A 71743-nucleotide genomic window follows, 5' to 3' on the forward strand; every position below is an offset into this window, starting at 1 on the left:
AGCCCACCTCACCCCAAAGTTTCAATTCTGAACTTTAAGGGACGGCAATGGGTGATGTAGGCGCCACCACTCAAGGCAATAACTAGGTTCTCTGATCGTGTCCAGTGTGTCTCATTTACAGGCAGTTCTAGAACAGAGGCGCAAGTCCGATACAGACTCATTCAATTTGGCTAAGAGGTGACCCTCTACTGACCAAGTCCTAGCCTTCGCGGGGCACTTCTCAATACCCTTTACAATATGCCCCCTTAAGACCTTTTGTCTATGGACAGATCTTTCTATTCCTACTGTGTCTACAAGTCCTTGTTTACATGTAAATACCTCAATGTATCGATGAGCCCGACTGCAGGAAATTCTAATGTATCCCCATATAATATTCAGAACTTTACACTCACAGTACTAAGTAACTTTTTATGTGTTTTTATTAAGATCAGTAAACTAGCCTGCTTGATTATGGTTTCCAGTTAGTAATGTAGGGGTTAAAGCATCGATCGATCTTTGGGGTGTATATTGGACCAATATCCAACTACTTGAGCTTTTGTGCAACACATAAACCGCTCCCCGCTGCCTTATAAGTGAATTATCCGCCAGGGACCTGACAGCTGTGCTGAGGGCTCCTTTCGGGGGATTCTTGCCCACATAGGATGAGTTTGCATTTTTACGGTGCGTCCATGTGATGAGTGGAGCCCTACCTGTGCCTCTGCTGCCATTCACGCTATGGTAGTCGCTAGCTGAGCTTTTCTTCCTTTTCCTACAGGGATAATGTCATGTACATCTGTTTGACCGCTGCAGCCAATCATTAGTCTTGGAAGTCTTGTGCTATACAGGCAAACTTTGATTCAGAGGCCAAGTGATTGGCTGCAGTGGGTCGCATGGATGTACATCTGTGAGAAGTGTGTCGGATTATCGTTTTATGAAATATTTACTGCAGGGACTTTAATTTCTGATACTTGGACAACCCCTTTAAGACTGGCTCGGTGACTGCTCTGGAGTGCGGACTCTGCAGCTGTCACTGGAGCAGGTGCAGCAGCATAAAGGGCAGAGATAACTGCTGACGTGTTCCCTCTGCTGGTCACGGTCTGGAACTTCAGGACTCAATTTGTGAAAATCAGATGTCACATTGTTGTAATTAATTTTCTCGATTCTTTTTTTTTTTTTTTTTTTTTTTTTTTTCAAGGTTTCATTATTTAACATCAGATTGGAGAGGGAATACGGTAAGATACGCACCGCATGCGTCGTAATAAATGTAGCGTATTTGGACCCTTAATCCACCTGAGCGTTTTTCATGTTCCTTTTCCCCTTCAATTAGATGGATTTTTCCAGTAATTGATACCATATGGGGGACCAGTGCTAGTTTAGCGCAGCACCCACGTTATTTCCCTGCACCGTCCCGGGCATCCGTCTGTGCAGGGAATCCTGGTGCAGCTCCATAGAAGTAAAAGGGGCCGAGCGCAGCTTCTTGCACAGCCGGGTGGCTGGGAGCGTTGGGAACAGCAGAGAGGAGGACGCTGCACTGTGCCCCTCGTTATCCACAATTAGTCGCTTCCGAAGGTCGGTTCACCGTGATAATAAAATGATGGCTTATTCTAGCTCTAAGGAGTAAAGGAAATGGCGCAAATCCTCAGGTGATCGTCGTTTATCGCTGCACCATTGCTGCAGGCCTGGTCACCTGGGGCTGTGCCCTATTCAATCAGAAGGACCTGCACAGCTGTACTCGGCCCAGCAGGGGGCGCGGCGCTGGGAAAAAAAACCCACTGGGGCTGAAGCATGTGCTCTGCAGCCGGACAACGACCCCTAACATCCAGCCAATGTTATCAAAAACGAAGAGTCCTGGGGGTGATGATCCGGCCGCAGAGATCCCTGATCGCACATCATCCAGTCTGTCTGGGATCACATGGAGAGACAGAAGGATCCGCACGAGCCTCATACACAGAAGATCTGGGGCCAGGTCTCCAAGATGTTTGGCCCAATCTCCTGCCAAAGTCCTCCATAACCTGTGTACAAGTGATGATGGAGGTGACGGGCGGTCACCAGATACTGATGATGGAGGCGACGGGCGGTCACCAGATACTGATGATGGAGGCGACGGGCGGTCACCAGATACTGATGATGGAGGCGACGGGCGGTCACCAGATACTGATGATGGAGGCGACGGGCGGTCACCAGATACTGATGATGGAGGCGACGGGCGGTCACCAGATACTGATGATGGAGGCGACGGGCGGTCACCAGATACTGATGAAGGAGGAGACGGGCGGTCACCAGATACTGATGATGGAGGAGACGGGCGGTCACCAGATACTGATGATGGAGGCGACGGGCGGTCACCAGATACTGATGAAGGAGGAGACGGGCGGTCACAAGATACTGATGAAGGAGGAGACGGGCAGTCACCAGATACTGATGATGGAGGAGACGGGCGGTCACCAGATACTGATGATGGAGGAGACGGGCGGTCACCAGATACTGATGATGGAGGCGACGGGCGGTCATCAGATACTGATGATGGAGGCTACGGGCGGTCACCAGATACTGATGATGGAGGAGACGGGCAGTCACCAGATACTGATGATGGCAGTGATGGGCAGTCACCAGATACTGATGATGGAGGCTACGGGCGGTCACCAGATACTGATGATGGAGGCTACGGGCAATCACCAGATACTGATGATGGAGGCTACGGGCAGTCACCAGATACTGATGATGGAGGCTACGGGCAGTCACCAGATACTGATGATGGAGGCTACGGGCGGTCACCAGATACTGATGATGGAGGCTACGGGCGGTCAGCAGATACTGATGATGGAGGCTAAAGGCAGTCACCAGATACTGATGATGGAGGCTACGGGCAGTCACCAGATACTGATGATGGAGGCTACGGGCGGTCACCAGATACTGATGATGGAGGCTACGGGCGGTCATCAGATACTGATGATGGAGGAGACAGGCGGTCATCAGATACTGATTAACTCTTTGCTGATATTCTAGTTTTGTGGGAAGCACCTGTAAAACCCTGCACAGATATAAATACGGTATATACACGTCTGCATCGCGTCCTGTACATGTGAATGAGGCCTTATTCTTCGCATTTTTCCTCCTCGCCCGCCATGCGGCAGCTGCAGCCGGCTCATCTCTGGGAGAAGAGGAATTCTTTCTTCCTTTGACCTCCGAGGACTTTTTCTTGCATTGTAAGATGTCCGGGTCGGAGAACAATGGCGGCATGTGTTTTTATACTGGTGCTGGTGCAGCCGGCCCGGGCCATGTGACACTGTATACAGTGCTTTGTCATTTCAGGAATGCCTTTGATCAGGAGTTTTTGCAAAAGAGGAAAGAAAAAAAGCCTGAAACTCTAATCCGTTCCCACAGTCCACTAAACGTGAGCTGGACCAACACTGGACAATTGCGGCAAGGCTTTGTGCCGGGACAATAGGGCCCTAAATCCTGCCCGTCCCCTGACTCGCAGCCTTATACTGTGGCACTCAGAACCGTTCGCTCGCCCCACCGGTCCCTAAACTCTTGTGTTCCCCATAAAATAACAATTCTGGAGCTTTTTTTGCGCATACATTTGCGTTGGCTCATCACTCTGTTATTCCTCCTGGAAATGTAAGAACCTCCTCATTCTGACATTCATGGCTGATCGCTAGAAGCCCCGGCAAGAAGATGCTTTTTGGAAACTCTTCTAGCAATTGTCCAAAACCCTTTTTTAAAAATTACTTCAATATTTCACAATCTTTTTTTCTTTAGCAGGAACCTCTTAAAATATAATGATCATCTGTTGCCTGGAAATAATGGAGCACTTTTCCTGCAGCGCCTCCAGAGGAGAATAGAAGGATTGCATGCCGCATGCAATTCCGGGTCCTCCAGAGAAAGAGACGCTCTTTGTAGTCGTGCTAGATTTTGGCTAATTAATTGAGCAGAAAAAGGGGGTGATGTAGGGGCCCTCAGCTATCAGCCTGGAGGAGGGGCACCACTTTAGCCCCTTGGTGTACACATATAAATTCCATGCAGATATTAGCCACAGTCGGATATGGACAAAATGCTAATCAATGAGCCTCTATAGGACGTGTACGTTTCGTGGGCCGCCATTGTGACTCCCACTTCAGGGGAGCGATCGGGCAGATAAGAGAAGAGCGAACGAGCAGATGGGGGGAGCGATCGGGCAGATCAGAGGGGAGCGAACGGGCAGATAAGAGGGGAGCGATCGGGCAGATAAGAGAAGAGCGAACGAGCAGATGGGGGGAGCGATCGGGCAGATCAGAGGGGAGCGAACGGGCAGATAAGAGGGGAGCGATCGGGCAGATAAGAGAAGAGCGAACGAGCAGATGGGGGGAGCGATCGGGCAGATCAGAGGGGAGCGAACGGGCAGATAAGAGGGGAGCGATTGGGCAGATAAGAGAAGAGCGAACGAGCAGATGGGGGGAGCGATCGGGCAGATCAGAGGGGAGCGAACGGGCAGATAAGAGGGGAGCGATTGGGCAGATAAGAGAAGAGCGAACGAGCAGATGGGGGGAGCGATCGGGCAGATCAGAGGGGAGCGATCGGGCAGATAAGAGAAGAGCGAACGAGCAGATGGGGGGAGTGATCGGGCAGATCAGAGGGGAGCGAACGGGCAGATTAGAGGGGAGTGAACGGTCAGATGGGAGTTGTGAATCGGCAGATCGAAGGGGAGTGAGCAGGCAGGGGAGCGATTGGGCAGATCAGAGGCGAGTGATCGGGCAGATCTGGGGGGAGCGAGCAGGCAGATCAGAGGGGAGTGATCGGGCAGATAAGAGGGGAGCGATCGGGCAGATAAGAGAAGAGCGAACGAGCAGATGGGGGGAGTGATCGGGCAGATCAGAGGGGAGCGAACGGGCAGATAAGAGGGGAGCGATCGGGCAGATAAGAGGGGAGCGATCAGGCAGATAAGAGGGGAGCGATCAGGCAGATTAGAGGGGAGTGAACGGTCAGATGGGAGTTGTGAATCGGCAGATCGAAGGGGAGTGAGCAGGCAGGGGAGCGATTGGGCAGATCAGAGGCGAGTGATCGGGCAGATCTGGGGGGAGCGAGCAGGCAGATCAGAGGGGAGTGATCGGGCAGATCTGGGGGGAGCGAGCAGGCAGATCAGAGGGGAGTGATTGGGCAGATCAGAGGGGAGCGATCGGGCAAATGGGGGTTGTGAATGGGCAGATTAGAGGGGAGCGAACGGGCAGATGGGGGTTGTGAATGGGCAGATCGAAGGGGAGTGAGCAGGCAGGGGAGCGATTGGGCAGATCAGAGGGGAGTGATCGGGCAGATCAGAGGGGAGCGAGCAGGCAGATCAGAGGGTAGTGATCGGGCAGATTGGGGGGTAGTGATCGGGCAGATTGGGGGGTAGTGATCGGGCAGATCAGAGTGTAGCGATCGGCAGACTGGAGGGGAATGAGCGGTCAGATCGGAGCCGAGCGTCAGCCATTGTATCAGCAGGAATGGCGTGGCTGACATCTTGGTATTCTGTCTGATTCCATTGTTTAGTTAGGGCCGTACAAGTTGTTACAGGGCCGCGATCTTTTCACTATTGTCATCACGTCTTTTGTATCTTTTGTATTCCTCGCACTTTCACAAAGATTTTACTGACGGAAAAAGAAAAGCAACCATTTATCCTCATCTGCGAACGGGGTGTATTGTGCCCCAGCCGACACTGGAGCCACCATGAACCTGGCCGGAGCTCGGCAGTTACGTTCCCTCTGCAGTGTAAGGAATGGCTGCGGCCGCTGTCTCCTTCCTGCCGGTCAGGCTTTACCCTGCGGAGGGCGCTCACGCTGTGTCTTAGTCAAGTAGTAAGTAATGTGCACGGGATCCTAGACGCCATAGTTACCGCAGACGTCCAGGAGAGGATTATGAGAAGCCCCAGGAAATCAACGTAAAAATGGCGCCGCCGAGTGTCAGCAGTGCGAGGATGAAAGCTGGAGGATTGGGATCGGCTTGTGGATGTGATGGCGGACGCCTCGTGCACCTGTGACTATTGAAAAGGAATGAATCTGTTCTAAGCTAATACAATTTGTTACAAATTTTCACACAAAATTTGGATTCTGATGGTCGTTGACGTTGGTCGCGCTCCAACATGTGACCGTGTGAGGCCTAGTCACTGGCGGAAAGAGACCAGAGAGGAGCCATGTATGGACCGAAGAGGTACGAGGAGAGCGGGCTGAGGAGGAGAAGAGATTACCATTTTTTTTTTTAACTCTTCCTGCCAGATTAGGATCGCGCTGAACTCCTCTCTGACCCCTGAAATAAGCAAATCTGCAGAATTAAATTTCGGGACTTTAGCTCAACTCTGGCGCCATCATATCTGAAGAAACGTCTCCATACACCTGGGTAACGCTGGGTCCCGGACATGAGGCGCAACGCACAGCCCCAAACACGATCCAAACATCCAGCATCCTCTAATGAAGATGTGAACATGGCCGAATCCACGGCCGGCTCCCGACTTTTACAAACTCGGTGACACCAAATATAGCTTTTAGTTCTACTTATTTTTTTAATTATTATTTTTTAGTTACTTTATGGACTTGAACCTGTGATCCTTTGTTTTATAGATGGGTTACAGCTGGAATATAGGCTCAGCTCCATTGAAGTGAATAGTTTTTGGAGAAATAACCCACGCTTTTTGCTCCCTGCACCACCCCTTTAAAGATGGAGAAAGTGTAGGGCCATCATGAAGATGGAGAAAGTGTAGGGCCATCATGAAGATGGAGAAAGTGTAGGGCCATCATGAAGATGGAGAAAGTGTAGGGTCATCATGGTGCTCCAAACCCCTTTGCGTTTGCCCACAAGAGAACAATATGGACACAGGTCCACTATATAAAACGACTCAGGGCAAAGAGAACAATGGCATCTAATGGGCAAAAGACGCCCCACGAGTGGTTCGGGATTGTGGATATTGGTGTGATGCTTTTAAAGACCTTTCAGAATAAGTCCCAGATACAGGAGCAATATGTTAAAGCCCAGGATAATGCTTGGGAAGCAGTTTTTTCTTTTTTAGCAATACAGGTTTGATCCTGTTACTGTTAACGATATCTATAACTTTGTATGTAACCCCCCTTTTCATGTACAGCACCATGGCATTAATGGCACTATATAAATAATAATAATAATCCTGTAGGTGGCGCCCAAGCTCCAAAAAAACAAACCAACAGCTGGACTCAGCTGAGCAGGAGGAGCTGTCACACACTGACACCTGCTGGACACATTCCGGTACTACAGATCACATCTGCCATAGGACAAATAAAAAAAAAAAGACCAATTCATCATTTGCGTTTCTTTTCAAAGTCTTTTTTTTTTTATATTTGTTGACTTTTTTTTTGCACCAAATTCTGCAAAATGTCATGAATTTTGTGCGTAATTAATTATTTTTTTCTACAACCTTTTTTTTATTTTTTCACTCCAGAGAAGGGAGAAACTGGAGTAGATTTGGGTAAAAAAAAAAAAAAATAGGATTTTTTTTTCTTATAAATCACCATTGATGAAACAGCTGAAAAAAAATTGGAAACCCCAAACCAAGTGCAGAATGATGAACATAGAAAAAAAACACCAACAAAATAGACAAAGAAGGTGCAAGTGCATTGATGAAACCTTATCTTCAGGATCTTTGGGGGGGCTCGCAGTGATCGGACCCCCAGCAACCATTGAATGATTTCATATCCTGACGATACGCCATCACTTACTGATGTAGGCAGGAACGTTAATATTTTCCCATAGCTCTGTTCTAGCCGTATCTGGTGGGCAATGATGCGATCAGTCGGGGGTCCCCCTCGTCAGGTCTGCCGTAGGCACAGGATGTCCGCCTTCACGAAGACCCCTAAGTCATGTGCAGAGTTAAAGGAAATGTGGGGAGGACAGAAATTATCGCACTCGGACAAGAGTCATCATTTATTAGGTGGTTAAAAGAAAACAACTAAAAATGCATAAAAACGGGGTAAAGTCTACGGATACAGCCGCCGAGTAATTAATCACATGTGGGCGAAGAGAGTTCCAGGCTTTTTTTGTTTACAGTTTGTTGCCTTGGAGACCGACCACCCCCGATAGCCGCTTAGAAGCTCCTTTTCCACTATTTTGAAGCCGGAGAGTTTCCCCGGTTACCTCCTAATCCCAGCAATGCTGACAAGCTATAGACAGCAGCGGTGGCCGGTCTCCTAGGCAACAAGTGTTAAGATCACAAGATCAGCTGCAAAATTTAATAGGCAGGAAATTGCAAAAGTGCCCGTTTTCACAAGAACTATTTGATGACATCCATCTGCTATGGGGGATGGTACCACAAACTATAAGTCTCAGCAAGCCCTGACTTCTTTATACCACCCTGAATCAGGAGGTCCTTCAGGTTCTCGGTGAGCTCAGGTTTCAGCGTGGACCTTCAGGAGGAGGCAGAGGCTGCTCCGTATGGGCTGCGTCACCAGGAGAGCGTTCAGTCCTCATATTTCTACACTGGACTCGGTCAGGGCTCCGGGGCCCAGCCGGCTCCCACACGGTAGGAGGATCCGTCGTCACCGCTGCCCAGATCAGAACGAGAGTCCGGAGGCTTCATAGGTCACAGAGAAGTCGGGCTGAACGTTCAGCATGGAGCAAACCTGCAGGAGCAAAGCTCGAGTCACAAACTGCAAAGAAGGCCCAATATTTTAGGACCATCGTAGACCCCCTTTAACCTCCCCACTACTTCCTTGCCATCATTCTTTTTTAACAATGCTTGGACCTCAGTGCTACATGGTAGAGCCGAGACTTGTACGTATTCCTCGCATGTGTGATCCCGGCATGAGCGCCACTTATAGACGGAGGACGAGCGCAGGCGCCCCGGCACTCACCTGCTTCACTTTCCCCCGGACCCTGGACAGGTCGTCCTGGAGCTTCTCGTTAGTGGGGTCTTCTGTGGGGAAGCTCTCAATCATTTTTATCAGGGAGTCCAGGATTTTTATTTTTTTTCTGTATGAAATGGAAAAAAATATAAAATCAGAACTGACTAAATCATAAATGGCAGAATAGCAGCGAGTATTTCCAGGACCAGACGTTTGGATTACTGGTCATAAGTCTATATAAATGTTAATTAGTGGCGTCAGACGCCCAGGACTCGATCAGCTGATTGGAGGTAGAGGACAGCGCCCTACAATGTGCGGTGGCTGCTCGTGGTACTGCAGCTCTCAGCCACTATACTGTATACAGGGGCTGTCCCTCCAATCAGATGATCAATGGATGTTGTCTCAATGTATCATCAGAAACTGCTCAAAAAGAACAAAAAAAAAAAAGTAAGATTGGCTAACCAGAAAAATGATATTTACACGCTTACAGGTCACAGAGGCTCCTTCGTCAGGCAGGAAGATGTCACAGCTCACCTCCTCCTCCTGTACAATGACAGGTCACAGAGCATGCCGCAATACTCCCACATGAAAGTCATGCTGATGGCTATGATAAATGAAGCTGCTGTGAGGCAAAACTACAGCAAGAGTGACACGGCCATACGACTCAGACAAGGAACGCAACGCAACGTTCCTGACTGGCTGGCAGCTCTCCGGAGCCGAGCGTGACAGCATGTGTTTCTATGCAGCTGACACATTCAGGTAAGGAGAGCCGCCAGCCAGTCCGATCGTCGCCTGTGTTTTCCGGACAGGTGACTCTTCCCTAAATGTAGTTAATAGAAGATTGAGCAAAACAGAAAATAGAATAAAAAAAAAAACACAATAAATCAGAAAACAGATTTGGAAATATGAATATTACCGTTGAGCAAAAAGATCTGCAGGATCGGCCGGACCGGGGCCGTGAGAACTCCCTTCACGGTCACTCGGATTCCGGCCACGGGATGTTTTTTGTAATCACTATGCCCCCCACAATATCGTGACCAGGTGACGGCACTCGAGTGCTGGTTGATGAAATCCTCATGGCCTTTGTCCGGCCACCAAACTCGTTACCACGGCCCTGAGAATGTTTATGCTCAACTCTAAAGAACGTGTGTGACGGAGAGTAAATAATAATACACGAGATACATCCGCAATATACGGGACATATAGGACCAGCAGCAGCACCGCCACGGGCCCACGGCTCACCTCTGCTTCTCATCGGTGGTGGGCAACAGGAGGAGTCTCCACGTGGAAGCAAATCCTAGATAACAACCGAGCTGGAAAATGGCAGAAATGAGGAGATTAACCAACAACCGGCATCAGATCCATCATTACCTGAACACTAAACATCACAGAAGAGTAAAAACAGAACGACCGAGCGACCAAAATACTACAAGGAGAGAAGATGCACAGGCGCGGGGGGACACATGGGAGGCACAGGGAAGGCACAGGTGTGGGGAACGCGCAGGCGCGGGGGACGCTCAGGGAAGGCACAGGCGCGGGGGACGCTCAGGGAAGGCACAGGCGCGGGGGACGCTCAGGGAAGGCACAGGCGCGGGGGACGCTCAGGGAAGGCACAGGCGCGGGGGACGCTCAGGGAAGGCACAGGCGCGGGGGACGCTCAGGGAAGGCACAGGCGCGGGGGACGCTCAGGGAAGGCACAGGCGCGGGGGACGCTCAGGGAAGGCACATTCGCGGGGGACGCTCAGGGAAGGCACATTCGCGGGGGACGCTCAGGGAAGGCACAGGCGCGGGGGACGCTCAGGGAAGGCACAGGCGCGGGGGACGCTCAGGGAAGGCACAGGCGCGGGGGACGCACAGGGAAGGCACAGGCGCGGGGGGACGCACAGGGAAGGCACAGGCGCGGGGGACGCACAGGGAAGGCACAGGCGCGGGGGACGCACAGGGAAGGCACAGGCGCGGGGGACGCACAGGGAAGGCACAGGCGCGGGGGACGCACAGGGAAGGCACAGGCGCGGGGGACGCACAGGGAAGGCACAGGCGCGGGGGACGCACAGGGAAGGCACAGGCGCGGGGGACGCACAGGGAAGGCACAGGCGCGGGGGACGCACAGGGAAGGCACAGGCGCGGGGGACGCACAGGGAAGGCACAGGCGCGGGGGACGCACAGGGAAGGCACAGGCGCGGGGGACGCACAGGGAAGGCACAGGCGCGGGGGACGCACAGGGAAGGCACAGGCGCGGGGGACGCACAGGGAAGGCACAGGCGCGGGGGACGCACAGGGAAGGCACAGGCGCGGGGGACGCACAGGGAAGGCACAGGCGCGGGGGACGCACAGGGAAGGCACAGGCGCGGGGGACGCACAGGGAAGGCACAGGCGCGGGGGACGCACAGGGAAGGCACAGGCGCGGGGGACGCACAGGGAAGGCACAGGCGCGGGGGACGCACAGGGAAGGCACAGGCGCGGGGGACGCACAGGGAAGGCACAGGCGCGGGGGACGCACAGGGAAGGCACAGGCGCGGGGGACGCACAGGGAAGGCACAGGCGCGGGGGACGCACAGGGAAGGCACAGGCGCGGGGGACGCACAGGGAAGGCACAGGCGCGGGGGACGCACAGGGAAGGCACAGGCGCGGGGGACGCACAGGGAAGGCACAGGCGCGGGGGACGCACAGGGAAGGCACAGGCGCGGGGGACGCACAGGGAAGGCACAGGCGCGGGGGACGCACAGGGAAGGCACAGGCGCGGGGGACGCACAGGGAAGGCACAGGCGCGGGGGACGCACAGGGAAGGCACAGGCGCGGGGGACGCACAGGGAAGGCACAGGCGCGGGGGACGCACAGGGAAGGCACAGGCGCGGGGGACGCACAGGGAAGGCACAGGCGCGGGGGACGCACAGGGAAGGCACAGGCGCGGGGGACGCACAGGGAAGGCACAGGCGCGGGGGACGCACAGGGAAGGCACAGGCGCGGGGGACGCACAGGGAAGGCACAGGCGCGGGGGACGCACAGGGAAGGCACAGGCGCGGGGGACGCACAGGGAAGGCACAGGCGCGGGGGACGCACAGGGAAGGCACAGGCGCGGGGGACGCACAGGGAAGGCACAGGCGCGGGGGACGCACAGGGAAGGCACAGGCGCGGGGGACGCACAGGGAAGGCACAGGCGCGGGGGACGCACAGGGAAGGCACAGGCGCGGGGGACGCACAGGGAAGGCACAGGCGCGGGGGACGCACAGGGAAGGCACAGGCGCGGGGGACGCACAGGGAAGGCACAGGCGCGGGGGACGCACAGGGAAGGCACAGGCGCGGGGGACGCACAGGGAAGGCACAGGCGCGGGGGACGCACAGGGAAGGCACAGGCGCGGGGGACGCACAGGGAAGGCACAGGCGCGGGGGACGCACAGGGAAGGCACAGGCGCGGGGGACGCACAGGGAAGGCACAGGCGCGGGGGACGCACAGGGAAGGCACAGGCGCGGGGGACGCACAGGGAAGGCACAGGCGCGGGGGACGCACAGGGAAGGCACAGGCGCGGGGGACGCACAGGGAAGGCACAGGCGCGGGGGACGCACAGGGAAGGCACAGGCGCGGGGGACGCACAGGGAAGGCACAGGCGCGGGGGACGCACAGGGAAGGCACAGGCGCGGGGGACGCACAGGGAAGGCACAGGCGCGGGGGACGCACAGGGAAGGCACAGGCGCGGGGGACGCACAGGGAAGGCACAGGCGCGGGGGACGCACAGGGAAGGCACAGGCGCGGGGGACGCACAGGGAAGGCACAGGCGCGGGGGACGCACAGGGAAGGCACAGGCGCGGGGGACGCACAGGGAAGGCACAGGCGCGGGGGACGCACAGTGAAGGCACAGGCGCGGGGGACGCACAGGGAAGGCACAGGCGCGGGGGACGCACAGGGAAGGCACAGGCGCGGGGGACGCACAGGGAAGGCACAGGCGCGGGGGACGCACAGGGAAGGCACAGGAGCGGGGGACGCACAGGGAAGGCACAGGCGCGGGGGACGCACAGGGAAGGCACAGGCGCGGGGGACGCACAGGGAAGGCACAGGCGCGGGGGACGCACAGGGAAGGCACAGGCGCGGGGGATGCACAGGCGCGGGGGACGCACAGTGAAGGCACAGGCGCGGGGGACGCACAGTGAAGGCACAGGCGCGGGGGACGCACAGTGAAGGCACAGGCGCGGGGGACGCACAGTGAAGGCACAGGCGCGGGGGACGCACAGTGAAGGCACAGGCGCGGGGGACGCACAGTGAAGGCACAGGCGCGGGGGACGCACAGACCAGTATCTATACTGTGGATGCAGTGAGGCAATGATGTAGTAATAGATAACGCTGCGCTCCAGGAGGCACCGATGTCTCGGGGAGGCTGTAATGAGCCGCAGGGAACGATCTGTCCTGGTGACGCGTCCAGACCTGGTGTCAGAGCACTAAACCTGAAGTCATAAGGCCAAAGGCGACAGAGGAAATGACTGGAGAGCAATCACTGCACCGGGAGCTAAATATGTCACTGGAGGTGTGACCACAGATAATGGGAGTAGTAGTGCTGGATGACAACACGGACTTCGTTGCACCCAGTGACATGGAAATGATGTGACAGGAATAGATCCCCGAGAGCCGCACACCTTTACCTCAGATCCAGCTCTCGCCCCGTGCACGGCTCCATATTGCTTCCCCTCTGCGTCACCGATGTGATTTCCTTCAGCAAATCCTTCTTCATATCCTTCCCCTCGGTATCTGCAGGAGTCACAGGGCAACAATCAGATAAACTGCTGGAAATCTAGGAAGGTTTCATCAACCACTGATGTGGGATATCAGGGACTCCCCAAGTGCCAGACAATAAAGGGGGTCCAGGGCGTGGGTTACTAATGCGCCCCCTTCTAAGAAAGCTGCAGCATATAAGTGCATGTTGGCTGCAGTTTGCTCCAGAGCAGCGCTCCCGGTCACCTGACTGTAGAGGGCAGCGGGCCCTATTCACTTACCAGCTGCAGCTTCCTGCACAGAGGTGATCAGGGCATCGCTGTGCAGGGACCAAACAGAAGGGGATGTAGCCGTAAACCAGCGCTGCGCCCCATCATTGTCAGAAATAATAATAATCTCCTGTAAGAACAAAGGATTGGGCATATCTAAAATCCAACATGCCTGATCCTTCCTCCCACAGGATCACCTGACAGCCATGACACCACCGTCAGCTGTAATCAGCAACTTCAGCGAACTTTGGTCTAATGTTTAAGGAGCTGATGTAATTGTAGCAAACCCCCAGCTGTAAAAAGAGGCACTGCCAACACTTCTTCCCAAAGAAGTGAATGGAAAGTGTGTGTAACAGTGCGGGGTCACACGGCAGATGCAGATCTGCAGCGTCACCTGACTCATCACATAACACAGCTCCTATGGCCTGCACCTGTCGCCGGGCACGTAAGACGCGTGAAATATGCGGAGCGGAGCCGCACGTCCTGGTCTACAGAGCAGCAGGAATAGTTCTGCAATGTAATGGAGGCTTCTGACTGTATGAAAAGCATAGGATAAGGGATAACTTGCTGATTACTAGGGGTCCTACCGCTGGAACCCCCACAACCTGCTGCGATATGCCCAGTTAGAACACAGGTGTCGTGCTGCACATTGTCTGTGGGACGCGAGTGCAGCTCTCTCCTGACAGGGGGCTCTGGAGTCCCATTATGGGCACTAACGGGGGTCCCAGTGGTCAGACCTCTAGTAGTCAGCCAGTTATCGTCCGGCATCAACGGGGGTCCGCTGCTGCCAGGCGATTGGCTGCGAGTGGTCAACGCCTCGGCTCCGCTGCTGCCAGGCGATTAGCTGCGAGTGGTCAGCACCTCAGCTCCGCTGCTGCCAGGCAATTAGCTGCGAGTGGTCAGCGCCTCGACTCCACTACTGCCAGAACATTGGCTGCGAGTGGTCAGCGCCTCGACTCCACTACTGCCAGAAGATTGGCTGAGAGTTCTAAGCGCCTCGGCTTCGCGGCTGCCAGTCAATTGGCTGCGATTGGTCAGCACCTCAGCTCCGCTGCTGCCAGACGATTGGCTGCGAGTGGTCAGCGCCTCGGCTCCGCTGCTGCCAGGAGATTGGCTGCAAGTGGTCAGCGCCTCGGCTCCGCTGCTGCCAGGAGATTGGCTGCAAGTGGTCAGCGCCTCGGCTCCGCTACTGCCAGGAGATTGGCTGCGAGTGGTCAGCGCCTCGGCTCCGCTACTGCCAGGAGATTGGCTGCTAGTGGTCAGCGCCTCGGCTCCGCTACTGCCAGGAGATTGGCTGCGAGTGGTCAGCGCCTCGGCTCCGCTACTGCCAGGAGATTGGCTGCTAGTGGTCAGCGCCTCGGCTCCGCTACTGCCAGGAGATTGGCTGCGAGTGGTCAGCGCCTCGGCTCCGCTACTGCCAGGAGATTGGCTGCAAGTGGTCAGCGCCTCGGCTCCGCTACTGCCAGGAGATTGGCTGCGAGTGGTCAGCGCCTCGGCTCCGCTGCTGCCAGGAGATTGGCTGCTAGTGGTCAGCGCCTCGGCTCCGCTGCTGCCAGGAGATTTGCTGCGAGTGGTCAGCGCCTCGGCTCTGCTGCTGCCAGGAGATTGGCTGCGAGTGGTCAGCGCCTCGGCTCCGCTGCTGCCTGGCGATTGGCTGCGAGTGGTCAGCGCCTCGGCTCCGCCGCTGCCAGGAGATTGGCTGTTAGTGGTCAGTGCCTCGGCTCCGCTGCTGCCTGGCGATTGGCTGCGAGTGGTCAGCGCCTCGGCTCCGCCGCTGCCAGGAGATTGGCTGTTAGTGGTCAGCGCCTCGGCTCCGCTGCTGCCTGGCGATTGGCTGCGAGTGGTCAGCGCCTCGGCTCCGCTGCTGCCAGGAGATTGGCTGTTAGTGGTCAGCGCCTCGGCTCCGCTGCTGCCAGGAGATTGGCTGTGAGTGGTCAGCGCCTCGGCTCTGCTGCTGCCAGGAGATTGGCTGTTAGTGGTCAGCGCCTCGGCTCCGCTGCTGCCAGGAGATTGGCTGTGAGTGGTCAGCGCCTCGGCTCCACTACTGCCAGGAGATTTGCTGCGAGTGGTCAGCGCCTCGGCTCTGCTGCTGCCAGGAGATTGGCTGCGAGTGGTCAGCGCCTCGGCTCCGCTGCTGCCTGGCGATTGGCTGCGAGTGGTCAGCGCCTCGGCTCCGCCGCTGCCAGGAGATTGGCTGTTAGTGGTCAGTGCCTCGGCTCCGCTACTGCCAGGAGATTGGCTGTTAGTGGTCAGCGCCTCGGCTCTGCTGCTGCCAGGAGATTGGCTGTTAGTGGTCAGCGCCTCGGCTCCGCTGCTGCCAGGAGATTGGCTGTGAGTGGTCAGCGCCTCGGCTCCGCTACTGCCAGGAGATTGGCTGTTAGTGGTCAGCGCCTCGGCTCTGCTGCTGCCAGGAGATTGGCTGTTAGTGGTCAGCGCCTCGGCTCCGCTGCTGCCAGGAGATTGGCTGTTAGTGGTCAGCGCCTCGGCTCCGCTGCTGCCAGGAAATTGGCTGTTAGTGGTCAGCGCCTCGGCTCCGCCGCTGCCAGGAGATTGGCTGTGAGTGGTCAGCGCCTCGGCTCCGCCGCTGCCAGGAGATTGGCTGTGAGTGGTCAGCGCCTCGGCTCCGCTGCTGCCAGGAGATTGGCTGTGAGTGGTCAGCGCCTCGGCTCCGCTGCTGCCAGGAGATTGGCTGCGAGTGGTCAGCGCCTCGGCTCCGCTGCTGCCAGGAAATTGGCTGTTAGTGGTCAGCGCCTCGGCTCCGCCGCTGCCAGGAGATTGGCTGTGAGTGGTCAGCGCCTCGGCTCCGCCGCTGCCAGGAGATTGGCTGTGAGTGGTCAGCGCCTCGGCTCCGCTGCTGCCTGGCGATTGGCTGCGAGTGGTCAGCGCCTCGGCTCCGCCGCTGCCAGGAGATTGGCTGTTAGTGGTCAGTGCCTCGGCTCCGCTACTGCCAGGAGATTGGCTGTTAGTGGTCAGCGCCTCGGCTCTGCTGCTGCCAGGAGATTGGCTGTTAGTGGTCAGCGCCTCGGCTCCGCTGCTGCCAGGAGATTGGCTGTGAGTGGTCAGCGCCTCGGCTCCGCTACTGCCAGGAGATTGGCTGTTAGTGGTCAGCGCCTCGGCTCTGCTGCTGCCAGGAGATTGGCTGTTAGTGGTCAGCGCCTCGGCTCCGCTGCTGCCAGGAGATTGGCTGTTAGTGGTCAGCGCCTCGGCTCCGCTGCTGCCAGGAGATTGGCTGTGAGTGGTCAGCGCCTCGGCTCCGCTACTGCCAGGAGATTGGCTGTTAGTGGTCAGCGCCTCGGCTCTGCTGCTGCCAGGAGATTGGCTGTTAGTGGTCAGCGCCTCGGCTCCGCTGCTGCCAGGAGATTGGCTGTTAGTGGTCAGCGCCTCGGCTCCGCCGCTGCCAGGAGATTGGCTGTGAGTGGTCAGCGCCTCGGCTCCGCTGCTGCCAGGAGATTGGCTGTGAGTGGTCAGCGCCTCGGCTCCGCTGCTGCCAGGAGATTGGCTGTTAGTGGTCAGCGCCTCGGCTCCGCTGCTGCCAGGAGATTGGCTGTGAGTGGTCAGCGCCTCGGCTCCGCCGCTGCACCTTGTGGCCCCAGCGCACACGGGACTTTGTGAGGTTTTTTCCTTTATTTTTTCCAGTTGGATTTTTCAAAAATTCCTCAACATAGCGCCTGAGTGTTTGCAGAATTTTTTTTTTTTTTTTGTAAAGAATTAAAGCGGTGGAAATTCAGTGGTGAATGGGCCGCTTTGTGCATCAGGTTCTCGCCCTTTTCAATACCTGAGCTTGCTGTCAGTGAATGGAAACATCCCAGCCGCATGTACATGCTCCCGGACTCCACTGCAAAAAATAATAGATGTTTCTTTTCACTGGCAGCAAGCAGAGATCCTGGAAAGTGTAGCGGGGAAGAATATTAGAGACGTGCAGAACTTCCTGTTTCCACATCCGTGCTGTGGGGGTCACTCAGGAAGTCGCCGCTAGGTGGCGCCCGCTCCCCCGTGGCATCGCTCGCCCGCTCACCTCTCCTCACACATCACAATCCCCCCGAACAGGTCGTCCGCGCACTCCATGGCGAGACGTGAAAAAGAAGAGGAACCTGAATTTATCAGACCGAGTTGTCAGGGGGAAGACACAGAACCGAGCACGGAACAGGAAGTAGATACCAGCACACTTCCGGAACTGCGAAGGTATGACGAGTGACGCAAAGGCGGGGCTTACCGTGAGTGTGGGGCCAGGGAGAGAGGACGGTGTGTCTGCAGGGGGGCCAGGGAGAGAGGACGGTGTGTCTGCGGGGGGGCCAGGGAGAGAGGACGGTGTGTCTGGGGGGGGGCCCAGGGAGAGGGGACGGTGTGTCTGGGGGGGGGGCCCAGGGAGAGGGGACGGTGTGTCTGCGGGGGGGGCCAGGGAGAGAGGACGGTGTGTCTGGGGGGGGGCCCAGGGAGAGGGGACGGTGTGTCTGGGGGGGGGCCCAGGGAGAGGGGACGGTGTGTCTGGGGGGGGGCCCAGGGAGAGGGGACGGTGTGTCTGGGGGGGGGCCCAGGGAGAGGGGACGGTGTGTCTGGGGGGGGCCCAGGGAGAGAGGACGGTGTGTCTGCGGGGGGGCCAGGGAGAGAGGACGGTGTGTCTGCGGGGGGGCCAGGGAGAGAGGACGGTGTGTCTGCGGGGGGGCCAGGGAGAGAGGACGGTGTGTCGGGGGGGGGGGGGGGCCCAGGGAGAGGGGACGGTGTGTCTGGGGGGGGGCCCAGGGAGAGGGGACGGTGTGTCTGGGGGGGGCCCAGGGAGAAGGGACGGTGTGTCTGGGGGGCTCTGCTCCGGCCAACACGGGGGTCGTCACTCACTGAGGATTCCGTATCATGGTGTATAGCGCTTTCTACAAAAAAAAAATATATAATTTTTTTTATATTTTATATATATAACTATACATATAATTTATACTTATATAAATTATATATTTTTTATATATGTGTGTAATATATAAAAAGTAAAGACTAATGTGTGTAATATAAAGTAAAAAAAGTTAAAATATAATATATATAAAATAAACTATGTAAAAAAAGTGAAAAAATATCTATATAAAAGTATAAATAATAAAATATAACGTGTATATATAAAGTAAAACCAAACTATATTTTTTAAATAAAAAATAAAGCTCGATGGAGGCGGCAGCAGGTGGCAGTGTCCACTGTGACTCTGGGCTGTGCTAGGACAGGACTCCTGAGTGCAGGTGTGCGTGGAGCCTAAGGCCGCGTTCACACGACCGTCTCTCTGGTGCTTGTGTGAACAGACAACATGCCGATCTTGGTGCAAAATTGAAAGTCTGGTGATTTTTTTTTTTTTTTTTTTTTTTTTTTTTTTTTTTTAAGATCTGGGAATCTGCACTGAAAAAAACACAACTCTTGTATGTTTTTTTTTCCAGCCTAAAAAGGTTCCCCCTTTTTAAGAAAGAAAAGGTGGAAAAAAAGAAAGAAAAGAAAAAACATCAAAAAATGCACAGTTCGTCTGTTACCGCACGCTGGGCAGGAGTTTATAGAGTTGCATCCAATTAAATGGTTAAATGCAGCGGATTTTCTGCCCCAAAAAAAGTGTTTTTGCTCCATGAGAACATGTCCTTAAAGAGGTTTTTTTTTTCCAAAAACTGCAGCAACGCACAGGTGCTGTGATTTGTTTTTGTAATTCATTATTGATTTTTGCAGCTTTTTTTTTCCCCCTAAGTATCCTCCAAGTCTGCGCTTTCTCCATCCAAGTGCAAAACTATAAGGGTGAGTGCACACGGTGCGGATTGTGCTGCGGATTTGCGGGTAAAATGACCTGCGTTTTACCTGCGGATTTGCCTGCGTTTTGACACCTGTACAATGGAACAGGTGTCAAACCGAAGCGGAATCCGCAGAAAGAATTGACATGCTGCGGATTTAAAACCGCAGCAAATCCACGCGGAAAAATCCACTGCATGTGCACTGCGGTTTTTAAAATACATTGATTATCGTTGTACTGTACATTGCCTGCGGATCCGCAGCAGAATCGGCACCGTGTGCACACACCCTAATGCAGCCCTCTACACAAAAAAACTGCAATCTGGAGGATGAGGGGCCCCAAGTGAACCTTTCCTCCAAGACCAGAAGGCCTTAGCAAGGGTAGACTGGGACGAACGGCTTCAAGTCCTAAAGGTATGGGCACACAGCCTCATTAAGACACCGAAAAGTGTCACAAATAAAAGTGCCCCCCTCCCGCAGCTAATTCCCCCTTTTCTTTTTACAGTTTTGTTAAAAGAGTTGTGGAAGATTAAAAAAAAAAAAAAAAAGCCATGGGCTCAGTCTTCCAGGAGCAGCGCCTCCCCTGTCTATGGGTTGTGTCTGGTATTGCAGCTCAACTCCATTAAAGTTAACCCATTCCCGACATGCGGAGTACCTGGGCATGTGTACTCAGAAGCTGATCCTGCTGCATAGATACCAGGTGCCAAGACTAACCCCAGCCTATAACTGCAGTGATCTGAGCCAGCTTCAATCCTGGCAGTTTAGCTCTGCAGTTAGGAAAAGGCGGCTGTCACCCTGTGGTCACAGGTTTCCGGTGAGTTGTCATGTCAGTTTACACCCTTAGGTATATCTTTGTACAAAATCTAATTTAAATCACTCCTCTTTATACCACTCATCAGATAAATAAAAAACTAAAAAAATGTGGTCTTTGTGCGTCCGTAATAATCTAAACTAATAAAAACTCGCATTATGTGAAAAAGATACAAATGTCAGAATTGCAGTTTTTTGTTTATCATCACCTCTTCAAAAAAATGTGGTCAGAAAGTCACCTGTACCCCCCAAATAATACCAATAAAGAAGACATCTCAGTCTCTGCAGAAAATCAAACTCTAAGGGTGTGTGCACACGTTGCGGTTTTGGCCCTGCGGATCCGCAGCAGTTTCTCCTGCGGTGTACAATACCATTATAATCAATGGAAAACCAAAAATGCTGTGCACATGCTGCTGATTTTTCCGCACAGATTTGCTGCAGATTTGAATCCGCAGCATGTCAGTTCTTTGTGCGCAATCCGCAGTGTTTTTACACCTGCTCCAGTATAAATATCCGCAGGTGTAAAAACGCAGGGAAAATCCGCACAAAATCTGCAGAAAATCCGCAGGAAATCTGCACTAAATCCGCAGGTAAAATGCAGGTCATTTTACCTGCGAATTTAGCAAAATCCGCGTGGAAAAATCTGCAGTAGAATCTGCAACATGTGTATTAATGTGCATATTTTTCCGCGCGGAATCTGCAGAATCCGCAGGTCAAAATGCCTGCATTTTACCTACGGATTACGAGCGCATTTTGCCTTTGTTTTTACACCTGCGGATTCCTAGAATGGAATAGGTGTAAAAACGCTGCGGAATCCGCACTGATTTTTCCGCAGCACGTGCACAGCGGTTTTTAGTTTTCCATAGGATAATATGGTTACTGTACATCACTTGGAAAACTGCTGCGGATCCACAGGGCCAAATCCGCTATGGATCCACAACGTGTGTACATACCCTTACATCTCTGACAAAGGAAAATACAGAAGTTAAGAGTTTTGGAATACAGAACACAAAACTATTTTTTTTAAAAGCTGGAAAAAATACAAAAAAAAGTATATATTTGTACCTGCCGGACTTCTGCCCTGCAGTAAATTTCATTTTTACCGTACACTGAATGTGAAAACAAAAAAAATTAGTAGAATCGCTGTTTTTTCTAATTCCCATAAAGAGTTTTTTTTTTTTTTTTACATCCATCACAGTAAGTTTCGTGGTGTCATCAAAACACATAAAATGAATAAATAACGATCCCTCATTACGGCTTTGGCAGCGGAAAACTAAAAAACTTGTAGCTCGTGAAAGTTGTGAGGGTGCTGGTGGCTGTCCATCAAAGAGAGAGGGACAGAGAGACCTCCTCGGGAGAAGAAGGTATCAAGGTGTAAACCCAGGCAGGACTGCACAAAGGTGTGTAATCCGTGTTAAGCTGCGCGCCTTTCAGGATATCCAGTCCATCTTTACGTGTAACATGATCTCATTTTCCTGTTTTTTCTATTGTTTCCGCTGCGTTTGATATTTAGACTCGTTTTGCACATTTTTTTTGTGCTTATTCCCTGTGTAATACGGAGATAAACCCTTTAACCCTCTTAATTTGCGCACTAAGCCTTCTATTGTGAGCGGGGAAGAATACTGCCCACACACAGCAGACAAAAAGAGGGGTGAAAAATAGCTTTTTCAGGATTCCATAGTTGAGGCCGCTAGGTGTTTTAATTTTTTACCTGGTCTTTAACCCCTGAAGTCCCTTATATGATGCATTTAATTGCCCCTTTGGGTATGTTGGCAGCATTGTACCTGTAGGGCATCCGTGCAGTATGGGGCAAATATATATTAAGTACCTGTTAAGTTTGAAGGGATTGCCCAGGTTACGTCTGGTATTGCAGCTCAGCCCTATTGAATTAAATGAGGTCCGGCTGATTCCAAACCCAACCTGTAAGTAAGGTGGGCAGCCATGGTTTTCTAATCCTGGACAACGTAATTTACAGAGGACCCGTCACTTGGCATGAATATGAATTCATTTTCTTTTAACTTGGTGTAAATCCCGCTGTTCTCCTGAATCCAGGGCTGTTTTTCTTTTTTCCCTACTCCTCTCCATTCCCGAGATATAGCCTCCTCTTTACTGTATGTAAATCTTGGGCTCGGTAGTCAATGAGACACCCACAGAGAAGAGTTGAAGAGCCTTCCCACTTGTATAAAAAGACAAGATTTCCATACAGGAATGAGGGGGCCATATCTCTGGAACGGAGAGGCGCAGGAAAAAAAGAAAAACCTCACCGGATTCAGAAGAACAGCGGCATTTACACCGGGTTAAAAAATTGCATATTTATGGAAAGTGACAGGTCCCCTATAAGTCTGTCAGAAGATGAAGCTGGTTTCTCGTCACCATAGTTATTGGGGTCTACCAAGTAACCTACAGTACAAGTTGAGATTTGAAAAGGAATTGTCATGACGACTTTTTTTTTTTAATTAGTGATGTTAACCGTTCCAGAAATTGTGTGAAAATATAGATTGTGCAATATACTTACCCTACCGAATTCGTTCTGGCCTTTAATATTGAGTATGTGTAGTTTTCCAGCTTCTAAATTGCAGCAAAGTTCCAATCTCTCTCAGCAAGTGCATTATTAAAGGGAATCTGTCATTCGGGTCACCCCTCCTGAGCCGTCGATATGGTCACGCAGGGCATGCAAAGCTGAATGTAATGATACCTGAGATTTGATGTCTTAGTCCAAAGATATTTCACACTTTTCTTATATGCAAATGAGCTGTTAAGATCTATGGGCCAGACAGAGATCTCCACAAGACTCCGCCTCCAGAGCTTATTTTAAATGAAAGGGGGCGTTATCGGTAGGAGTCATATAATGACTGACAGTCTGCTCTCCTGATATACAGGGTAGGCCATTTATATGGATACACCTAAATAAAATGGGAATGGTTGGTGATATCAACTTCCTGTTTATGGCACATTAGTATATGGGAGGGGGGAAGCTTTTCAAGATGGGTGGTGACCATGGCGGACATTTTGAAGTCGGCCATTTTGGATCCAACTTTATTTTTTCCAATGGGAAGAGGGTCAAGTGACACATCAATCTTATTGAGAATTTCACAAGAAAAACAACGGTGTGCTTGGTTTTAATGTAAATTTATTCTTTCATGAGTTATTTACAAGTTTATGACCACTTATAAAATGTGTTCAAAGTGCTGCCCATTGTGTTGGATTGTCAATGCAGCCTCTTCTCCCACTCTTCACACACTGATAGCAACACTGCAGAAGAAATGTTAGCACGGGCTTCCGGAATCCGTTGTTTCAGATGCTGCATATCTTGTATCTTCATAGCATAGACAATTGCCTTCAGATGACCCCAAAGATAAAAGTCTAAGTGGGTCAGATCGGGAGACCTTGGTGGCCATTCAACTGGCCCACGACGACCAATCCACTTTCCAGGAACCTGGTCATGTAGGAATGCTCGGACCTGACACCCATAATTGATGGTATGGTGTGGTATATGGGGTACAAAGATAGTGGGGCCAGTCTTCATCAATGGAAACCTCAATGCCACCTGATATCTGACATTGCTCCATGATGACGTGTCGCCCTCTTTATGCTCTGAAGATGGCACGTTCCCTGAGTTTTCCAGCAAGATGGTGCACCACCACAGTATGGTGTCAGGTCCGAGCATTCCTACAAGGAATCTGACCCCCTTAGACTCGCATTTCTTCTGCAGTGTTGCTATCAGTGTGTGAAGAGTGGGAGAAGAGGGTTGCATTGACAATCCAGCACAATGGGCAGCACTTTGAACACATTTTATAAGTGGTCATAAACTTGTAACTTTATTCTTTCATGAGTTATTTACATTAAAACCAAGCACACCGTGATTTTTCTTGTGAAATTCTCAATAAGTTTAATGTGTCACATGACCCTCTTCCCATTGGAAAAAATAAAGTTAGATCCAAAATGGCCGCCATTGTCACGCCCCATGTTGAAAAGTTTTCCCCCTCCCATATACTAATGTGCCGCAAACAGGAAGTTGATATCACCAACCATTCCCATTTTATTTAGGTGTATCCATATAAGTGGCCCACCTTGTAGATGTCTCACACTGGTAATGCCCCTTTTTAAAAAAAATAAACTGGAGGTGGGTTTGCGGGGAGATCTATGTCCAGCCCATAAATCTTAGTAGCTCATTTACATATTAAGAAAAATGTATTGTCACAAGCCATTCATCACATCACCCATATCAAGGTATCATTTTATTCAGCTTCCTATGACCTACATGTCCATATAGTTGACTTAGTAGGGTTGATTCTACTGACAGATTCCCTTTAAAATAGTAGGACTTTTTTATTGATGGGGATGTTCTAGTGTTAAATATTTTGATGGTTATGTGAACAGTGATTTACTCACATTGTATGGCGCCACCTGGTGTGGAGTCACACCCTACAGCCAGGCCTTTTCATAGTGATCACGTTAGGGCAGCCAATAAGAATTGTCTCTCTACCTGGCAGTATAGCATGAGGTAAGGGGCTATACTGTCAGCTACGAGAGGGGGAAGGAGACTGATATGTCTAATCTGTCACACCTACAGCCAGGTCTTTCAATAGTGATCACAAGAGGGCAGCCAATAGGAAGATCCTCTGTACTACATGGCAGTATAGCAAGGAGTGAAAGAATATATTGTTGGCTGCCAGAGGGGGAAGGAGACGACAGATATGTCTAATTGGTCACATCCACAGCCAGGTCTTTCAATAGTGATCATGGGAGGGCATCTGCCAGAGGGGGAAGGAGACTTCTGTGTCCAATATCCACATCTGCAGCCCCAGAGAGAATATATGGAAACAAAAAAAAAAAAAATGAATTCTAGAAATACTCCATATTACTAAAAAAAAGTATGAGAATATAATGTAAAGTTGCAGAACTTTCCATTTGCCACTGATGGTGCTAACCTCACGGGTTCTGCGTTCTCCCTTAGGATGGTATTAATAAATCCGCCCCATTGTTTTATTGCCTCTCGGCAGGCTGTGAGGCTTTTTATTGAGCTGCATCCCCCATTCCCCCTCACAATGACTTCCTCACGTTTCAGGATCATATATCTGAGCGTTTCATCTCCTTCTGGGCTCAGAGCGGAGGGATGTCTGAAATCCTCCACTGCCTCCTTAATCTGGAGGAACTATGCGCTGCTTTGTCAGGCCGGCGGACAATAGCATTAACAGCAGGTATTTGTGAAGTCACCTGGATAACTTGTGTGTGATTACATAGCCAGAAGTGACATCTACTCCCAGGGCTTTGAAGAGGGGCTGCCAGACTACAGGGTACTAGTTTGGGAATTAGGTTTTTGAAGTCAATTTTTGGCAACTTGCAATTACTGCAGTTTGGACTTGTTCTTTCCCACCTTTCTTAGCTTGGCACGTTGGCTTTGTAGTGGCGAGGGTTCTCTTTGCCGTAAGGGTACGTGCACACCGAGTTTCTTGGAGCAGGTGTGCTTGAAAAAAAATAATGAAAAATTAATTTCTAATGCTAACCCACTCTGCAGCTCATATATTCAGTCTAAGGCCGGGGTCACACTTGAAAGAAACTCGCACGAGTCTCGCGTCTCAATGGCCGGCATTTCGGACCGGAGCGCTCAGTTGCATAGCAATACATGCATCCGAACACTCCGGTCCCGAGTCCCGGCGGCAGTGCTGGGTATTGAGATGCGAGACTCGTGCGAGTTTCTCACAAGTGTGACCCCGGCCTTATAACCATTTTTTTTCCCACACTTTTAGGTTCTGAAAAACATCTGCTGGGAGAAAAAAATGTGCGTGTCACTCTGGATGGCATCTGCTCTAAACTAGGCACTGTCCAATCAAAAGGCTGCAAAAAAAAACCCAAAAAACTTCTCCGTGATAAGGCTTCTATTAAAACTTTTAAGGAAACAATGTTTTAAAAAACTCCCAGAGGAGGAGCATGAGTGGAAAGAGTTTAACATCCTCAAAAAAAAAAAAAACAAACCTCTGTGTCTAAGGAGTTGTTTTGAGGCGGTCAAAAAAAATGCACATTTTTCATGCAGAAGCAGCTTTTGGAAATGCTGCTTTTTTTTTTTTTTAGTTTTTCTTTTTCTGAATCGGTTTTGGAAGAGTTGCGTTTTTTTTGGAGTTTCCCTTCCCCCCCCCCCACACACTTCTGAAACACTCTTTGTAGCCTTTTGATTGGTCAGTGTCGAGTCTGGAGCGGATTCCTTGAGGAGGCTTTTTATAGATGTCACCTGCTCCATCTTTTTTTTTTTTTTTTTCCCATCAAGCGTTTTTCAAAACCTCTTCAGGAATTAAAAAAAAAAGCTCCTCGTATGAACAGCAAGATAAATTTCCCATAGAAATGAATTGGAAGAGTTTTTGCTGCATCTTTTCCGGAGGATTTTGCAGAGGATTCACTTAAAAAACAACTTTGCCCCATAGGTGCATTTTCCGTTTCCTTTTGTGCACTTTTCAGAATTTACATTAAAACTTTATCTTGACAGCGAAAAAGTGTCAAAAGTTCGTAAAAACTTTTAGGTACTGGAAGCATGTACAGTCCTTGGAGATCTGCCTATGTCATCTTCGAGGCCATTTTTGCCCATTGCAATAGCTGGAAAACCTTTCAAAATTTCAGAGCGTTTTTCATCAGAGTCCTACACATTTTAACGATTTGGGAAAATTTTCGACATTTTTCTTGTTTTATAAAACCGCCAAACGGGAAACGGAAAATTTTGCAATGAAGTTTTCTTCTGTGATAATTTGATTAGGCGCCTCCCGCTGGAGCGGCGGTACCTGCGCCTCACTAATGCGGGCAATTGATGAATCAAGTAGTGATGGAGTCCAAGCAATGGACAGAGGTCAAAGTCTCGGCAGCGAGATTGCTTTGTAATCAATTGCGCATGATTAGAGGTAATGCTGAAAGCAACACAATCCTCATTATCCTGTCTTTGATCTGTGTCAGTACCATCTTGTGAAAGTTACGAGACATTTCTGCTTTGAAGTAAACAGCCATATAAGTAATTCAGGTAGTTGTTTACGGGAGGTTAACACCTCGATAACACAGACATAGCCCGTATATACAAGAAGCTGCGTGCCTAAACACAGGGTGCTGGTGACTGTCCTCACGGGTAGTGACAGCCCTCAGGTGCCCCATGGGGACGGAGGCCATGTAGCCAGTAAAAGGGGTTACATTGTAACACTGTTAATGCTTTGTATAGAGGGCCTAAACCTCAGCAGTGTGCCCGCACGCTACTTGTCAATTTTGGACAATCCCTGGGACCACCCAGAGCTGAAAGCACGGTGGTCTCCTGGGATCTGTGCATCCTACGGACACCGGCCGGTCCCCTGTGAGCCACCCGCTTAGTTCTAGTGGACAGTAAGAATTGCTGTTAATACCCTAAAAACGGACCGATTATTCTGATCAGAGTGCGGTCCGAGGGTCTCTGCTTTTCTCGTGCATAGACAAGTTAGAAAAAAAAAAAATTCTCCACCTTCTCCATTCTGCGAGTCCATGAATATGGGATGTCATCCGAGTGCTGTCTGATTTTTTTTTTTTTTTTTTTTTTTTTTTTGCATAGACCCATAGATGTGCTTTGCAAATTTTGATCCATCCCTCGGGTCAAAATCGGACATGTCTCCGATATTTTCCGCGCACCTCTCGGACCGAGGGAAACATTAGACGTGCACAGCCACATAGAATATCATAGGTATGAGTGCAAACCACTTGGCCGTGTGAATGAGCCCTGAGGCAGGAATGGGCCTCCTTTCTTGGAGGGTCCCTATGCAGCTGCCCGGTTGGCTCACCCTTACATGACATTAGATCCATTTTTCCCAGCCTAGGGTCCCTGGTGTTTATTGAGCCTCAGTGGTTCGCCTTTCTATACTCTGGACTTGTCCGACCATATTAAAAACTGTACAGACATCCTGCACCGTAGGTTGGTGGTCTACATCCGGTGCCACAGGTGCCCCCTACCCCAATAATACCCCCTTAAAAAGTAGTAATGCCACCTTGTGCCACACCTGCAAAAAAAATGTAAAATGATTTTGCTTGCTTATTCCGAGTATTGTTCTCACTTGCACATAGAGCCACCCGGCACGGGTATCGCAGTGCTGTGACGCTGCTGCGCCAGGACACTGATGTCCTCCGTGCCGTAAAGACTATCGCTTCTTGCTCTACCACCGGATCCATCTGTATCGGAGTCATATTATTGGCAATGCACTTAAAAATGGCGCTCACCCGGAGATCCGGGGCTGCTCACCAGAAGTCCACGGTACATGCACTGCCGTGGATCTTTGGCGTCAGCGATGCCACGGCTGCTTTTCTTTTCTCGACCTTTTTTTAAAAAAAAGAAAAAAACGATTCTTTGACCCTCAAACTACTCCACTGTCTGCACCGGACTGGAAGCTAAGATGTCACCACTGTCACAGGAGTGCCGACGCTTGTGATTGACTGCAGTGGTCAGGTGACTGACACCGCGTCATCATCATCAGATTTAGTCTACGGTGGCACAACATTGTAATCACATGACTGGTGCCGCCGATTACAGGCCTCAGTGGTACTGGGACAGGAGAACGGTGACGTCACGTCTTGTGGTCCGGAGCAACCGGTGCTGGATCCACGGAAGTCGCAGCCGCTAATTCTAAATCAATATGGTATTTTCATATCATGCAGGAGGTCTGGGCAGGACAATCCCTTTAATGAAATGCTGCTAAAATGTCAAAATGGAAGAGGATTGCCCAAAGGGGACAGCCCCTTTAAGTACAGCTCTGTAACTCCACAGAAGTCCAGCAGATGATGTCATTGCAACCAGTAATAGCTGTATGTTCTGGAGGCTTCTTGTATCGATAACTGGTTGTAGACTCTATTTTACTGCAGAGCTGTATTCACAATTCTGCATATTTTATAGCTGAAATCTCACTTTTTCCTTTAAGACTTTGGGGGGGAAATCTAGATCTCTCAGCTTCTGAGCAGATTCTGTACAGCACTCTCATGTTGGCATTCTGGGATATGTAGTCATTTTACCAAACAGTCATGGATGTAAATGAAACTGACAGGTATATAAGATGATTATGAGAAAATGTCTATGTGCATGCTTGCTGACTGTTTCCAATATTGTAGAAGGATCAGTACAGCATATATAATATATGTACATATTGATTGTGCCAGCAGAATAGTGAGTGCAGCTCTGGGGTATAATACAGGAGGTAACTCAGGATCTGTAATGTAATGTATGTACACAGTGACTGCACCAGCAGAATAGTGAGTGCAGCTCTGGAGTATAATACAGGATGTAACTCAGGATCAGTAATGGAATGTATGTACATAGTGACTGCACCAGCAGAATAGTGAGTGCAGCTCTGGGGTATAATACAGGAGGTAACTCAGGATCAGTAATGTAATGTATGTACACAGTGACTGCACCAGCAGAATAGTGAGTGCAGCTCTGGAGTATAATACAGGATGTAACTCAGGATCAGTAATATAATGTATGTACACAGTGACTGCACCAGCAGAATAGTGAGTGCAGCTCTGGAGTATAATACAGGATGTAACTCAGGATCAGTAATGGAATGTATGTACATAGTGACTGCACCAGCAGAATAGTGAGTGCAGCTCTGGGGTATAATACAGGAGGTAACTCAGGATCAGTAATGTATGTACACAGTGACTGCACCAGCAGAATAGTGAATGCAGCTCTGGGGTATAATACAGGATGTAACTCAGGATCAGTAATGTAATGTATGTACACAGTGACTGCACCAGCAGAATAGTGAGTGCAGCTCTGGGGTATAATACAGGATGTAACTCAGGATCAGTAATGTATTGTATGTACACAGTGACTCCACCAGCAGAATAGTGAGTGCAGCTCTGGAGTATAATACAGGATGTAACTCAGGATCAGTAATGTATGTACACAGTGACTGCACCAGCAGAATAGTGAGTGCTGCTCTGGAGCATAATACAGGATGTAACGCAGGATCTGTAATGTAATGTATGTACACAGTGACTGCACCAGCAGAATAGTGAGTGCAGCTCTGGAGTATAATACAGGATGTAACTCAGGATCAGTAATGTAATGTATGTACACAGTTAGAATAGTGAGTGCAGCTCTGCAGTATACTACAGGAAGGAACTACAGTAAGCACTGCGCCCACTGACTTGATTTTATGAGGGCCCATATTAGATGTCACAATGACTCATGAGTTTAACAAGGAAACTTTCAGGAGCATCCCATAAACATATGGTAATTTATTTACAAAAGTTACAAAGACGAGGATACAACAAATCAGTTTATATAATTCTGAATGGATTTAGAAAAGTAAGCAAACATAAATATAGTATATAAATAAAGTAAAAAATAAGGAATGTCCATGTATAATAAATTAAATATAAATAGTGCATTTAGAACCAAGTGCTTAGTAAAAGGAAAAAAAATGCTAAAAAGTTACAAAAATGATTTTCCCTTTGGCTGTCAACAAAACAAAGCAAAACTTCCATTATAATGCTCTGTCTCTCTTTGACATCTTTTCTGTGGGAAGAATCTAATCGTCGTCTTGTATAGTAACATAATTAGGAGGACGTCCTGGCGATCATTCATACGGACAGATATGATCATGTGTCTGTATACGCTGTACACTGCAATGTATTCCGAAGTGTCTGTAAAAAGGGCAATGGCCACCCACAAAAATGATTCCATCATGATCCTAAGGACCCCAAAGTATGAAAGATCAGTGGCTGGCTACTACATTTTGTGTATTGTCCCCTTGAATCCATCATCTCCGTTGGGTCGCTTCCACTGCATCTTCTGATTTCCGTTCATTGCTGGTGACTCGACCTTTATCTTCCCCAGTGTCACGGCCTCTGCAGAGGTTGTAGTCAGTGGCTGCCCGCAGCTTTCCATACATCTATCAATGGTCTTTTCCCAATTGCCTTTTCTTCTTCTTCATCTTCCATCACAATAAGAGCCCATAAAATACACCCCCCCCGGCTACTTTTTGTGATAGCTCCGCATGCCCACGAGCCCCAAGGGGTCCATACTCTCAACATCAGGGATGTTTTTACTGTCATATTGATACTCTTCATCTTCCTCAACGTCTGGGGTCAGGTCCGAGGGCGACCAGTGAAAGACCGGCAGGAACTGGGATCGGGGCAAGAAGCCCTTTCCCTTAACTTGCTGCCTCTGCTTGTCTTTGCTCAGGGAGACCTCCATCCCATATTTTGGCGATTTATACACATTATATCCATCACGGCCGATTTCTTCCATGAAGGAACAGTCTTCTAGAGAATAAGTATGCTGAGGGGAGGAAAACATAATGATTAGGACGGTCGTCATTCTGTGCACTGAGAAGAAGAAATTCAGGAGGAATTTTGACGCCCCCCCCCCCCCCCCCTGAAAAAAAGCAGCATGCGTTCCTACAGAGAAACTGAGGATTAAAGGGGTAGTCCAAGACTTATTTATTGATGATCTATAGAATTGATCATAGATATCAGATTGGCCGGATTTGACACTTGTCCCCCCCCACTAATGAGCTGCTCATAATCGCGCTCCTGGTCTGAACTGTGCTGAAGTTGCAAGCAGAGTCAGATGCTTGTCAGTGGGACTGAAGCTGAACAGATGCAGCACTCACAAGCTCTATGGCAAAGAGGTTGCACGTGCGCGCTCCTTTCCTAGGAAACCTGCCTCCGCTATTAGACTGCAGCGGTGGTCGGTAACCTAGGCAAACTGCATTAAACCACATAAATAAAAATCCCTTTGTTCCTGAGAAGGCAGTGACTTTACCTATTTAACAAAATGAGACAACCCCTTTAGCTGTAAATCTGCTTTTTTCTGGCCTCCGAAGTACATGGTAGCTTTTATGCGATCATACTCTAACATATTCAGCAGCTGAGGGTTTGCTACAATGTTTCCTGTCCATGCAATTCAACAGCAGAATAAACCTGTCAGCTGTTACAATGTATCCTGGTAGGTTCGTCGGTTGTAGGATGAGTCTGACGCTTTGTACAGTTTCTATATATCAGGTATATATCACAAGAGCCTTGGAGAGTCGGATATGGAGCAGCTTAGGACATCCCTGACCACCAGCAACGTGAATTATTCTCGACATTATCAGCTGCTTATCAGCTGCTTGTTCTATTGAACGGGAGTTCATTCACTTTACTGTGCCTGCGCCAAAATTAAGTGCGACCGTGCAAAGGTAAAGGAAGGGTCAACTCACTCATTACCCGCCGTAATCCACACCCGCTCTTTAAATATTGCTGAGGGACTTGTGCACCTATTGGGGGGCACACACCAAGCCCATCTATACATCTGTATCTATGGAGAGACTTATACATTGTATGTATTTTAGCAAGCTTCTGTATCATCCTATTGATTGTGCTGCTACTATGTAGCCTTGAGATCTGATTGCAGTTTTACTCCTGCGCCCCTTACAGCTGTGTAATAAGTTCATGCACGGGAATCTATAGGATGCCTTCACAATATGGTGCAATCCGTGTTGGAAGGGTCAGACCCCCGGTACCACCACCCGCACCAGTGATGTTATATGATGCTTTTGCATTTTTATATGCGTAGGGATCTTGCTGCGGCTTCTACCTCTGAGCCCCATATTGCTGTCTTATTACTACTTGCTATAAGGAACTGTCAGGCATATGTCTGTATAAAGTACACCGCATTGACCTTATATAACCTTTTAGTGTAAGGCAGTGCTGATTACATTGGAAGGAATCATAAATCACTCCCTGCTGCACATGTGCATTATAACGTAGCATAACACCTGTAATAACCCCTATAAATACAGGTGCCCCATACAGACAACGCACACAGTGTTTAGTAAAGCGTATAAAGAGGATCTCCCACCACAGAGGACCTGGTTCATCAGTACAATGATCTGATCATCCATTGAGATGAATGAGAACTGTTTAATTCTTCACTCCCCCAGTGGTGGCGCTGCAGAAGAATTGCACACTTGCTGCACGTGCTTCCCCGTAGCTGATCGCTGGGGGTCCCTGCAGCAGGATGCAATGACTGTAATCATCTTTGGTGCAAGATGGAAAACAGTTTCAGGGGCTGCATTTAGTCTTCCCAGCTTCTTCTCTAGTGCCCTTCCTGATAGTACAGACAGGAATAACAAAAATTGACAAACCTTCCTGTGAATGTTTACAGACAGGATTGGGGGTGTTGGATGTGCCCTTTAATACTCACCGTTCCGTAAAGCGTACCATCACTTGCCATGCACAGGTATAGAGATGAGTGATATCCTTTAATGGCCACCAGTCCGGCCGCGATGCCTCTGATTTCTAGTAAACCTGGTTGCAAAAATAGATAATTGTCACTGTACGCTCCATGCACATTAGAATGGGTTCACAAATTTTGCTTTGGGTTAGTTGTGTTTGGCGCCTTACTGTAACACGTGAGTCCCTATGGGGAAATAAATGTCATTTATACAATAGTCCCGTGTGGTCAGCTTCATAGAGGACAGTCCTTATGTTTGGACTGTAAGTTAGGATGGGCTGTGGTGGCCTTTAGTTATGACTATGGTATTTAATGTGCTAAGTCATAGTAAAAATGATATTGCATTCCTGACCCCCTGCGCCTGGCGGCCCTATCCCCCAAGTCTTCCAGTATGCGTTATCATATACCAGGGAATAATGATGGGGGTGATGTTCCAAGCAGGAGATCATTCCTGCAGGGGTAGCGCTTGGTGGGTTTCAGAGTAAGTGCCACGGGTGTTAGAGACAAAGGGGAGAAGGTCATTTACAAGCCCCTCTGTCATGGTCGGAGGAATAGATACAGAGCTAATGCAGCAATCTGACATTTTGCCCACCCTGTATTCAGTAACAGCCCAAAAAATCACTGAGAATCCATGAGAATTGATTTACCCAGGGAACACAACCAGTTTGCCACACTAGACCTGTATCTAGATGCCAAGGCACAGCAATTGTTTGGTGTCCCCCACCCTCCCCTGATAGTTCACTATGGGGGCAAATACCCTCTTGGCACATCCGTCACACATACACCCCATACAGTCGTATACTTTAACGTGTCTCCTGTCATACCTGAAGGACGGACAGGGGTCAAAGAAAAAAAAATACCCTTAGGTATTCCCGTTCTTTGTCACAGTATATCTATGACGGAGGTAGATGCACCAAAACTTTCTAATGTCTGATTTATGAAAAGTTGTGTAAAAAGTTGCAAACTATTTTCTTCTACGTTGTATTAGTATCAGTATGGAGGAAGCTGTGCAAAAACTTAAACTTAAGTTTGCAACTTTTTGCACAAGATCAAAGTTTAAAAAGTTTTTGCATCGCTCCCTCCATACTTAATACCACGTAGAAGGAAATAGTTTGCAACTTTATGAACAAGATCTATTTCCTTCTACTTTGTGTTAGTGTTACTATAGAGGGAGCTATGCCAAAACTTTTTTAACTTTGATCTTGTGCAAAAAGTTGCAAACTATTTATAACAGAGGGGGCTAAGCAAAGAGTTTCCAAAAGTTTCCTACAATTTCCTTTTTTTATTTCCCCAGCCCACTGAATGGGATAAGCAGCGACGACGTCCCTTTCGTCCATACTCACTGTGAGAACTTGGATGCTTTGCTCCATCCACTCGGCCATCGTTGTGTATCCTGAGATAGTAGCTCTCCTGTCCGTGCTTCCTGACCGTAGACAGTCGTCTGATCCGTATACTCTCCTCCCAGCCATTGGCCACGTGCGGCCCTGCGTCAGGAAGGGGCAACGTGTGGACCACCAGCACTAGGCATCCCAGTATCTGTGGCAGCGTCTTCTTCCACATCTTCTCTGGGGCTGGAAATTGCAATTTGAGAGCTCAAAGACACGGCACAGTGTGACACTATCGTTACGAGAGACAGACTAATGCTTTTTGCCTAATTGCCTCGGGGCTGTAGTAAATACAAAGCCAATCCCCTGCCTTTTATAGATCCTTTATCAGCTGTTTAGATGAAGCAATAGATATTCATAGTAGTCACAGTGACAGCCCCGAATATTGATCTGTCATTATATTACATCACTCTCTGGAATTTCTTTTGAATTTTTCCCTTAGCTTTGACCCAGACTGTCACAGTATTGCTGATTTATGATCTGGGTGCATTTGAGTCACTACGTTCCCAATTCTGATACTTTCAGGATTCTTGTAGAATCAAAAAGTCGCATAAAGTTTCTACTTTCATAAACCTAATAAACTCCACAAGACAGACGCTCTTATTGCCCTCTCTCAGGCTGACAGCAAAGACGTTTAAGACCCTGAGAGGGGAGGATGCACAGGCTCCACAGCAGATTAGGGGTTGGCTTCATTTTCTTTACCAAGAGCCCAAAAGATGACAGCACCAGCGCCTTGTATGTTATCAAAGAGGACGGATCCGTGCACCCGGGGCGGATATTCCACATGGAAACCGGCGATGTCTTAGAATGTGTGCACACTGAGTATTTTTTGCAGGTTTCAGAGCAGAACCCACCAAGTTTTTGAGAAGGATTTGGAGAGTTTCCGCTCAGTTTCTGCTCCAAAACCAACTAAAAAAACTTCCAGTACCAGATTGTGGATTGGATTTTCGGAAATCGCATCAACACATTGTAAGGAAAATGCACAGGGTAAATTAATTTAGTGTACGTTCCCACAGGGCAGATTTGCTTTAGATTTGAACATTTCCCCTTGCACAAATGATGTTGCTGCCATACCGTAGTGTTAGATGTAGGTACCCCCATATACAGTATGAAACACAGGTCCTCCTATATACAGTGTCAGACACCATATATAGTGTCACAGGTCCGCTTCTGGACAGAGTCAGTGGCAGGTCCCCACATATACAGTATCAGATGCATTTCTTCTCTACGTACAGTGTCAACTTCAGGTCCCCCCATATGCAGTGTTGCATGCAAGTCCACTCCATATACAGTGTCGGAAGCATGTCCTCCCATAGACAGTTCCGGAGGCAGGCCTTCTCTTACAAAGTACCAAAAACAGTGTTACCCACCCCCCCTTAATTTACCAGCCTGCTCCAAATACATTTTCATCCAGAGACAAGTTTATTTGCCCTCAGGATCGGATTGGCCTTCGGGAACAGGTGAATCTCCCGGTGGGCCCCTGTGCCGGAGTCGGCCACTTACACCAAACATGAGCAGTAGCTGTCCCAACACATGATTCACTATGTAACAGGCAGAAGCGGCATCTGATAAATCCAACAAGATGTGGCCCCCCAGAGTCAGTGTTACCGGTGGACCCCCCAGAGTCTGTGTTATCGGTTTACCACCTCCCAAGGTCAGTGTTACCGGTGGACCACCCCCCCAGAGTCAGGGTTACCGGTGGACCACCCCCCCAGAGTCAGTGTTACCGGTGGGCCCCCCCCCCAGAGTCTGTTATCGGTTTACCACCTCCCAGGGTCAGTGTTACCGGTGGACCACCCCCCCAGAGTCAGTGTTACCGGTGGACCACCCCCCCAGAGTCAGTGTTACCGGTGGGCCCCCCCCCAGAGTCTGTTATCGGTTTACCACCTCCCAGGGTCAGTGTTACCGGTGGACCACCCCCCCAGAGTCAGTGTTACCGGTGAACCACCCCCCCAGAGTCAGTGTTACCGGTGGAGCACCCCTCAGAGTCAGTGTTACCGGTGGAGCACCCCCCAGAGTCAGTGTTACCGGTGGAGCACCCCCCCCAGAGTCAGTGTTACCGGTGGAGCACCCCCCCCAGAGTCAGTGTTACCGGTGGAGCACCCCCCCCAGAGTCAGTGTTACCGGTGGAGCACCCCCCCCCAGAGTCAGTGTTACCGGTGGAGCACCCCCCCCCAGAGTCAGTGTTACCGGTGGAGCACCCCCCCCAGAGTCAGTGTTACCGGTGGAGCACCCCCCCCAGAGTCAGTGTTACCGGTGGAGCACCCCCCCCAGAGTCAGTGTTACCGGTGGAGCACCCCCCCCAGAGTCAGTGTTACCGGTGGAGCACCCCCCCCAGAGTCAGTGTTACCGGTGGAGCACCCCCCCCAGAGTCAGTGTTACCGGTGGAGCACCCCCCCCAGAGTCAGTGTTACCGGTGGAGCACCCCCCCCAGAGTCAGTGTTACCGGTGGACCCCCCAGTCAGTGTTACCGGTGGGCTCTTACCACCCTAGTCTGACTCTGTCCCGCACTATATGATTACGATCATTGGTCTCTTTTAGGAAGCTACCAGCGCCCTGATAATACCCGGGCTGGTGATAAGCTCTGACATGGCTGACACATTTGGCTGCTGCGACCTGCAGGACATTGACCCCGACTACTGTTTGCTGATCCTGAGTGCGGCTTTGTCACAGGGAAGGTGACGCTGCGGCCATTTACTCTGTCATTTTAGGAAGTGACTGTTCAGGACATTGTGGAAGATCGATGTAGGCGAAAGGTGATTTTGTAATTTTGCCGCCCAATATAGAAACTTGGCTGTAAATCTATATGATCTAATACACAGGAGCTGACACAGGTGTGTGCAAAACTTTTGGCAACCCCTATCCATAGCCCCTATTGGCATACATGCATTATAGAGGGGTCTGCATCTTCAGGACCCTGAAAATAGAAACTTTTTTTTCTCTATGGAACAAATTTAAAGGGATATTGCATCCATTATTCACCTATGCACAGCCTGAGCGATAAATGCCAGGTCTCATCGGACCCTCACTGATTATTAGTGCAGGGGACCCCAATAATGGAAGTACTAGTTATTAGACCTCTAAGGATCAACCATTCACCATAATGGCCGGAATAACTGTTTAAATATGACTTATCGTTGCACTTTCTTAAAAGTTCTCTTAAGTGCATTGGTCACCCCAAAACAACAAGATGACCCTTATACAAGCGGCTGACATTTAGGATAATAGTATGGGAAGGTTTCATATCAGAACACAAACTCCTTTATCATTTACTCTAAAGTATTGCGAGAACTTTTACAAAAGTTGCTGAATATTTCATTTTTAACATGAGGGTATTTTTTTTTTTTTTTAATTGAAATTTGTGTATTCTATCACACGACCAATAGGTGGCAGTGTTTTCAATGTTATATTTGCTTGTGTGTGCATCCTGCAAGACAGCGCCAGCAATGATGGCTCCCCCCAGTGTGGATGTACTCTTAGGCTATGTTCACACAAGGTTGTTGTTTTTTTTGGTGTTCACTGCTCCTTTTTTTTGGAGGACTTTTACTTTTCCTGAAAGGGAAAAGTAAAAGTTTTTTTTTCCTGAAGGGTTTTATTTTTCTTATTGCTTAGTGCCTAGTTTGGAGCAGATTCATAAAAGTGACCAACTTTTTTTTTTTTTTTTTTACCCCTATCCACCCTTTTTTGAAAATCTTTTCATAAAAAATACTGAAATAAAAATTAAAAAAATAAAAAACCAAAAACACTCATATGAACAACAAAGTGGATTTCCCATAGAAACTAATAAAAGGAGTTTTCCAAATCGATTTGAAGCTGTTCACAAAAAGGATTTTTAAGAGGATCCGTTTAATAAAAAAAAAACATCTGTGAACATAGCCGAAAACTCAAGCTGTCCACATGTAGACAAAATACTTTGAGATTCCACATGTAAAGACAGCAGATAAAAAAAAAAAAAGCAAACAAAAAAATGTTCTTGCCAGTATGGTGTATGGAACTAAACAACAGTGAGGTGTTAAAAAAAAGTTTTTACATTTTCATTTTTTTGGGCTTTTTGTTGTAGTAATATTCTTCGATGGCACAATTTACATGTACCGTATTTTCCAGCGTATAAGACGACTTTTTTTTTCCTTCTCAAAAGTTGGGGGTCGTCTTATACGCGGGGTGTCGTCTTATAAGGCGGGTGCGGAGCAATCTGCGGTCGCTGCATATGGTGGGGGGTGCAGTCCTGATGAGGGGACACCTAAGTGAAGCAAGTGCAGGCGTTCGGGAAGCCCGGGGTATGGGAAAAAAGAGAGAAAGCAGCTCTGTGTCCTGAAAAACACACCTCTTTCACTCGTTTGGCCCGCCCTTATATCGTATTACCGCCTTCTCTGACGCTCAGATCTTGCACATGTGCGCCTGCGCCACTTCACTGCAGTCCGCAGGAGTGAGATGAGCGAACCCGAACACTAAAGTTCCGTACTGCCCAAACACCGGGTGTTTGTCGATCTGTAAGGTGCATGACAGCACGTTAAACACTGCTTCTGATCGGCGGTGAAATCATCCCCGCGGTTTCCAAGCGGTCAAAAGACAACGTGAGCGCTCAGCTGCGATTGGAGGTATAAAGTTTACCTCCGGACACTGGTGTCAGCTGATGGGACTGCTAATCCCATCATCCGACACCTGCTACAGCTAATTACAGTGAGAATAATAAATAATTTTAAAAAACGGCGCGGGTTCCCCTGTATTTTTGTTAACCAGCCAGGCAAAACTCAGAGCTGGGGGCTGTAACCCTCAGCTGTCGGCTTCAGAAAAGTTGGCTATCAAGAATAGAGGGGTCTCCACGCCGTATTTTTTATTATTTAAAGAAATGCAAAAAAAAACGACGGGAGGGTCCCCCCCATTCTTGACAACCAGCCATGCTAAAGCAGACAGCTGGAGGCTGGTATTCTCAGGCTGGTAAGGGACCATGGGTAATGTGCCCCCCCAGCCTAAAAATAGCCACCCGCAGCTGCCCAGAAAAAGTCCTTTAATTGAAAGAATGACACAGATTCCTTTATTAATCTCAATTAAACCATTCTTACGACCTCGCCCAATTCCACCGAAGCCCTCGATCTCCTGTAATAAATCAAAAATAAAAAACAACAATATACCATACCTCCATGAGAGGGCGAATTACCTTGAATTCCCAGAGAATAGCTGCCTGTCACGTGACACATCACGTGACTGTGATGTCACGCAAGGTCCTGCAGCGTTTTTGGACCTTGCAGGCTTGCTGCATAGGTCGGCGCTTCATATCTCCAGCCGCACGCTAGTTTCCGGCCGGGACAGCGGCGTGCAGGGAGATTTGACCCCCTTGTTTGCATCAGAGACAACTGTTATCTCAGAGCGACTGATTATCAGTGGAAAGGACCTTTTTCCTTGGATTCACTCCTGAAGATTCTCTTTCTCGGTATAAGTCCTCCCTTGCCAACTAAAGTTTATTCAAGGTAATTCGCCCTCTCATGGGGTCATTGTACTTATTTTAGCTGGATATTTTGCATATAACCTGTGTACACTTTAGCGCAAGTTAACCCTATATATTTTTATTTTATATGTTTCTGGACAAATTGAGTGTTTTTTTGTCCTATTACTTGCTGCTGTGCACTCTAAGGTCTTGCGCTTAGGTATTTTATAAATATACCATACCTGTTGGTCGTTCTGTCCCACGCCGTAATCCATGTCTGGGAGATAAACAGTTTTCAACCTTGACGGCACCAAGATGCGTCCGTCCAGGCTGAGAACAACTGGTGAATGAGCTGCTCCGCGCGCGGCCTCAGTGAACGACGGTCATGTTATTGAGGTTACGTCCGGTTACCGAGGCTCCGTTCCCAGCCGGGCTGAACTGCGGTGACCTCGGTGAGATCCTCGCTAGCACCATGAGAGAAACTCTCACAGCTAAGCGCTCCCGCTGTCATTTTACAGCGTGGGAACCGCGGCTCTCTGACCAGCGGTGATGATTTCACCGCCGATCTGAAGCGGTGTTTGTCGCCCTGTCATGCACATCGCAGTACATCACACATCAAGTGAATGTTTTTTTTTTTATTTTTACCGTATGTGCGTTGGAAGAGTGATAGTCTTGTACGGAGAGTATATCCCAAACGCTATATTTTAACTGGAAGAGTTGGGGGTTGTCTTATACACCGGAAAATACGGTACATGTAACCTCTTGTTACTTTTCTTGTTGCTTGCAAAACTTCATAAGTATCAACATTTATTGGAAATTATTATTGGCAACTTTTTTCTTTTCGAAAAGTTTTTGTAAAAAAAAAAAAAAACAAAGTATGGATCATCAGCATAAAAAATAGGAATAAAGCACAAATGCACGTCACTATTTATGGCAGGTAGAGATCTGTCTTCTTGTATTTGATCGGATTATCCTGTGTGAATAAATGATGAAGGTTTCCATTCAATGACGACATTCAGTGCCGGGGATGTTCTAGATTATCAGGCAGTGAAAAAATGGTTGAAACTTTTTAAATTCAGCACCAAAGATGAGATCGGATCCTAGAGTTGCGGTTTTGGCTCCAGGTCGGCAGATTTCTTTTGCAAAGATGACAAAATCTGCCGGGAAATCATCACCAGGAAAATTCTGCACCGGATCAAGTAGATTTTGGTGCAGATTTGACGATACGTGATGAAACTAATCTACCTTTCCAGTCTTCTGCCATTCCCACGATAATATGAGCCGGTCTCTTATCAGGACCACTGCAGTCAGTCACATGCTGCAACAGTCACATCATCACTGGAGTCCAGAGACTGTCGTCGGGCTATGTGCACACAGTGCGGAATCTGCTGTGGAATTTTCCACGCAGATTTTGCTAAATTGACCTGCGGATTTAGTGCAGATTTACTGCAGTTTTTGTGCGGTTTTCCACCTGCGGATTTCTAGAATGGAGCAGGTGGAAAACTGCAGCAAATCCACACAAAAGAAGTCCCATGCTGCAGTTTTCAATCCGCAGCAAATCTGCGCGGAAAAAAACCGCACCATGTGCACAGCGGATTTTGATTTACATTGCCTTTAATGGTACTGTACATCACATGCAGTTCTGCTGCAGAATCCGCACCGTGTGCACATAGTAGATTTGTTACTGCTGATTTCCCAGCAGCAAATGTCTTGATTATCGGATTCTGGACTATCAGACTTTCTGGAAGAAAGGGACTCCTTAAAAGTTTTTTTTTTTAATACTATAATTAACCCTTACCTGTCATAACTATAAGTGGATTTGACTGCTGGCGTACCCTTGTGGTGTAGTAGCATGACCTGTGCATTCAACCGGACCTCTACTCTCATTGTCAGGGTCAATGTAGCCACTGGAGAAGCTGCCACATGGGAATGCGCCCCCTGCAGGGTTTCACAGCACACAGCTCACTTGCCCGCGGCTTTACAGCCCCTCATTGACCTCGTCTCTCGCGGCCTGATTACTAGTTGTTTGCCTTCTATGTAATTTGTATGATGGGGTCTTTACGGTAAAGGCTGCTGCCCCTTGGACAGAATTTTCCCCTGGTTTGCCGCTCATTAGAATCACTTCACATAAAGCTCCAGCTTCCTTTGTGCACAGTCACTTGACCTACAACTCTGGGAAAATCTGACTTTTGTATTTAAAGCTTCTTGAATGCAACATGCCTAATAGAGCATAATAAGCGTACGTTAAAGGGTGTGTAAACTTGTGCAACTTCTTGTTTTCAAGACACTAAATACAAAGAATGAAGCAACTTGTATTAAAAACTCTACTACCGTTTTGTGTACTCGGCTCCCATGCAGACCTATATCTCTCCTTGGTTACAGACTACAAACCTTGTGTAGTCTGATCTGGTAGTCAGTCGTATGTTACTCTCTTCCAGCTGTGCCCCTTTTTTTTGTCTGGAGGTTGTCAAAAAGAGGAGGCAGAATCTGAGACTAAATATGAGGCAAATAAAACACCCACAGCCCAATTCATCATTTGCCTTTTTTGTTTTTTTAAGTCGCTTTTCTTTTTCTGTCCTGTGCTATTTGACTTTTTTTGCACCGCATTCTTCGGAATGGGGCACGTGGTGATTTAGAGCAAAATCAGAAATACTCCTGTTTTGAGAAAAGAGTCAAATGTTCAGTTAAAAAGTCGTTAAATTTGTGGGTGAGGCAAGGGGATTTCGGGCATACATAAAATCACTCTTGGGGATGTGGAGTGCAAGTGCGCCAAAAAATAGTGAATTTTTTAGTTGTAATTAATGAATCGGTCACAATCGTTTAGAAAACAAAAAATGTGCCCACATGGAGGCGCTTAAAAAAAAAAAAAAAAAAAAAGTAGCAAATATATATAAAATACTTAAAAAGGTGAAAACTTAATGAAGAATTTGTAGCAAATCAAAAATGGGCAAAAAATTACAAAATGTAAACAAAAAGGCACAAATGCAATAATGAATCAAGGACCCTAATTTTTTTCTCTGATCTATTAGAGTGCTGACTTTATTTGTATTGTGGAAATTTGTATGATGCGGTCAATTGGGTCAGGGACTTGAAGGTTTGTGCACCTGCATGGCTTACTATTTGGATCAGATTGAAGGTTGGATGGATTCATGGAAGGATGGATGATTCATGGACGGTTGGATGGATTCATGGAAGGCTGGATGATTCATGGACGGTTGGATGGATTCATGGAAGGCTGGATGGATTCATGGAAGGCTGGATGGATTCATGGAAGGCTGGATGGATTCATGGAAGGCTGGATGGATTCATGGAAGGCTGGATGGATTCATGGAAGGCTGGATGGATTCATGGAAGGCTGGATGATTCATGGACGGTTGGATGGATTCATGGAAGGCTGGATGATTCATGGACGGTTGGATGGATTCATGGACGGTTGGATGGATTCATGGAAGGTTGGATGGATTCATGGAAGGTTGGATGGATTCATGGAAGGTTGGATGGATTCATGGAAGGTTGGATGGATTCATGGAAGGTTGGATGGATTCATGGAAGGTTGGATGGATTCATGGAAGGTTGGATGGATTCATGGAAGGTTGGATGGATTCATGGAAGGTTGGATGGTTTCATGGATGGTTGGATGGATTCATGGATGTTTGGATGGATTCATGGATGGTTGGATGGATTCATGGACGGTTGGATGGATTCATGGACGGTTGGATGGATTCATGGAAGGTTTTTTTTTTTTAAATTTGTTTATTAAACCATAAACAAGACAAGCAACATACACACTTATATATGATGATAAGCATTGCATAAAGCACATACACTTTCCACAGTATTGATATAAAACAAAATGCATATGTCAGTTTACACATGGAATAAAATGTAGTGTCAGGTAAACCATGCAAGCTTTTATATTATTATTCGATCAATAAGGTCTTTTTAACTTCCTAAACCAAACTATAACTACCATTTCGCAGCCTAGTTCTACATAATCAGCTAATTATTATGCCACGTCTCCCTCCTACAAGGTAAGATGAGAGGAATTCCACCTCTCCCAGTGTCAGGAGCACCGCATTGCACTTGCTCACTGAGCCAGTGCGCGTGTCCTGAGTACAAAGACTGTGCACAAAGATACCTGCGGAGCGGTCAGCAGTGGTGACAATGCATGCTCCAGGACCTGAATCACGTGACTGCTGGGGGCGTGGCCTAAGCTCCACAGAGCTAGGAGTTGCAGGGAAACTCCTAGAATGGTAACTACAGGACAATGTTACCAAGGGGCATAGACAGGGAAGTAAACCAGATCAAGCCAAGGTCAATGCATGAGATAGCAATACAGTACCTAAGGATTAGACAGAATGGATAGTCAGGACGTAGCAATAGATCAGAAAACCAGAACGGGCAATAGACGGTACAATAGGGGTAAACTGTAACGGAGTAACGATAGCCAAGCCAGGAGGTCAGAACCAGAAAAGACAATAGTACCAAAACGAGAGACGGAGTACAGAGTGAAGGAACAAGCCGGGTCATACACGGGAAGCAAACAAACAACGCAGAATACACGCACACCAGGGGTCAGACACACCAGAACAGCAGTATAACTGACAGAGAATGCTAGTTTGGAGTGAGTATAAATACCCCTCCCAGATCCAAAGAGAGGCCGGCAAAAGTTAACCCTGTGAGAACAGGACATTAACCATGTCCTAACCATGACACCCAGATCTTTTCGAATTTGCCCGGGCACCCTCTATTTCGATACAGCGTACGCTCATATGGAATATCCGCATTCACCAATTCGATCCAAATCCTGAGGGACGGACATGAGCTCCCCATCCAACGCAGTGCCAGAACCTTTCGTGCCATAAATAACGTTTCCCGTAAAAAAATCCCGATATAATGACCCCAAGATTCATCATCTCACACCCCAAACAGGCAAACCAGCGGCTCAAGGGGAACAGGAGCTTGTGTGGCGCCCCTGAGGGTTCAGTTGCCACAGAGGTACTGCACCTCCTCCTGAGGTGTGGTGCCCCACCATCCAGGTGAGTTGGAGGCTCCTAACCACGCTCCAACACTCGCATCCCACACAACACGGTAGTTCAGCAAAGCCACATTGCGGCTCCCTGCTTGGAGTGTAGCAGAGCACCTTTGGTGGCTCCCTGCTTGGAACTCGAAACGTGCTGGGAGGCGGGTGGAGTTTAGAATGCATAAAAGAGTGGGAAGGTTTAGAATTTTGGTAAGTTCAAGGTCAGTCAGTCAGAAAGTCAGAGAGGAGTGAGGAAGGAAGATCCCTGGAAGAGGGATGGAGGAAGGAGTGCTGCAGCTGCCTCAGTGATCTGAGCCAGCTGGCACGAGAAGGGAAAGAAGGAGAAAGACGTTGAACAGAAACCTTTTCTTCCATAAGAAAGAAAGACTAGTACGAAACGTAGGAGTAAAAGGAAACAGAGGACGTGGGTTAGAGGAAGAACTCTGCCTAGAAGTTCTAAGCGCAAGGCCGGGGCCCGGTCCCCGAGGTTGTATGGACACTAATGGTTCTGCAGCAGACATCGGTGGAGTAGTGGGCTGTAAATGCACTACTCCCATCTAAGACTTGGGGGCACAACAGCAACATTGATAGTGAGCCAGGACTCAGGAGAAGGGAGTCCCCGAAGCAGGCTACAGCTGTCTGCCGTACAAGTAGAATTCTTGGGAACATCGTCAGGAGGAACTACAGTGTAACTCAGTACTAGGAGTACTTCACACTTAAAGGCGCTATAGAGGAGACGTTCAGAAAGGCACATGTTGGCGGAGTGTTGGAAGGGAGCTTCCTATCTTGCCTGGAGGTCGACTGAGTCCCTGACCCGGAGGACACGGCACGGAGGCAGGCACCTGTGTGTACTACAAACTGTGAGTAAAGCTTTGGAACTACAAGCCCTGGTGTCCTCCATTCATTCCTGCGCCAACACACGTGGTACCGCTATATCTGGATACCAGCTTCTACACTGCCTGCGCCTCTCAGCTACCCCTACATCTACACTGCCCTGGGACTACAGCTCCACCTGTGGGGAGCTTCACCATCTTGGCTGCAACACACCACAAGACCCAGAGGATCTGCACGCAGCGTCTGCTCAACATCTAACTTGCCGAACACCACAGGTGGCGTCACGAACTATTCATCAATTCTATTTCATTGTTCTTTCACCCCCTTTTGCAATGGAGCCCCAGGGCCACGGACCGGGTCACAGCTTCCGTGACAACTCCCATTGAGATCAATGGGCCCGGTAACGAGTACCCCGATAGCCCTGGCCGGGGCGCTCCACTTGTACCAGGGAAGTTAATAATGACGTCACCTCCTTCCAATATTGTGCAATAATAGGGCATTGCCAAATCATGTGTATAAAGTCTGCATCCAATGAGTGATTGGAATCTGCCCATCCTGAATAGTCGGGTCGGGGTCAGATATGATTGATTTATAATATATAGTTGTGTCATTCTGTTATTGATAGACGGAGACACCACGATCGGAGATTCCAGAATTTCTCCCCATTCCTCTCCTTGTGCATCGGGGATGAGCCTCTCCCACTTCCCTTTAACCGAGATTATGGCAGATTCCTCCCCTACCGATAGCATATATGTGTACAAAGTGGAGATGAGACCCTGGGGACCTTGCGATTTAAGGATGCCTATCAAGGGCAGAGACTAAATAGCTTTGTTTACCCCCATATTTCTCATGTGATTGAAAGGCCGACCTCAATTGTAGATAACCGAAAAATTGGGATCTTGGGACGTTACATTTGACCTGTAATTGTTCAAAAGACACCAAGGTTCCATGATTGTGCAAATCGCTTACCGAGGAAACATTGTGCTGAGTCCAGAACTCGGCAGACGGGTGTTCAAGCAGTGCCGGAAAATAACCATTATTCCACAGGGGCATTTCAGCCACTATGTCTCCAAATCCAATTACTCTCTTAATCTGCCTCCACACTGATCGTGCCAGGCGAAGCAGGGGCAGCAAATGGGGGACATTTATTTTTTCCAATTCTAAGAAGCCCAGTGGACAGCTAACTCGTGCGGCGTGGAGCAAGTGGCTTTCAGAGTTAGGGAGGTGATCATCAGGCATCCACTTGCATATGGCTTTGGCCTGTCCAGCCAGATAATATAGAAAAAAGTCTGGTAGCGCTGCCCCACCTTCCTTTTTTGGTCTTTGCAGAGTGGACAGCCTGAGTTTGGGCCTAGCTTTTCCCCATATAAAAGATGTAATTTGAGAGTTCAAATTTGCAAAGAAGGATTGGGGTACTACCACGGCACTGTGCTGAAGAGAGTAGCTGAGCTTAGGGAGCAGTATCATTTTGAGTAAATTAATACGTCCGGCTACAGAAAGCGGGAGTTTACTCCAAATTAGAAATATAGCTTTAACCATTTCCACCAATGGCTGTATGTTGAGCCGCAAATCCAAAAAACTGCTTTGAGATATGTGAACACCTAGATATTTGAAACTGGGTACAATGGGTAATGAGGAGAGGGCCTCCAGTCGTGGCATTGGGGCAGACTTTTCCCAATTTATATATAAGCCGGAATATTTACTGAATTTATTGATACTGGCTATTACCCGTGCCAATGTGTCCTCCGCGCTACCCATAAAAATCACCACGTCATCAGCGTATAAGCCTATGGTGTCTACTTGACCCGCTATTTCTATACCTTCAATATTAGGGGAAGATCTTATACGAATAGCCAATGCCTCGATCGCCAGGGCAAAAAGGGCTGGAGAAAGGGGACAACCCTGACGGGTTCCCCTATGTAATGAAAAGGACTCAGATATAGAACTATTTACAATGACACAAGCCTTAGGTTTCATGTATAATGTACTAACCCATTTTAGAAACCTGTCGCCAAACCCATATTTCAGATTCATGGAAGGTTGGATGGATTCATGGACGGTTGGATGGATTCATGGACGGTTGGATGGATTCATGGACGGTTGGATGGATTCATGGACGGTTGGATGGATTCATGGACGGTTGGATGGATTCATGGACGGTTGGATGGATTCATGGACGGTTGGATGGATTCATGGACGGTTGGATGGATTCATGGACGGTTGGATGGATTCATGGACGGTTGGATGGATACATTGAAGGATGGATTCATGGACGGTTGGGTGGATTCATGGACGGTTGGGTGGATTCGTGGACGGTTGGGTGGATTCGTGGACGGCTGGGTGGATTCGTGGGCGGCTGGGTGGATTCGTGGACGGCTGGGCGGATTCGTGGAAGGCTGGGTGGATTCGTGGAAGGCTGGATGGATTCGTGGAAGGCTGGATGGATTCGTGGAAGGCTGGATGGATTCGTGGAAGGCTGGATGGATTTGTGGAAGGCTGGATGGATTCCTGGAAGGCTGGATGGATTTGTGGAAGGCTGGATGGATTCCTGGAAGGCTGGATGGATTCCTGGACGGTTGGATGGATTCCTGGACGGTTGGATGGATTCCTGGACGGTTGGATGGATTCCTGGACGGTTGGATGGATACATTGAAGGATGGATTCATGGACGGTTGGGTGGATTCATGGACGGTTGGGTGGATTCGTGGACGGTTGGATGGATTCCTGGACGGTTGGATGGATTCATGGACGGTTGGATGGATACATTGAAGGATGGATTCATGGACGGTTGGATGGATTCATGGACGGTTGGATGGATTCATGGACGGTTGGATGGATTCATGGACGGTTGGATGGATTCATGGACGGTTGGATGGATTCATGGACGGTTGGATGGATTCATGGACGGTTGGATGGATACATTGAAGGATGGATTCATGGACGGTTGGGTGGATTCATGGACGGTTGGGTGGATTCGTGGACGGTTGGGTGGATTCGTGGACGGCTGGGTGGATTCGTGGGCGGCTGGGTGGATTCGTGGACGGCTGGGTGGATTCGTGGGCGGCTGGGTGGATTCGTGGACGGCTGGGTGGATTCGTGGAAGGCTGGGTGGATTCGTGGAAGGCTGGATGGATTCGTGGAAGGCTGGATGGATTCGTGGAAGGCTGGATGGATTCCTGGACGGTTGGATGGATTCCTGGACGGTTGGATGGATTCCTGGACGGTTGGATAGATTCCTGGACGGTTGGATGGATTCCTGGACGGTTGGATGGATTCCTGGATGGCAAAAGTGCAGTTATAGTTGCTAACCCACAGATTGCAACCAGCCTTTGATACATAAAAAGATAGAAAATGAACAGCACTCAATAGCAAATTCCATGCAAATACTGTTGGCTTTATTGGCCCATATGATAGATAGATAGATAGACATGGGCTGGGTCATTGTAGAGAAAAATTATTGATCTATTGGATAGATTCATAAATATATAGACAAACTAAATAGATAGGAAGTGAGTGGCTGACTACATAGATATAAATAAAACCTGGAGATATCTATAGGTATAGCTATATAATTAGATTAAAAAAAAGACAAAAGAAGCAGAGTAGTGGCCTCCTAAGTATACACCAGCCCTTCAGTATAATCCACAAATGATTGAGGTGGCACATATCGCTCTATGGTGTGCGGCCTCTATAATATTTGGATGATTAGATAGCTATGGGGTGGGGGGGATGTTAAATGGCAGCTTATACATCAAGGTTCTTATTATCCGGACACTTTTCCTGGTACTGTAGATATTCCCATCATTTACTGCATGTAAACAGTAAAACATTGAGACAAAGCCGAAGAGGAAGAGTCGTATTATGATGGTGTAAGACTCCTTCCATCTCCTGAGAACCAGAGACGATGTACTGGTATGTGGTGGGTAATGGAGTCGGGGCCGGGGACCACTGACCGCTGATATGGCAGTGTGTCGGGGCTGCAGTCATGATACTGATAGTAATATGGGTCCATGTGCAATCATTCAGGGTCGTTAGAGGTTAGTAAAAGGTCTGGACAGGAGGGTTAATGGCAGCGAGATTTCCTAGCGTCTCATTCAGCAGAAATGATTTGAGGGTGATGACTTGTCCCCAAATTTCCAGATTTCAGTTTAGTCACTCATCCGTCGGATGTGCTGGAAAAAGTCAGATCCTTGGAGGTAATTTTAATGTTAATGGAGCGTAGCTGCAATGTAAAGCATGGGGGATTTGTAGGGCTGCTGCCTGCTCCTCTGCAGAGGCAGGTGGAGTATTTCAGTCTAATGAAGCCTTTTTATATAGTTGTCATTCTTTCTTGTATGGAATTTTTAAAACATGGGGGGGAAAATTAAAAAAATAAAATAAAAGCACCATATTGATAAGCAGGGAACATTAGGACACGAGACGTGGCTTTGTGATACCATCTCGTACTTCCCTGGACCTGCTACAAAGTTTCTCACGTCTGCTTGTGAAATCTTTGTTTTGTAGACACCTGCACGGGCTGAGACGTCGCTGTCATGAAACTACTGATGAAATGCTGGCGACACAACAACTACAAAGCGAGGACTATGCAAGAGCGAGGTAGGCAGGATCAGGGGTGTAAAGAGTTAACTCATCACAAGGTGCCACCAGCCAGACTTCCCATGCCACAAACGTCGTAGATTATGAGCTGCACCAAGAGGTGCAAAATAGGAGGATGCACAGACAGTAGAGAGCAGAGACTGTGCGTCTGTATGACGTCTGCCGGACTCTGCGGCAAAATGACACTGCTACAACATCTTCTGTATCTAATGAGCGGGTGCAAAAGTCCGTCAGGGTCATCTGTGACATTGCCCATTGTGATCGCTGTGTCCTGAGTTATCAGCTGTGTTCTTGTCAGTATAATCCTGCCTCTGATGGTAAGGAGCCTGCTGAAAACTCTTCCTGAAAAGACCAGTTACTGAGCCCTCTCTATACCTTCCCTGTTTCTGATATATATATATCTGAGCTGCAGTACCATAATTATCCTGTGGACAAAAGTGGCGCTGTTTCTTCAGGACAGCCTTTGTAATTGAAGAATTCATTGTATTAATATAATGTACAAGATATTGCGTTATTACCTCTGTCAAACACTCCCCAACCCCAAAAAACATCTGTTTGCTAATGCTGTATTTATAAGGACGGGAGGATACTGTTTTTCTAAGGGACATCACTGCGCTCCATTAATCTGCTCCGTACACAGTGTATTAATCTGTTTGACATGTACTGATCCTCCTGAATTAATTAGTTATTATTAGGTGATAATGAAGTGTGAAGTCTCCTGACGGATTATAGTCGATCTGACGGGTAAGGCATGGGGGAATTACACTTTTTCAATTATACATAAGTTGCCCAAAAGGCCTTGGTCATATGAAATTAATTTTTATTTTATTTTTTTGTATATATATTTTTTTATTTCCAAATTTCCCCTTGTCAAAAAAACATACTGATGCGATAATTTGGAATTTAGATTGCGATCTCTAATGTGGACGTGGAACGATGAGCGTGATGACATGGGATATGATATTGATATATTAATTTATAAAATGAAAAAAATGTGTAGAAACGTAAAATGCAAAAGGCGGTGAAATGTATAAACTAATTGGGCAGCGAGCAGAAATGGGACGATTGGAAATGATCAGAATCAATGTTAACAAATGCATTTTTAGAGCTTTTTTCTGCTTTTCATCATGCCGAAAATTTCATCATGCCGAGCTTTTTCCCCCGGTAAATAGGAAATCAACAATGAAGGTTCTGAGCAGAGCCTCCAACACAGATGTGAACACAGCCTAAACCTAAACATTTCTGGGATAAACATATATCTATCCTAAAGTGGATGCCAGAAACAAGGACCAGGAGATAGTAATCAAAGTGCATGAAATTTAGGTTGCTTGTAGGTAAAATTGTATTCAAACTGATATACGGTAAAACAAATAAAAACTGTATACACAACGCGTTTCGGCTGTTTGCCACCTTCTTCAGGTAAGGGGGGAGAAAATGAATTTGACCCTTCTTATATACCCGTTTTCCTGTGTGAGAGGAAGGGGATACTCTTTTGTATCCCCTCACACTGGGATAAATGGTAAATGGTGGAGCAGGGAGCTGCGCAGAGACTAGTGGTAAATGGTGGAGCGGGGAGCTGCACAGAGACTCACGGTAAATGGTGGAGCGGGGAGCTGCGCCGAGACTAGTGGGAAATGGTGGAGCGGGGAGCTGCCAGAGACTAGTGGTAAATGGTGGAGCGGGGAGCTGCGCAGAGACTAGTGGTAAATGGTGGAGCGGGGAGCTGCGCAGAGACTAGTGGTAAATGGTGGAGCGGGGAACTGCGCAGAGACTAGTGGTAAATGGTGGAGCGGGGAGCTGCGCAGAGACTAGTGGGAAATGGTGGAGCGGGGAGCTGCACAGAGACTAGTGGGAAATGGTGGAGCGGGGAGCTGCGCAGAGACTAGTGGGAAATGGTGGAGGGGGGAGCTGCGCAGAGACTAGTGGGAAATGGTGGAGCGGGGAGCTGCGCTGAGACTCGTGGGAAATGGTGGAGCGGGGAGCTGCGCTGAGACTCATGGGAAATGGTGGAGCGGGGAGCTGCACTGAGACTCATGGGAAATGGTGGAGCGGGGAGCTGCGCAGAGACTCATGGTAAATTGGTGGAGCAGGGAGCTGCAGAGAGAATCACGGTAAATGGTGGAGCGGGGAGCTGCGCAGAGACTCACGGTAAGTGGTGGAGCGGGGAGCTGCGCAGAGACTAGTGGGAAATGGTGGAGCGGGGAGCTGCGCAGAGACTCATGGTAAATGGTGGAGCGGGGAGCTGCGCAGAGAATCACGGTAAATGGTGGAGCGGGGAGCTGCGCAGAGACTCACGGTAAATGGTGGAGCGGGGAGCTGCGCAGAGACTCATGGTAAATGGTGGAGCGGGGAGCTGCGCAGAGACTCATGGTAAATGGTGGAGCGGGGAGCTGCGCAGAGACTCATGGTAAATGGTGGAGCGGGGAGCTGCGCAGAGAATCACGGTAAATGGTGGAGCGGGGAGCTGCGCAGAGACTCATGGTAAATGGTGGAGCGGGGAGCTGCGCAGAGAATCACGGTAAATGGTGGAGCGGGGAGCTGCGCAGAGACTCACGGTAAATGGTGGAGCGGGGAGCTGCGCAGAGAATCACGGTAAATGGTGGAGCGGGGAGCTGCGCAGAGACTCATGGTAAATGGTGGAGCGGGGAGCTGCGCAGAGAATCACGGTAAATGGTGGAGCGGGGAGCTGCGCAGAGACTCATGGTAAATGGTGGAGCGGGGAGCTGCGCAGAGAATCACGGTAAATGGTGGAGCGGGGAGCTGCGCAGAGACTCATGGTAAATGGTGGAGCGGGGAGCTGCGCAGAGAATCACGGTAAATGGTGGAGCGGGGAGCTGCGCAGAGACTCATGGTAAATGGTGGAGCGGGGAGCTGCGCAGAGACTAGTGGTAAATGGTGGAGCGGGGAGCTGCGCCAAGACTAGTGGGAAATGGTGGAGCGGGGAGCTGCCAGAGACTAGTGGGAAATGGTGGAGTGGGGAGCTGCCAGAGACTAGTGGGAAATGGTGGAGTGGGGAGCTGCGCAGAGACTAGTGGTAAATGGTGGAGCGGGGAGCTGCGCAGAGACTAGTGGTAAATGGTGGAGCGGGGAGCTGCGCAGAGACTAGTGGGAAATGGTGGAGCGGGGAGCTGCGCAGAGACTAGTGGGAAATGGTGGAGCGGGGAGCTGCGCAGAGACTAGTGGGAAATGGTGGAGCGGGGAGCTGCGCAGAGACTAGTGGGAAATGGTGGAGCGGGGAGCTGCGCAGAGACTAGTGGGAAATGGTGGAGCGGGAAGCTGCGCAGAGTCTAGTGGGAAATTGTGGAGCGGGGAGCTGCGCAGAGACTAGTGGGAAATGGTGGAGCGGGGAGCTGCGCAGAGACTAGTGGTAAATGGTGGAGCGGGGAGCTGCGCAGAGACTCATGGTAAATGGTGGAGCGGGGAGCTGCGCAGAGACTCATGGTAAATGGTGGAGCGGGGAGCTGCAGAGTGATTCATGGTAAATGGTGGAGCGGGGAGCTGTGCAGAGACTCACGGTAAATGGTGGAGCGGGGAGCTGCGCAGAGACTAGTGGTAAATGGTGGAGCGGGGAGCTGCGCAGAGACTAGTGGTAAATGGTGGAGCGGGGAGCTGCGCAGAGACTAGTGGTAAATGGTGGAGCGGGGAGCTGCGCCAAGACTAGTGGGAAATGGTGGAGCGGGGAGCTGCGCAGAGACTAGTGGCAAATGGTGGAGTGGGGAGCTGCCAGAGACTAGTGGTAAATGGTGGAGCGGGGAGCTGCGCAGAGACTAGTGGTAAATGGTGGAGCGGGGAGCTGTGCAGAGACTATTGGTAAATGGTGGAGCGGGGAGCTGCGCAGAGACTAGTGGTAAATGGTGGAGCGGGGAGCTGCGCAGAGACTAGTGGTAAATGGTGGAGCGGGGAGCTGCGCAGAGACTAGTGGTAAATGGTGGAGCGGGGAGCTGCGCAGAGACTAGTGGCATACTTCCTCCACAATTGTATTCAACTGTTTACATCTGCGTCTAGTGAAATCAGAACACACCTCCACATCTTCCCAGGACAGAGGGACAGCTCCCGTTATCTAGAAATGTCCCATTTGATCCAGGAAGATTGACAGTTCTGGTTCTATCTCGGGAAAGGTCCTGAGAGGAGGCTGAAACATTGCATCTGACTGCATCTGCCGAAACCTTATCTCCAACATGATGTATATGGCTGGCTGGTCTCCTCGATGTTGCTATGATCATATTAAAAATGGAGGTTGAAGTCAGAGATCTAAGGCTGAGTCCTTGGTCCTAGTCCCCGGGTTGTTGTATTGGGTTCTCAGGAAGTTCGGGCTATTCATTTGTAAAATTAGTGTATTCCACGTAATTGAATTACTAACAACAATGGCACAAACAAATAGTGGCAAATAGTAGTCACAGTGGGGGCCGCTGGGGGGTCTTCACATGTGATTTGTTTTTGGCTCTTTAGTACAGTCATAGCAGACTTACAGTAAGTAGTGAGCAAACAGGCCGTCCCCCCTGCCGTCGTACATCAAGAGCCCCATTAGGAAAAGCCTCTCCGTATCTCACAATGGATTGTTTTCCCACACTGCTAAAGGCGGCCATAGTCATTATGGAGCTGTCACCTGAAGGATCATCTGGTCAACAACCAACACCCCCCTCTGATGCACCCAATGCTATGAGCACAGGAGATGAGCGGACTGCAGAGACCTCTGATGACACTTATCTCTCAGGGGAACCACAACCTTCATCCTTTCTGGCCTATGATTTTCTGTCGAGGATCTATCGGGCCTCTGTGACATGAATGGGAAATTTTAAAGTGGGTTGTTTTCACAATTCCGATATGGGTTATCAGCGTGATATGATGGGGACTGACCACTGAGATCTCCACCTGTCTCTACCTGGTGTGTATGGGGGCTTCCAATTCTCCCCGATAGGTGATGTCAGAAAGAAGAAGGATCGGGCTTGTTGAATTTCAACACCCAATGCTTTTATTTACAGGGGAGAAAAGCCGTTGTTAGAGGTGTACATGCATGCTCAGCTGAACTGCGCATGCATGAGTATTGGTAGTGAGGTCAGCAGTCGTGTTTGGACACTTTTAGACCTTGGTCCTCCTAGGTGAGATGAACACAGCTGAAGGGGCACATTGCAAATGTTGACATGTCATCATAAATGGGATACATAACTGAGCCCTCTCGCTCCTACTTGGATTGATAGTTTCCAGCGATTACCCGATCAGTTGATAACCTTCTTGTAGAGTCTCGTGAAAAGCAAAAATGACTTTTCTATGAAAAAAAAAAAGTTAGACGTAGTCTTGACCGCCACAAAAAAGCATAAATCTCTTGTGAAAATTCAGACTGCAATGTATATGTCTGCAAAGTGATTACAAGAAAGAAACAATGTGACCGGTCAGAGGATCGAGGGGGATCAGGAGGAGTCTTCCATTATCCTATGACCAAGATCGCGCCGGCATTAAGCGTCATTATCCCTAAATGAGCGAGCCGTACATGCTAATGGACAGGAGAAACTGAGACGTCAGATGTGCTGGGAGCACAGAAGGGTATATACTATACACGTCGTCTACTAAACCCGGCCGGCTATTTCTGGGAACCGTATAGCACTTTGTATCACGCAATGTATTGTGTAATTATTACTTAGACATCCCCTTTCTGACTTTGTAATTGCTTTTCGGTAGTTATAGCGCATAGCTGGGATATGTGTGTTTTGACCATATTATTTGCAGTGTTTCTTTTTCGGTGCACTGTTCGTTGCTGTTTTTTGCAGGGTTGTTTATTGGACGGAACAAAGTTTACCTCTTTTTGATGAGCTCAAAGCTACAAATAAAATTATTGACAGTATGACACTATTATAAATGGCAATTTGTGCAGCATTTTTTATTGGACATCGTACTGTGGTAATATTTACACTTTTGATGTTGATTTGGATACTTTTATTGGGGTGTTATATGGTATGGTGCTATATTGCTCTATTTTGTACTCTGCGTTGTGGTGTTATGATAATATAACTTTAGCATGTTTTTATTTTACTACCGTGTCATCTGTTGGTATTATATGGATATCTATGGCAGTAGTATATGGTTCTCTATAGCAGTATTATATGGTTCTCTATAGCAGTATTATATGGTTCTCTATGGCAGTATTATATGGTTCTCTATAGCAGTATTATATGGTTCTCTATGGCAGTATTATATGGTTCTCTATAGCAGTATTATATGGTTCTCTATAGCAGTATTATATGGTTCTCTATGGCAGTATTATATGGTTCTCTATAGCAGTATTATATGGTTCTCTATGGCAGTATTATATGGTTCTCTATGGCAGTATTATATGGTTCTCTATGGTAGTATTATATGGTTCTCTATAGCAGTATTATATGGTTCTCTATAGCAGTATTATATGGTTCTCTATGGCAGTATTATATGGTTCTCTATAGCAGTATTATATGGTTCTCTATAGCAGTATTATATGGTTCTCTATGGCGGTATTATATGGTTCTCTATAGCAGTATTATATGGTTCTCTATAGCAGTATTATATGGTTCTCTATGGCAGTATTATATGGTTCTCTATAGCAGTATTATATGGTTCTCTATAGCAGTATTATATGGTTCTCTATGGCAGTAGTATATGGTTCCCCATTTATTTCAGTATTTGAGTATTATATGGTTCTCTATGGCAGTATTATATGGTTCTCTATAGCAGTATTATATGGTTCTCTATGGTAGTATTATATGGTTCTCTATAACAGTATTATATGGTTCTCTATAGCAGTATTATATGGTTCTCTATGGTAGTATTATATGGTTCTCTATAGCAGTATTATATGGTTCTCTATAGCAGTATTATCTGGTTCTCTATGGCAGTAGTATATGGTTCCCCATTTATGGCAGTATTTGAGTATTATATGGCTCTCTGTGGCAGTATTATACGGTTCTCCATCTATGGCAGTATTTGACTATTATATGGTTCTCTATGGCAGTATTGTTTGAGTATTATATGGCTCTCTGTGGCAGTATTGTTTGAGTATTATATGGTTCTCTATGGCAGTATTGTTTGAGTATTATATGGTTCTCTATGGCAGTATTGTTTGAGTATTATGTGGTTCTCTATGGCAGTATTGTTTGAGTATTATATGGCTCTCTGTGGCAGTATTATATGGTTCTCCATTTATGGCAGTATTTGCGTATTATATGGTTCTCTATGGCAGTATTGTTTGAGTATTATATGGTTCTCTATGGCAGTATTGTTTGAGTATTATATGGTTCTCTATGGCAGTATTGTTTGAGTATTATATGGTTCTCTATGGCAGTATTGTTTGAGTATTATGTGGTTCTCTATGGCAGTATTGTTTGAGTATTATATGGCTCTCTGTGGCAGTATTATATGGTTCTCCATTTATGGCAGTATTTGCGTATTATATGGTTCTCTATGGCAGTATTGTTTGAGTATTATATGGTTCTCTATGGCAGTATTGTTTGAGTATTATATGGTTCTCTATGGCAGTATTGTTTGAGTATTATACGGTACTCCATCTATGGCAGTATTGCTTTGCTACTGTGTAGCCTTTGCTCACAACCTTTGGTGTATGGCCGCCAGGAGTTCACCCCCTGTCCATGTTGTACCTTTTGTAGGGGTAACACAGGAGTAAGAGCTAATAGCTACTTGTTTCTCTCCATCATGCTCCATATCCATTTTACATGGGGTCCTCAGATTAAGGAAAGTGATTTCATATTTACCGCCATTAACATATGTACGTCATAGACGACCTGCCGATCACATCACATCTGAAGTACAAATGAGGGGCGGCCATGAGGTGTAGGGTCCTGGAAGCCTCAGACCTGGTGTTATCAGACAGTATGTACGCGGTCTAACACGGCCCGAAAATGCCTTCAATGGCAGAGTACAAGGAGAAACGCCTAATCTCCAGGAGGCTGCGTCCACCTGTCATTGACGGACTCTACGTCTCCTGCGTGTCAGGAGAGGAGCCATCTTTACTATATCCCTCGACGGCACATCTCGTAAAATTTAGAATTGAATTCCAGAGACGTCATTAGCTATAAATGACATGGGGTAAGGTGACGCTTGCAGGAGGGAAAGCAAAACCCTAAAGGACGTCTAACCAGGGACGAAGGTACAAGAGGTGCAGAGGTAGCAGTCGGCCCTGGATGAAGACATCCGTATTATACATGGCACCTGGTGGATGTGCGGCCTTGTTACAGGATTCACATCTGGGTCCAGACATAACTGGATGCTAGGGATACACTTCCTGACAACCACACAACTTTCTGGTTTAGGTTGCGTGGCACAATGTTCCTAGCAACCAGCCCATTGCACATTTTGGCCTACATTATTATGACAGTTTCCAGACCAATCATTGATGTAAATGTTGGGGTCCCTGCCATAAAGCCAAGATCCCACCATGACACTTCCAGGCGGAGATCGATCACACATAACTTTCCTTTCCATTGTGTTCCTTCCCGTTGCGGCCCAAATTAGTTTTTGCGCTTTCCTATTTCCTCCATAACCATCTCTCCATCAATACAACCGTACGAGGGCTTGTTATTCAAGTAACTAACAATACTCAACACCAAGAAACCATAGAAATTAAGAAGTAAAGGACAGAAAATAATAATGGGCCAAAGTGAGCAAGTTTTTGATATGAGACACCATGTTTTTTGGGTTTTTTTTATTTTGACACTTTTCGGTGTATTTTGTAGTCCTTTTTGAAAGGTAAAAAAGATTTTTAAAAAAACCCCACAACATCTAATTTTTTGGCACTTGGCTGAGGAATTCCAGGTCCCTTCATTGCAGCTATTTCTTCTGGTAAACACTCTAAAACGTGACCATTAACACTTCCCACAGAAACAAAGAACAGGATGCCATCTAGTTTGCATATACACGTGTAGTTTAAACAGTGTTTACAAGGAGGCATCTAACTAAAAACTGCAAAAGCTTTATGGAAAGGGGACCAAGGCTGCCATTTCTGTCCTCGTCAGGAACGCTTTCATCTTGGAATGAAGACACACGAGCAATGGAAACATATATTCTTTATTACACCTTGTGTTGTGCACAGCACATACAACACGATATCAAAAAAACACCTGTATAAAACTACAGACGAATGACAGAGCATTGTAAACTGCTTTCTCGTGAAGGGTTAATGCTAAGAAACCTGCAAAGATTGGTTCCAATGGCCGCGGCGGAGTGATAACTGTATTTTATACTGACCCGATTCGTATATTGAGAAATATTAGTACATTTCCACCTAATCTTGGTTCACACTAAATGGAAAAAATATATATAATAAAAATAATTTTTATCCTTTTTTTTTTTTTTGTGATCCAAGGATTGCAAAACGTTGCATCTTCTGATTCTGCAAATTCAGCTCAATCCCCCCCCCGCCTAATCTAATTCATTAATCCATTATTAAATTGATTTTTATTCCCACCCAAGAATGATTTTCTCTAAAAACTGGCTGCCATCTAGTAAAAATAAACTCACCATTAGCAATAGTTTATTTTTTTTGTTTCTTCCTGTCCATTCTATAACCACCACCAGTTATTTTACCTTCTACACTTCCTGCTTTCGGCATTTTTGCTCTTCTTAGCCGTCCTAACTCGGCATTCATACCTCTGACTCGCTGTCAGCAACATCTGCTTCACCTGTGTGGGCACCAGAAAGTAAAAAAAAACAAAAACCTTGTCGGTCTGGGCAAGCGCCAGATTCTCATCCAGCGCATGCGCAGATGAATCGCAGCTTCCTCTCTGTAGGATCTGCCCGTCAGTGGGCGGGAGGTCACTTTGTGGTGTCCTGACCATTAAGAGAACAGGTGAAAAAGACCAAGAAGAAAAATGGGGAAAGACGGTCACATGACGTGCTCGCCAATATTGGGGCTGGAGAGGATTTCTAGCAGCAGGTGTTTTATTATGTCTCAGCATATCTCACTTTGTAAAGTATTACATTTCTCTCCCCCCAAAAAAAAACTTTAATTACTGTTAACAAAATGAATTACAATTGCAGAAAAAAACCAATACTAAGAACAAGAAGATGGCTACAAATCCAAACATTTCAAAATGAGCAGCAAAAAAAAGACCCAAACCTTAACAGTCTGAACATGCGCCCGATTCTCATCCAGCGCATGCGCAGATGAATCAGAGCATATCCGAGTCCTTAGGATCTGCACGTCTTATGGTCATGATGTCACTTGTGATGTCCTGACCATTGAGACAGCAGATAGAGAAGAACAAGGAGCGCAGTCGGCTCACGACCAGAAGAAGAAAGACTTTTGAAGATTGTCGGGTCCGAATGTGGGATTAGAGCATTATCGTAGCAGTAATTATTTTAGTAAAACTCAACATCCCACAGATAACCGTAGATTCCAAAGTATTAAATTCTCCCCAAGACGAAAAAAAAGACAATTTATTTACTATTAAGAAGAAAAAAAAAATAGCAGCAACCCCCCAAACAATAAGGATAATTATTAAGTGTGAACCTAGCCTGACCTGTGCATATTAGAAACACATTAGTATTTGCACAGGGGTCTAAAAAGTGAAAATCATTTGATTCTTTAAGCAGCAGTGTCAGAAACTGGAGTTCGATATTACAGAAGGGAAGAGTTAATCCGGAATGTAAGTAAGAATTTGGCAATTAAAGTAGCACATCAGTAAATATCCTGTTATAGCGATCAGTGATATACAATATTCCAGCCCATAAACCGAACCAATCCTGGATTGAGAGGGATTTAGAAAGTATTTTTGCACTGGCAGCGGTTTCATAACACTCCAGTCCCCAATACCAGGCTGAACGTTTGCAAAGTATATAATGAAAAATATAAGGTTACTCGATGACCATATAGCGCGGACCAACAGCTGCCTGCAAATATTTTTACCATGATTCTCCTTACTAAAAGTAAGTCGTAGGGTAAAGATAGCTGAAACGTGACAAGGCTGAAATAGACGGTTTTGGGCTCCCACCTACAGAACATTTGGCCACATATGGAAAAATTGAGGACCTGGGCATGGGCACAAGTGTAAAAGTCCTCCCGACAGGAAAGTGAGGTAGACATTTAATATTTTTGATGGGAATGAACATAAGAAATCAGCAGATATCCTCCTGTAGAAAGCATAGCATCCTCCATAAAGATTCATGACATCATCCAACTCATGGCATCACCATATCCATAACCTACAAGTAGCCCAAAACGCGGGACATGATCCCACTCCATCACATTCTCAAAAAGTAGCTTACTCTCCTGCTTTGTTCTACATCCTTTTTTTCTTCTTTCACATTCTGTACAAAGGTGGCCACAGGGCCCAGCTACCGGAACCCACCGGACGCTAGCTGGGAGAAGGGCCCGATAGTGTGGGAAAGTCTAGCTACCACTCTGGGTGACCGAAGATGTGATGATACCTGTAATGCTCAGAATACAATCAGCAGGACAATTTTTTTTAAGCACCACGAACACCAATATGTCTCAGTGTGCACCCTGTTAAAGGGGTTGTCCCATAAATTATAGTCTTATAGACAGTGAATAGAGCGATAGTGAGCATGTGCCACCAGCACTACTATAGACAGTGACTAGAGCAGTAGTGAGTGTGTGCGACCACCTCCTATAGACAGTGACTGGAGCTGTAGTGAGCGTGTGCGACCACCTCCTATAGACGGTGAATGGAGCGGTAGTGAGCATGTGCGACCACCTCCTATAGACAGTAACTGGAGCTGTAGTGAGCGTGTGCGACCACCTCCTATAGACGGTGAATGGAGCGGTAGTGAGCGTGTGCGACCACCTCCTATAGACAGTGAATGGAGCGGTAATGAGCATGTGCGACCTCCTCCTATAGACAGTGAATGGAGCGGTAGTGAGCGTGTGTGACCACCTCCTATAGACGGTGAATGGAGCGGTAGTGAGCGTGTGCAACCTCCTCTTATAGACGGTGACTGGAGGGATAGTGAGCGTGTGCAACCACCTCCTATAGACAGTGACTGGAGCGGCAATGAGCATGTGCGACCTCCTCCTATAGACGGTGAATGGAGCGGTAATGAGCGTGTGCGACCACCTCCTATAGACAGTGACTGGAGCGGTAATGAGCATGTGCGACCTCCTCCTATAGACGGTGAATGGAGCGGTAATGAGCGTGTGCGACCACCTCCTATAGACAGTGAATGGAGCGGTAATGAGCATGTGCGACCTCCTCCTATAGACGGTGAATGGAGCGGTAATGAGCGTGTGCGACCACCTCCTATAGACAGTGACTGGAGCGGTAGTGAGCGTGTGCGACCACCTCCTATAGACGGTGACTGGAGGGATAGTGAGGGTGTGCGACCACCTCCTATAGACGGTGACTGGAGGGATAGTGAGCGTGTGCGACCACCTCCTATAGACGGTGACTGGAGGGATAGTGAGCGTGTGCGACCACCTCCTATAGACGGTGACTGGAGGGATAGTGAGCGTGTGCGACCACCTCCTATAGACGGTGACTGGAGGGATAGTGAGCGTGTGCAACCACCTCCTATAGACAGTGACTGGAGCGGTAGTGAGCGTGTGCGACCACCTCCTATAGACGGTGACTGGAGGGATAGTGAGCGTGTGCGACCACCTCCTATAGACGGTGACTGGAGCGGTAGTGAGCGTGTGCGACCACCTCCTATAGACGGTGACTGGAGGGATAGTGAGCGTGTGCGACCACCTCCTATAGACAGTGACTGGAGCGGTAGTGAGCGTGTGCAACCACCTCCTATAGACAGTGACTGGAGCTGTGGGTCACACGTGCTCACTACCGCCCAGTTCTCATGGGACTTTGGGACTGGTGGGGGTTCCAGCATTCAATTATCACATATCCTGTGGCTAGGTGGTATATATTTATTGATTTATTTATTTTTATGGCACAACTCCTTTAAGGACCAGCAACCTGATCTATAAAAAAAAAAATCAGAACGTCCTTCAGATCGAAGGTAAATCCCACCTACGGCCAAAACCCTGATGAATTTGCCCCCCCTTTTTTTTTTTTTTTAATACAATGTCGTTCATTCCTTCCAGTCGAATAGATACGACCGCACCGAGATTAGAAGCACAATATTTCTATTTTAATTAATGAACAGATAGTTTAGCAGGGCTGCTAAGTGTCGGCCAGTGAGGGGGTTAAAAGACATGTGCTAAGATTGACTGCTGGAGAAGTTCAGAGTTCAGCAGTGACAGGTCTAAAAATAGAATTCAGAGTCGTCCTCTTGCCCCCCCCCACCTTCTAAAAGACGTAAACTGACCCAAGCCTCAGCCTAATAGTAACTGAGTCGGAGGAAACCATATTGGTAGCTTCAGCCCAACGCTTGTTTCACCTAATCTGCTGTAGCCGAAAAAATCAAAAAATCCGTACACTCTGACCCCCTACGTGTACGGCCTGTAAACAGTAGAAAACCTGGAGTAGTGAATAGCAGCTCAACAATGGCACCAATACTGCCGTGACTCACAGCACATTGCATAGCAACACATTGTAGGCCCATTCAGCAGCTTATGAGTTAATAGACTATGTTTTACCCCCCCCAACAAACAAAAAAAGGAATAAAATATAACAGTAAATACAAAAGTCGTCAGCTATAAATTAAATCTTCCTGGATCGTATATACATACTTAAATTATTAAATTAAATATTTTACATCAGCTCTTGCTTCAAAACTTTTTGAAAGTGCACAAAGTTCTTCCATCCTTCTCGCAGCCTGTTAACAAAGATTTTTCAAGGTCAGAAGCTCCTTTCCATGGATTTCTCAAGGTCTGGTGCTCCTTACCAAGAATTTCTCAAGGTTAGAAGTTCCTTTCCAAACATTACTCAAGATCAGAAGCTCCTTAAGGTTAGGTGTTCCTCTCCAAGGATTTCTGAAGATCAGAAGCTCCTTTCCAAAGATTTTTCAAGGTTAGAAGCTCCTTTCCAAGGATTTCTCAAGGTCTGGTGCTCCTTTCCAATAATTTCTGAAGGTTAGAAGCTCTTTTCCAAGGATTTCTCAAGGTCTGGTGCTCCTTTCCAAGAATTTCTCCAGATCAGAAGCTCCTTTCTGAGGATTGCTCAAGGTTAGGTGGGCTTTTCTTAGGATTTCTCAAGATCAGAAGCTACTTTCTGAGGATTTCTCAAGGTTAGGTGGTCTTTTCTGAGGATTTCTCCAGATCAGAAGCTCCTTTCTGAGGATTTCTCAAAGTTAGGTGGTCTTTTCTGAGGATTTCTCAAGATCAGAAGCTCCTTTCCAAAGATTTCTCAAGATTAGGTGCTCCTTTCCAAAGCTCTCTCAAGATCAAAAGCTCTTTTCTGAGGATTTCTTAATGTTAGGTTCTCCTGATTTCTGAAGGCCTGGTGCTCCTTTCCTAGGATTTATCAACATCAGAAGCTCCTACCTGAGGATTTCTCAAGCTTAGATGCTCCTTTCTGAGGATTTCTCAAGTTTAGGAGCTCTTTTCCTGAGGATTTCTCAAGGGCCAGTGCTTTCAGATTCGAGGCAGGAAATGTGTCATTGTCATAGTTGGAGATACTCGGTTCCCCTTTTTTGTCCTTCCATTTTTGCTCAGAGCTATGTACATCCCAGAGTAGCGTCTCGATTCATATGCATTATAGTTATTGGGAAGAAGCGTTTCCTTGAATTTGCATTCATCAGTGAAATGTTTCTGTAAGGGGATAAGAGAAAAATAATTAAATTATGTTAATCAAATTGGACGTCTTGAACTGTTGGTCTCATAAATGATATATCCCCTATCAACAAAATGAGTCCGAAATGTTTTTTTGGAGGACAGTTAGTTGGCCATTCGGTCAAACTGATGGCAGATCCATCCAAATTTGGTGTGATCTGCATTCAATCTAATGTCTATGGTGGACCATAGATATTCCATTTTGGCAAATCATTAAAATTAGTTGGATTTACCCCAAAATCTCATTATTATCTGCAGTATTCTTATATCCCAGGGAATCAAAAGAAATGCTTGGTCAGGTCACAATCCATTAATTGCTCAGCCGACCTCTGAGCGCAGTGGGGCATACATCGTACAGAGATTGTTAAGGGATCGCCCCAAAATATCTGCTTTAAGGACATGTTCTCACTATCTGGTTGATATATGTTGACCTTTTTGTAAAGATCTATAACTGTTCAAAAATGAATACAAAATTTAATTAAAAATTTGACTTCTCCGGAAAATAAGATATCCACCAAAAAGATCAAAATGAAAACACATGCAGCATCAAAAGTAACAAATGGACAGGTGTGGACCCTGATGGGTCTGTGGTTCCTATGAACAACTGAGGAGTTATACCCACATGTATTTTCTTGTGGTTAACAAAGACTTATCCGACCATTTTAGCATGTAATGACGCCCTCGGTCGTTGTCTACGGGCAGCGTCACTTTTGTGTTCTAAGTTCAAAGACTTTGTGTATTGTTCAAAGCTTGAATGGAGCAAGTACCGTGGAACCGGTCCTTCAAAGCTAACTCATTGCCTTACGTATATATACAGTGGTGCTTAAAAGTTTGTGAGCCCTTTTTTAGAGTTTTGCATAAATTTGAGCTAAAACTACATAATTTTTTGCACAAGTTTTGGCAGTAGATAAAGAATCAAATCAAGCAATTGAGTAAAAAATATTAAACTTGGACATTTCTTTGAGAATCGTTGTTCTACCTTCATCTGCTGTATCCTCACCCATCCCTTGTAGACTAAGAGCCCTCGTGTGCAGGGTCCTCTTTCCTTCTGGACTTGTTTTGGTCAAGGTTATTGAATTTGTTTTTTTTTTTTTTACGTATATTCCCTTTCACATGTAAAGTTCCATGGAATAAATGGCGCTATAATAATAATAATAATATCCTTCTGCCTTGTCCATTGCAGATGGGCAGCAATGTTACTTTTGGAGAGCAGTGGTTTCCTCCTTGTAATCCTGCCATGCACACCATTCTTGTTCAGTTGATCCTCTTGATGCTGGACTCATGGACCTTAATATTAGCTAATGTGAGAGAGGCCGTTAGTTGCTTAGAGATTACCTTGGGTTCCTTTGTGACCTTGCAGACTTTTATACGTCTTGATCTTGGCGTAATCTTAGTTGGTCGGCCACTTCTGGGGAGGGTAATTAAATTTCTTCTATTTGTAAACAATTTGTCCGACAGTGGATTGGTGGAGTCCAAACTTTTTAAAGACAGTTTGTAAGCTTTTCCAGCCTGATGAACATCAACAACTCCTTCTTCGGAGGGCCTCCAAAATGTCCTTGGTTCGTTCTACAAACTTGTTGTGAAGATCACTTGTCATCTCTTTGATAGATCACCATTTTTTAAATAAATAGGTCACCCACTCACACCTGATTGTAATCCCATTAAAGGGAATATGTCACCTGGTTTTGGCGGGCGATGAAAACGAGTTCGGTCTGGTCCAATGGGCGGTGTTCCCGATGTGTGCCGCCTCCCCATCCTTGGCCGCCATCCGCAGTTTTTTTATTAATAGGAGTAGGTGTCCGCCATTTTTTGCGCATGCGCTAAGCATTCTTGGCTAGCGCATGCGCAGTATGCTTTGCCCAACTGCGGGCAAAGCCGAAAAGCCTGACTTTGCATGCGCCGGTTAACTAAGCCCCAGAAGTATTTTGCTGTGTTCCAGGGCTTAATTAACCGGCGCACGCGCAGTCAGGCTTTTCGGCTTTGCCCGCAGTTGGACAAAGCATACTGCGCGTGCGCTAGCCAAGAATGCTTAGCGCACGCACAAAATTATTTAATCTTTTTGTTTATCGCAGATTTATGGTTGCCGAAAAAAAGACTTGTATGGAAAAAAAAGTTGACTTTTTGACTTTCCTCTGTTGTTCTCGACTATGGAGCTCCCCTTACATTACATTTCTTTCTCTGAGCAAGGATCGTCCCCCTGATTTTGTTTCAGGTTTTTTTTCTATAACCCGAACTCATTTCTATATTATTCTATTCTATCAAAAATTAAGATTTTTTTTCCCCCAAAAAAATAGAAATAAAATTACATGGAAGCTGCCTAGATCTTTTACTATGACAACATAGACTACAATTGGCCGACTATGTGTGTAAGTAATAATAGTGTATTTTTCCCCAGAAGTCCTATGGCGGCACACAGGAGTCTTTTTAGGAATTGTAGGGAACCTCTATGTTGCCATTTGCTGTACAATGTTTCTTATAATTTAGGGACCCAAAAACGTCCTGGTGTGGCACATACCGGGCGGCAGGAAGGTTTTCCCATGTGGTCATCATCATCTGTTGGGCGACTACATGAAACTCTCCACTTTCTTTTTATTGTGCCCCTGATAAAATATGATTTACAGCGTGAATGGTCTCCAGGGATCTGATCCGCGTCCACCAGAGAAGATTAATTAAATGACGGGGCTAACAATGTTAGGAATGGCATGTACTTTCAAGTATGCAAGTGGTAGCTTGGAATAACTCCCCTTACGTATTAAATGTACCGCACAGTATAACTAACCTTGTGTGACAGTGTGTCCTGCTCCCAAGTCCTAATTGTAGCCGTCTGTATAAGTCATTTTGTGTCCTAAGATTACTTGGACTTAATCAGATTCGGTCCCCTGTGCAAGAACTAATGCCCCCAACTCATGGCAGAGCGGTGACTGATCCCTCCACACCATCCAGTAAACAGTAGGGAGCGCCACTTTACTGTTGTGTCCCTTGGTCCACACATGGCCGCACCAGTTCTACCTGTAACCATTACAGCCAGTCTGTGCTCTCATTATTCCTAGTAATCTCTTTATATCTAGCGATATACATAATAGCTGGAAATATCTAAAGGAACGTCTGAACTTACCGATCCGTACAGCTTTCCTTTTCCAGTCATGGCAACAAATAGTCCACTTCTCACACCATATAGACTCACCACTCCAACTTCCACCGGAGAAATTTCCAACAAACCTATAATAAAATAAGTTATAACAAGTCCACAAGTGTTCAACATGAGAAGCTTCATACCCCTCCTACCCCCACTCAATTCTTGTTTTACATTGGATATGTTCTTGCACTTTCGGCTATTGTTGATGTTGCAGTGTAACAAGGGATGAGTCCGTGATCTGTTATACTATGTCTACACGATGATGACCCGAAACACCAACCATGTGTATCCAGAATGGGTTCTGAATCCTCCCATGGTCTCGTAGAACGATCATTATCTACATTTAGGTTATGGGTTGGGCTTGAACGATTTTTGTCGTCTTTCAATCTTAAGACTATGATATGATCCAACTATTGTTCATCTTTTCTATGCAAATAAAACATTCTTTTCCAACCAACGGAAGAAATATCTAATTCCTCGTTTATTCCATGAACATTCGTTACTCTTAGGCTGTGTGCACACACTGCGGATTAGGTGCGGATTCATCCGCGCGGATTTTGTAAAATCCGCAGGTGAAACCGCAGGTCAAAATACCTGCGGTTTTACCTGCGGATTGCTCTGCGGTTTTGTCCTGCGGTTTTTCATCTCCTCAATGGAGGAGAGGGCAAACCGCAGCAGAATCCGCAGAAAGAATTGACATGTCAATTCTTTCTGCGGATTGAAAACCGCAGATAATCCGCGCGGAAAATTCCGCACCGTCTGCATTGCGGTTTTTGATTCCCATAGGGAATCATGCTACTGTACACCGCAGCGGAAACTGCTGTGGGTCCGCAGCGGCCAAAACCGCTGCGGAACCGCAGCAAAATCCGCAGCGTGTGCACACAGCCTTAGAAATAGGTTTATTACACAACAATAAGACTGGGAGGGATATGCGATAATCTAATAGGATCTTATTATTCTTTTAATACTATCTATCTGTCCATCCATCCATCCATCTCTCCACCGAACTATCCATCCATCCATTGATCCATCTATCTATCCATTCCTTGATCCATCTATCCATTCCTTGATCCAGCTATCCATCCATTGATCCAGCTATCCATCCATTGATCCAGCTATCCATCCATTGATCCAGCTATCCATCCATTGATCCAGCTATCCATCCATTGATCCAGCTATCCATCCATTGATTCATGTATCCATCCATTGATCCATGTATCCATCCATTGATTCATCTATCCATCCATTCCTCCAGCTATCCATCCATTGCTCCAGCTATCCATCCATTGATCCATCTATCCATCCATTGATCCAGCTATCCATCCATTATAATAATAATAATAATAATCTTTATTTTTATATAGCGCTAACATATTCCGCAGCGCTTTACATTTTGCACACATTATCATCACTGTCCCCGATGGGGCTCACAATATAAAATCCCTATCAGTATGTCTTTTAGAAAGTGGGAGGAAACCGGAGTGCCCGGAGGAAACCCACGCAAACACGGGGAGAACATACAAACTCCTTGCAGATGATGTCCATTGATTCATATATCCATCCATTGATCCATCTATCCATCCATTGCTCCATCTATCCATCCATTGCTCCAGCTATCCATCCATTGATCCATCTATCCATCCATTGATCCATCTATCCATCCATTGATCCATCTATCCATCCATTGCTCCAGCTATCCATCCATTGATTCATCTATCCATCCATTGATTCATCTATCCATCCATTGATTCATCTATCCATCCATTGATTCATCTATCCATCCATTGATTCATCTATCCATCCATTGATTCATCTATCCATCCATTGATTCATCTATCCATCCATTGATTCATCTATCCATCCATTGATTCATCTATCCATCCATTGATTCATCTATCCATCCATTGATTCATCTATCCATCCATTGATCCATCTATCCATCCATTGATCCAGCTATCCATCCATTGATTCATCTATCCATCCATTGATTCATCTATCCATCCATTGATTCATCTATCCATCCATTGATTCATCTATCCATCCATTGATTCATCTATCCATCCATTGATTCATCTATCCATCCATTGATTCAGCTATCCACCGATCTATCCACCCATTTATCCATTCATCTATCCATACTTCTATCCATCCGTCCATCTATCCACTCATCGATCCATCCATATATCCATCCACGTATCTATCCGTCTATCCACCAACACACAAATTAAACTTTGGTCCCGATTTATCATTGTGTTTTTTTTGCCAGAATTCTGTTGTAAAACATCTTGAAATGTTAAAAAAAATTGCAGTTTTTTATGTTTTTACGCCAGTCCCGGCCAGATCCTCCAAAGTTGGCAGAGTCGGGGCTGGATGGGGCATGGCCAAGCTTACCGGATACATTCATAAATTCATCATACTATCTGCTGCAAAAGTGACTTACATTTACTCCAGAAATGTACACCGGCCCCCGGATGGAGTGACCTTTCTGGCGGAGGCGCACGGCTGTAAGATGCACCATATTCAATATTACTTCTTGCCTCTACATAAATTTGGCGCTTTTACTCCTGCGCTTCTTTCATTAGGACTGATGTACAATACACCTGGCATAAGGAACCGGGGCCATTGCATTTTCATCCATGTCACAGAGAAACTGCAGAAATCTGGCGACCAATGCATTATACATTTTCTGTTGGCCACTAATTACTGCAGTTGCCTTTTGTTGATCTCTATGAATCCACCATGTCCTGCTGGTGTTAGCTATATCCTAACATTATCAGACTGCATGTAATACAGAGCTGCGCTCTGACGGAGATTTCAGTGAGGATGATTGGTTGACATCACTGTGTACATGCCTTGCTCTATTTCACCCATCTCAACCTGGCTAGATATGATGCCTGAAGTCACATAACCTGGGATATGTGCACCCCATACGTAAGCAGATCCTCCCTGTGCACTCCATACGTGAGCAGGTCATCCATATGTACTCCATATGTGAGCAGATCATCATTGTGCACCCATACGTGAGCAGATCATCACTGTGCACCCCATACGTGAGCGTCATCCCTATGCACCCCATATGTGAGCAGATCATCCATATGTACCACATATGTGAGCAGATCATCCCTGTGCACCCCATATGTGA

General features: G+C 47.5%; 3 protein-coding genes across 6 annotated transcripts in view; all 3 read right to left on the reverse strand.

Annotated features, from left to right (window-relative positions):
• Positions 1 to 7871: 7871 nt before the first annotated feature.
• LTO1 (LTO1 maturation factor of ABCE1) lies at positions 7872 to 17909 on the reverse strand. 4 transcript variants are annotated; one of them, XM_073541742.1, is made up of 5 exons: positions 17788 to 17909; positions 13434 to 13539; positions 10044 to 10114; positions 8811 to 8928; positions 7872 to 8579 (listed from the first exon to the last, which is right to left on the reverse strand). In XM_073541742.1, the coding sequence occupies exons 1-5, from the start codon at positions 17835 to 17837 to the stop codon at positions 8511 to 8513; spliced, it is 414 nt and encodes a 137-aa protein (XP_073397843.1). In that variant the 5' UTR covers positions 17838 to 17909; the 3' UTR covers positions 7872 to 8510. The 4 variants fall into 4 exon arrangements, with proteins under 4 accessions (XP_073397843.1, XP_073397842.1, XP_073397844.1 ...); XM_073541741.1 differs by having other exon boundaries at positions 13428 to 13539; XM_073541743.1 differs by lacking the exon at positions 17788 to 17909 and adding an exon at positions 17548 to 17668 and having other exon boundaries at positions 13428 to 13539.
• A 13277-nt stretch (positions 17910 to 31186) lies between these two features.
• FGF19 (fibroblast growth factor 19) lies at positions 31187 to 35097 on the reverse strand. The gene is made up of 3 exons (XM_073541740.1): positions 34881 to 35097; positions 33508 to 33611; positions 31187 to 31599 (listed from the first exon to the last, which is right to left on the reverse strand). Exons 1-3 carry the CDS (start codon positions 35095 to 35097, stop codon positions 31294 to 31296), a joined length of 627 nt encoding a protein of 208 aa, XP_073397841.1. The 3' UTR covers positions 31187 to 31293.
• A 30167-nt stretch (positions 35098 to 65264) lies between these two features.
• The window catches only part of FGF4 (fibroblast growth factor 4), a 10133-nt gene continuing 3654 nt past the window's right edge, over positions 65265 to 71743 (reverse strand). Inside the window, exons 2-3 of the mRNA XM_073541824.1 lie at positions 68581 to 68684; positions 65265 to 65444 (exon numbers count right to left, since the gene is read on the reverse strand). Of these exons, the coding sequence (XP_073397925.1) occupies positions 65268 to 65444; positions 68581 to 68684 (281 nt within the window). The 3' untranslated portion in view covers positions 65265 to 65267. The remainder of the gene's footprint in view (positions 65445 to 68580; positions 68685 to 71743) is intronic.

The sequence above is a fragment of the Dendrobates tinctorius genome, unplaced genomic scaffold, assembly GCF_039654945.1.
Source record: "Dendrobates tinctorius isolate UK_male_01 unplaced genomic scaffold, ASM3965494v1 ptg000124l, whole genome shotgun sequence".
NCBI classification, from domain to species: Eukaryota; Metazoa; Chordata; class Amphibia; order Anura; family Dendrobatidae; genus Dendrobates; species Dendrobates tinctorius.

Excerpts from the sequence above, each read along its gene's own strand:
- FGF19 (XM_073541740.1), bottom strand. The coding sequence starts at position 35,097 with ATGTGGAAGAAGACGCTGCCACAGATACTGGGATGCCTAGTGCTGGTG. Across the intron at positions 33,612-34,880 it reads AAAGCATCCAAGTTCTCACA|GTTTACTAGAAATCAGAGGC; the intron begins GTGAGTATGGAC and ends TTTTGCAACCAG. Across the intron at positions 31,600-33,507 it reads ATGGTACGCTTTACGGAACG|CATACTTATTCTCTAGAAGA; the intron begins GTGAGTATTAAA and ends TCCTCCCCTCAG.
- LTO1 (XM_073541741.1), bottom strand. The coding sequence starts at position 17,837 with ATGGAGTGCGCGGACGACCTGTTCGGGGGGATTGTGATGTGTGAGGAG. Across the intron at positions 10,115-13,427 it reads GAGCTGGATCTGAGGTAAAG|CTCGGTTGTTATCTAGGATT; the intron begins GTGTGCGGCTCT and ends GCCATTTTCCAG. Across the intron at positions 8,580-8,810 it reads TCCGGGGGAAAGTGAAGCAG|GTTTGCTCCATGCTGAACGT; the intron begins GTGAGTGCCGGG and ends TTGCTCCTGCAG.